The 72,089-nt window shown below is 41.8% G+C and overlaps 2 protein-coding genes across 2 annotated transcripts; both read right to left on the bottom strand.

Annotated features, from left to right (window-relative positions):
* Positions 1-30,253: 30,253 nt before the first annotated feature.
* On the bottom strand, positions 30,254-41,718 carry LOC311015952 (mitogen-activated protein kinase kinase kinase 7-like). The gene is made up of 14 exons (XM_084013396.1): positions 41,335-41,718; positions 39,526-39,636; positions 38,729-38,794; positions 38,500-38,545; positions 37,840-37,978; positions 36,681-36,805; positions 35,810-35,938; positions 35,105-35,235; positions 34,679-34,763; positions 34,476-34,606; positions 34,259-34,397; positions 33,999-34,060; positions 33,120-33,235; positions 30,254-31,477 (listed from the first exon to the last, which is right to left on the bottom strand). Exons 1-14 carry the CDS (start codon positions 41,398-41,400, stop codon positions 31,327-31,329), a joined length of 1,497 nt encoding a protein of 498 aa, XP_083869522.1. The 5' UTR covers positions 41,401-41,718; the 3' UTR covers positions 30,254-31,326.
* A 437-nt stretch (positions 41,719-42,155) lies between these two features.
* daam1a (dishevelled associated activator of morphogenesis 1a) lies at positions 42,156-70,057 on the bottom strand. The gene is made up of 26 exons (XM_084013751.1): positions 69,594-70,057; positions 61,152-61,352; positions 60,974-61,063; positions 60,703-60,774; positions 60,061-60,155; positions 59,755-59,974; positions 58,721-58,834; positions 58,015-58,125; positions 57,270-57,373; positions 57,061-57,127; positions 55,033-55,150; positions 54,809-54,947; positions 54,038-54,096; positions 53,030-53,217; positions 52,666-52,908; positions 51,226-51,333; positions 50,865-50,956; positions 50,265-50,349; positions 49,448-49,554; positions 48,528-48,616; positions 48,171-48,339; positions 47,344-47,451; positions 46,997-47,057; positions 46,727-46,861; positions 44,832-45,002; positions 42,156-44,692 (listed from the first exon to the last, which is right to left on the bottom strand). The coding sequence occupies exons 2-26, from the start codon at positions 61,335-61,337 to the stop codon at positions 44,489-44,491; spliced, it is 3,135 nt and encodes a 1,044-aa protein (XP_083869877.1). The 5' UTR covers positions 61,338-61,352; positions 69,594-70,057; the 3' UTR covers positions 42,156-44,488.
* Positions 70,058-72,089: the final 2,032 nt, after the last annotated feature.

Raw genomic sequence — 72,089 nt, 5'->3', positions numbered from 1 at the left:
CTTCATAATGTTGTTTATGAAATGCCATTTTAAAGCAGCGTATCAGAAGGTCTGTGAGCCATGACTTTCTTGTGCAATATGAGAGTAGATCCATATATATAGTCTTACAGTTACAACCGGCCCTTGAACCAACCAATCATAAGGAGGATATGTTAAAAACATGTAAGGTTATCAGTGAACTATATCTATCGTACATCACCTACACACCGTTAGCTTGTCTTGCTAGCTAGCTAACTAACTTAGCTAGTTCACGATTGTAACGTTATTTTACCTGATGTGTTTTATCCAGCAATTCTTGCTAATGCTTTTATTAGCCAGGAAGAGAAAGAATGAGCGAGACCTCTTGTTAGTGTGAGGAACGTTACATCCTGGTACCGAACACACTGGCATCGTAGCTTCAGAGAGGCACACATGCACAACATACTGTTGTCGTCTAATTACGTACTTTCAGTCTTACACTTACTACATACTATATATATATATATACTATACTACACTACAACAGTTATATGACCAAATGCAACTTTCTTGACTTGTAAAATTATATTTTAAATTGACAAACATAACTTACAGGTTTTATTTTAAAATGTTGTGATAGTTGATTTTAAAACGGCACAGAAAATGTACAAAATAATTTGCTACCCGACTGTATTCAGAGGTTGTTTAAATTTGAGGTATGAATTAAGGGGAACATGTACGTTTAGATGAAGAATAGATGTGTATCTGTCAAAGGGGTTTATTTGTGGAATGGGTTGATAAGGAATTAAATGAGTTGTGATTGTTACTGTGTATTAAACATTTTGGATTTTGTTATAGTTTCTGTCTTGATTCATTTTTGTTTGTAATTGTTTCTGTTTTGGTGAAGCCTAAACCTATTAGTAAATGAGTTGCTTATTATATTACGCCGAGTAGAAAGGGTCGGTGCAATAAATTTAAGCTTCAGCCTGAACCTTTTTGATCAACATTTGTTTGTTGTTTTGTCTTTGTTTTCCATTTAAGTTAATGGCTTATTGTTGTGTATTCTTTATCAGGTGTATGCCTTGAGAAAATTGTTAATAAGGACCAAAATATATTACAACTACTACTATCATATCTACTATCATAAGCTTCCCTGCAACCCTAAAAAGAAGCAACCTGGCATAGAACCAGATGGAAATAAGAACAAGAAGAAATCTATGAAAGGTAAACGATACCAGGACCCCCCCCCCCCCCCCCCCTCTCTCTCTTTAGATCAAATGAGCATCAATTATACAAAGCTTTCAAAAGTATACAGCTAATTATTGTCACTATCCGGCACTCCGTGACGAGGCACCAGGGAGACATGCATGTATGTATGCCAGCCTGTGCAGTTTGGTGAGTGTTAATTGGACATGATGAAGCTAATTAGCAGAAGCCCCAAAGACCCTCAGCAGCGAGCAGCAAGTGTCAAACAGGACTGACTACATAACTTGGTACTTAGTGTAATTAACACTTCTGCTGCTGGCCATTAACACGTTGAAAAAAACAAGAGGGCTGACATGTGACAAGCAGTAATGAAACAAAGCACCAGTCAAATCAATCATAATTAATAAATAAATAATTTAACTGGAAAAAATTGCATGTAGGGCGAGGGCCGACTGCAAGTGGTTTGCCATCATTTATAAGTCCCACATTATTTGATCCGGGACCCTGAAGTCGGCACAGAAGTGGGGCTCAGGTCCATCAATATAGGTCCTCTAGTTTTCAAATATGCCTGTTTTTTTTCTTCTTTTTCTTTCTTGGAGCCCAAAACTGGTTACGCTTGTAGTGCGGCCATCTTGGAAATGTGATTAGTAGTGATTACAATTATTTGAAGTTCAATATCACATTTGTCGCAACAAGAACGGCAACTCTCCAACTATGTTTTGCCACATTGTTTGGATTATGATCGAGTGTAGTTTACTGCATGCTGCCGTATTTTTTCTTATACTTCAACCGTTCCACCAGTGACGTTGTTAGGCCTATTTTGGGGGGCTGGAGCTCCCCTAAATTGTTCCCAAGCCCCTCTAAATAATTTGGATTTTATTTATTTTTTATTTTAGTTTTTACATTTTTTTTCTCTTTATTTTCAGAATAATCTCATACTGATGACAAGGTTTACATCAGCAGCTTTAATGTGTCTAAAAGTGAACATGACAGAAACTCTTGTTCAACAGAAGAGAATGGAAGAAGACCACGTCTGTTGCTTTTAATTTGTTACCAGCTGGACTTCTTCACTGGTTGCTGTGTCGTTCTAATACACTACTACAAAGATGCAAGTGCAAAGATTGTGTATGCTATGTCTTTAAGTCCTAGTGACGTCCCCTGAGTTACACTACAACATTGTGTAAAATCTTTTAAATTGCCAAATATTATATGTGTAATTCATGGTAGAATGGTAGAATTCAAATGGGATGAATAACGTATTTACATAATATTATTATAATAACTATTATTAATAATATTATAAGTATCCAGCTGGTACAAATAATGCTACCACAATAGATATAAACATCTACTTGGTGGCTTGGTGTCAAAACCCCATCAAACTGGAAGCGTGGCATCTTCCATCTCCTCACCAGCTCGCCGCGACAACGCGCCCACACAAACACGGCATTGTTTTGTTGTGGCGGAACGCCGGGTCTGAAGCGCTACCTGAAAGCTACCCACGTGGTTCCCAGAGCCATGGCAGAGTGCTTGTTTATCACCTCCGCTGCTGTAATCCTTCACAGCACACAGGCCCTAATTGCATCACATCAAAGCCAGAGCCATGTCTTCCCTCAGCAGCAGACACGGAGATGAATGTGAGAGCGCGTTAATCTGTCCCGACAGGTGGAACCTCCGCAACATCAAGCAGCCTTTACAGCATCATTGGCACTGTTACATCAGCCCACAAGCGGCTTCGACAGCCCGACTCTGGCCAGGACAAAGGACAAACGCTAAGTACACCGATTGTTGTTGTCATCAGATGATTTGAGTACACATTAAAACTGATTATGTGGGCAATGCCAAACCTTAAAGAGGCCATATCCTGCTCCTCTTCTGGTTCATACTTATATTTCAGGTTCATACTAGAACATGTTTTTATATACTTTATCATACTTCATGGTCAGCTGGCCCACTCTGTTGTGATTGGTTAACCGCTTAGTGTTTGTATCCTTAATGTCCCGGCCCTTACCATAACCAGCTGAGCTGGTGAGGAATAGTGACAAAATTCATTTCAGCCTCTCGTTCATATAAAGATTTACATTTGAAGAAAACATCGTCTTCTCAACATGGAGACACCATGCTCAGCTCCACTTCACTAGCTTTGTATGAGGATGTGCCAAACTAGCTGCTGGGCAGATATTATGTAAATGACTTGGTGGCATCACCACTTTATGGAAGAAAAGGCAAGATTTCAATTAAGGCGTTTGAAGCAGTTCAGGAGTTTCTGTGGGGGAGAGTAACTCCCTTTGAAGGAGAACTTTAGACTTTGACCTCTGGAGAACCTTTACATGAACAAAAAACAATAAAACACAACAAAGGGAAAGGAAGAAGGAGAAAAGCATTATAGGTCCTCTTGGAAATATTGTGGCATAGCTGACTGGTTCAGCCCTTCACGTCTACAGAGCAGCAGAACTGCAAGTGAAGTAATGCTGGGAGTTGTTTGTTCACCAGCGCTGCTATGAGTTGATAACAACAGATTACATCACTAACTTCAGCTGCTGAGTAATCGGACAAAAATACTCTGTCTACCAAACAAGAGTTTAAGCATCATTGAAGGTTGGAGTTAGAGTCTGCAAAGGAGGCGAATGGGGGGAAAATCAGGCAAAGACTTCCCAAAGTAAAGTGGCACAATTAAATATCCAAGATACCAAATTTAGCAGCCTCAACTTTCAGCAATTCTCAAACTTTGCGGGAAGAAAAAGGCTCTAACTTTCCCCATGGCTCTCAAAATGGCGATCCAAATATAGTCACTTTCATTTAGTGGTTGCAAATTCCAAGATGGTGATGGCTATGTCCATATGCCGAGCTTAATAGATCTCCTCTACCTGCCAACAACAATCTGAACATATTTTTTTAGTAAAGTATAGTAAGGATTTGAAACAGAAAACAGTTATACGACTTCTATTATGTAGTGGTGGGCGACTCCATACATACAATCTAATATCGTCATATTCAGTATTTCTGTTTTTAGCTGCTTTAAATGAACACCACCTCCATGTCCACGAGACAGCGGAGATTACAGCCGAGCTAAAGATTTATGAAAATGACTTTATTTTATTCTCGTTCTTCATTGGCTGTGCCGCTCAGACTCTGATGAGACACTCTGTAAGCTACACAGCAGATTTAGCTTTTGCTTAGCAACCCCTACCAAGCCTATATGGATTTAAACTCTGCCCAAAACAGCTGACCACATGACACCATCTGCCCCCCCTGTCTACACCAATCACTGACAGCCATGCCAGATGGGTTGCCAGATCTGTGGCAAGGTCGTGCACCAGATAAACCAGAAATGCCAACAATGCCCCAGGCAGGGAGAGCTGAGTGAGGTGTTGAGACGTGTCAGACTGTTGTTGTTGCTAAATTGCACTTGGTTAGATCCCGGTATTCTATCAAAATCCATCATATCGACTCATAACAGCAACGTGAGGATAGAAACATTGTTCTTCTGGACAATCCGTCTCCTCATTAAGAATGTGCAGTGTGTCTCTCTGAAGTCCAAACACGCGGCAGCAGCTTGGTGCTCGATGAAGCGCTTTAATGTCAGGAACGCCATCTCTCACACTGGGATTAGAAGATGGTTTTGTGCCATGACAAATTTGCTGCTGGTGACACTTTTCATTGTTGCAAGGTGTGAACAGATGGATGCATGAAATATTGAATGCACAATAGTACGAAGAGGCAGCTGTGTATTCTTTTTAACATGCAGGCCAAGTCAATTTCAAACCAAAAGAAATGTCCTGAAACATGTTGCTGCACACCGACTCACTAATTAGATAATGACCAAGAACAAACGTACCGATAATTTGAGCGAAAGCTGCAAAACTTGTCTTCACGTACAGCTTGATACGATGAACACTTTATTATTTTTCTTTTTTACATTTTTCAGATTCATTTTACATTTACATTTAGGTCATTTAGCAAAGTAACGCGTTAGAGTACTCTAATTACTTTTTCAGTGTAATGTAACGCGTTAGTTTTGTGTGTCAAGCAATCAGTAACTTCGTTATTTTTCTAAAAAAGTAATCCGTTATTTTAAGAATTTCTCCGGATACGACTGCAGCCTGCTTTTTGTCAGACAGTAGTGTTCCACCTGCGGATGTGTCAACGGAGGCGCAGCGCTGTGATGCGTCTGTGCCCTGCTGCTGACCTACGTTACCTGTGTCAGCGCTTCAATACCCACCACCCTCCAGCGCACCCGTGGAGTCTCGTTCTTACTCCCAGGAGAAATCGACTGTCGGACAGACGTTTCAAAAATCTTCTTCTGCTACGTTTTAATACTTTGAAGAGTAAACGTAAGTGGACGATGGTAAAGTGAATTTAGGCCTGTGACACTTGAATAGTATTTTAGTTCGGCTATTAGGCTATTTGTCATTTGCCTGTGTGCCAGTGAGCGATTTTATTCGGCCTGTGATCATTTTTGTTCGACATAGATCCAGCTGTTAAAATTCCTGTTAGATCGTTGACTGGTCGTTAACTTCTAAATGGATCTGAATCTGCTACCCGTTTACCTCAGATTGTGTTTACAAGTAAACTCACTTTATGCACTTTCATAACTGCATTCGGGTTAAAGAAATTCAGGAGTTACCTAATCTTGTTTGGTGCTCATATATAGGCTACCTGGGCTGGGTAGGTGTGAATTTTGATTCATATATTGTGTGATCAAAAAAAAAGATTAATTAATAAAGCGCTATGTGGCATATTGCTAACTGTCTTTATTGTTATCCTGCAGAGTTCATTTGGTTGGATGATTGACGTTACTCATCATTGTCACAACTTCTCGGTGCGTTTAAAGGAGGCTGTGTGTGTGTCAGTTAAGTTGCAGCATGTGCGAGACGCTGCAAACGGCTTTTAATTTTTGGTAACGCATGAGTACTCTAACGCGTTACTTTTATTCACAGGTAACGCTGTAACGTAACTGATTACTTTTAATTGATGGTAACGTTGTAACCTAATTAACTACTTGCCAAAGTAACTATAACCAACACTGGGTAAATTCATGGAAAGTCAGCTTCCCCAAATTCTCCATATTATTAAGGCCAAGTACTCGGATTATAAGTGGAACACATTTTACTGCAATCGAGAATAAGGCTACCAGCTCATTCCACTTGTTCCGGTTGCAAACTGGTGCTCGTAGACGTGTTAATTGATCACAGATGTCGCAGCTCACGTCTTTACCTCAGACGGATGGATTTATTTATTAACAACAAATGACTTCTTTTTTTTTACTTGGACGGCTGTTAATTTACCTGGGCAGTCCGCCCAAGTAACATGAAGCCAATGTGTGGGAAACACTGACAGGATTTGTTTTTCATTAAAAAGGATGTTCACTATAAGAAAAACAAAAAGAAAAACAAAAGAAAAACACACACACACACACATAATGTGTATATATGTATGTGTGTGTGTGTGTGTGTGTGTGTGTGTGTGTTTTTCTTTTCTCGCGCAAAACACTTATTTATTGATGACAAAGGAGACAGAAACCCCTGGTTCACACTACCTACACACTCATCCTCCAGCGTGACAGACTGCTGAACCAAAGGCGATAAAATAGACGTTGAGAGGGTGAATGTACAGAGAGAGGAAGGTATGGACATTAAGAAAGGGAGGACGAGAGATACAGAGGTAAAGAAAGACATCCGTCAGACATTGGGAGTCTAGTTTCGTCTGTCTGCCCTCGAGCTGAGCTTCGTCTCCTGGGACAGTCTGTACTCATCACCCAAACACACACACACACACACGGTCACGCTACCCGCGATCACTTCCTCTCACCTATGTACGTACACACACACACACAGACATGAAATTGTGTCTTGCAGGATAGTGTTTGTATGGCATTCGCTGGATTCCTCGTGTTTCATGCTGCTGATTTGACGTGATGTGTGAAGCTCAGTGAGTCAGTCCTGGTTAATCTATCTGCTCCCTTGTGGTCATTGTGAGGCACAACAGAGTCTCAACCAGACAGCAACCTCCGGTTCTGAAACGTGAAGCCATAGCTGAAGTGCCTTAAACTTGCATTCTCTCTACTGGCCATCAGGGGGCGACTCCTCTGGTTGTAAAAAGATGTGATTGCATGGAAGTCTATGAGAAAATGAACCTACTTCCCACTTGATTTATCATCTAAGTAAATGTTGTAAACATGAGTTTATGATCTTAATCTCTAGTTTCAGGTTTTCTTCAATCCAGCATGATGTTCATTTAGTAATTATGGTCCACGCTTTAGGGCGAGGCTACCTTGTGATTGACAAGTCAAAACCACAACATCGCTATTATCGCTACGCTACCAATTAGCTACTAAGATTACATGGACACTTAGCTGTAAATTTCACCTTGAAATATAGAAGCCAACTTAATTAACAGCTTCACACACTCGTCAATTCCTCCGCCATCCAAATCAATTCTGTTCACTAAGGGCAAAAATGCAAGATAGTGATGGCCAAAATCCAAGATGAAGATGGCCAAAATGCCGAACATGAGGTATGAAAACCGTGGTCCACAAACCAATGGGACAATGAACCAAGAGCTGCTGCTACAAGTACAAATAGGGTACAAATAGGGTACATATCATTTGATATGGACACAGAAACAGAAAAGTAATCCAGATATAATAAACTGTAATTCTCTAAGTTGGAAAATTGGAAACAAATGTATTTCTCTACCTTACTGGGATCACTGGCACTGGGAGGAGGCAACCAGTTTGTAGTAGTCAGGGCAGTAGGAGCTGGTTGCAAGCCTTAGGCAGGCCACCAGGTGGTCGTTCGTCATTGTGGATCTGTACTTTGACTTAATGATTTTCATATGAGAGATGAGAAAGCAGACTCGCACAAATATGTCGATCCAAAATGAGCTGTCGAGTTCAAGGCGCATCTTCTAAGGATGGGATACTTTTGTTGGAGCAGGAGGCAGCAGAACTCTTTGTTCATGCCAGGTGTTGCCATGGATTTGATGTCAATGCCATCTTGCAGTGTGAGAATCTCATTCAACAGCAGAGTCATCCAGGTGGAACAGTGATACTGCTTTGGAGGCAATGCAATCCACATCAATACTTTCACCAAATGGAGGCTCGATCGATGCAAAGTCAATGAAACGCTTCTCAGTTTCTGATGAGATGCTCTGAATTCGCTCCTTGTGAGTCTTTGCCCGGACGTTGAAGTTGAAGTGGGAAAAGCTCCGCAGGTCGCAGCATTGCAGCCTACTTGACAGCAGCTGTAGCTTGCTTTTAAATGTGTTCATTGAACTGATCATGTTGAGTACATGTTCATCCTCAACCTGCAGCTCTACATTAAACTCATTGAGCAGGTCAATGAGATCAGTCAGGAATGCTAAATCAAAAGTCCACTGGTGGTCCTCTAGCTGTGCATATGCTGCATTTTTGGAAAGCTTCAGAAAATCTTTGATTTTCAGTGACTCTCGCCAAAAATGTACCTCTGCTTAGCCATCTAACATCCATGTGCAGCAGCAGGTCTGTCTCCTCCAACTGAGCATGAAAAAATCTACTCATCACTTGCTGGTGATTTATACATTGACAATTGAGGAAGTCCTGTAAAGATTCACTTTGTTTGCACAACGCAATGAACCTGTGCGGCCTACCGATGATGAGATGGAAGCAGGACAATCGGCTCGATACCAAATTCCATGAAAGCGCAGAAAATATCTTCGACTCTAGAGGGTCCTTTCAATAGCAACATGGTGTGAAGCTTTTCTTTTGCACTCATGCCTCAAAAACCATTCTGATGAAAACACTTAAGTGTGCCATATCCAGCATATCAATACTCATCGAACTGGAGAGAAAAACACTCACACTTCAGTTGCTCCTCGACATCCTCCAGCATTCCTTCACATCACCGTGTAACGGTATTCCGGGATAATTGCACGTCATTAATAATAGTCACGATATCAGCTTTATTCTTTAAGTCTCCAAGAGAGCATCTGCAGCCTCGACAAATGCTTTTTTTAACAATTCTGATTTCTTTGAAAGATTGGCACATTGGCATTGCAGATAAGACGAATGGACTTTAACTCTGAGTAAAGAAAAAGCAATCCTCCTCCCAGTCTGAATGAAAATTATACGTTTTAAATTACTGTTTTCATATTTGTGTTTGGCCAAATGATCTAGCTAATTAGCCGATCGTGGGCAGCTCTCAACTTCTCCAGTTTGACAGTACAGGGGTTAATGACAGTCTGGAAACGCCTACGTAATGACAAATGCCCAATCAACTGTACCCGGCATGCACAGCCAAAACATCAAAACGTATTTGTTGATTGTTTGTTCAAGTTTTTCCAAGTCCAGGATAAGACACCAGATGTTACACATGGTCCAGATAGGATGGTTGGTTCAGCGTAGAGCCTTGCTACATTTTTCAATGACATGGCCTCTCTGAAACTTACTATGCAAAAGGAAGTCCCCTGGGAGGGAGAATATGATTAGTAGGGATGAGGTCATGTTTATCATCTATGCACTAACACCACTGGAATTTACATATTGTTTCACTGATACAAAACACTATTTACATGGACTCCAAATCTAACAAGATAAAATGAAATAAATTGAGCAACCAGTGGAAAAGATGGACTGTGGAGGAGCTGCTGGTGGATCTAAGGAACTCAAGCAGCAGAGTATTACCCCGAGCAGAAACATTACTGCATCTGGATCCATCTGGCTTCTGGCGTGAAGCTGTTAATAAAGTTAGTTTCCATAATTCAAGATCAACTTTACAGCAAAGTATTAAAAGTCTTAGTAGCTAAGTGCATTGGGAGCCAGATCCTAAAGCATAGCCTGCTTTATGGTCTATTTGAATCTAAATGGACCATCATTTACTAAATGAACATCATCCGTTATTGAAGAAGACTATTACAATGTTTACTGAGATTATAAATCAAGTGAGAAGTAGGGTCATTTTAGTGTCAAAGACGTCCATGCAATCAGTCTCCTTTCTGCAACCAGAGGAGTCGCCCCCTAATGGCCAGAAGAGAGAATGCTAGTTTAGGCCACTTCCGTGGGCTTCACGTTTCAGAACTGGAGGTTCCTGCATGTTTCTGACTAAGCACAGTGTTTATATCCACACAATCAACATGAAGGCATACAACCAACTCTGACATAGTACAGACATGTGAGTCTCACACACACACACACACACACACACACACACACCCATGATCCCCCTCAGGGAGTATGTCCTCGCATGACGTAATAAGAATGAAAATAGACGGAGGGTACAAGGAGTACTAGCTAACATCACTTCAATGAATAACTTATAATCATTTTTAAAAGATGTTCAGGTTTTGACAGGAACGATGTGATGGTTAAACCAAAGATGTGCCCAGTCAACAAATGAAAAGCACCTTCATCTATTTTTTTTCACACTTGTGGACATACAGATTCACATAGTCTGCAATGATTTGTATAAAGTTTATTTATTTTGTCATGCATTAATACTATTGTTCAGACTATGACAACATTCTTCATTTGATTTGTGTCATGTTATCATATCCAGTTTGTATATTGGGAATCAGACCTTATACTGAATGGAGCATTTTCAGATGAAGACATGGATGATATGTTGATATTATTCAGCTATTAGCAGCTTTCTTTCGACATATTTACAGCACATTCACAACATGCGTCTCAACCGGGTTCTTTATAGCCATTTTTACACAGAGATCCTGCCATAATCACGAAAGAAGATCCCTCATTATGCTGCAATCGCACTGAACTTTTGTTTGTGGCATAACACTGCAGCGGTCGGTGTCTCCTTTTACACAAGCATGCCAGCATTGCGGAGCCAGAGAAAACGTGACGTGTAACATAACGGCGTTGACGGTAGTGTGGCGGCCTCGTGCAAGCAACTACTCTTATTTTTCGGATCAGCGCTCTGAGCTTTTTATATCCCCCGGTGGCAGGTCGCACACATAATGCGTCTTCAAAACATCACCTTCTGTTGTTCACACGGTCCAACAATCCCACTGCTGCTGGGAAACTAAAAATGTATTATTTTAACACAAAGTACCTGCTGTTCCACTTGTCCATGTTTTGATGTGATAAAGTCTTCACGTTCCTCACACTTCTACATTATTGGTTGACCCTCAGCTGTGTGTTCAGAGACAAGACAGGAAGAGTGGGAGTGAAATCAGAATCAAGTTGAGTACAGACGGCACAGATCTGTAACTGACAGACGGACTGGACTCTTCCTTCATCTTGATAGAGTCCAAAACGGACACGGACAGCAGGACGGACAGCAGAGAGCCCACACAAGCAGATCTGCATGTTGCGTTGTTCCACACATGTGCAGTAGAAGCACTTGTTGACAGCAGATGGTGACATTTTAATCAGTGTGTCAAATTTGACAGTACATTAATTAGATTAAATGTGTGTCATATGCTTTTAAACATTTAAAACAATAATACATGTAATATTCTTAGTGGAGCATTTTCCCTGCAGACAAACTTTATCTTCAGAACACATGTTGACAAACTGAATAATTTTTCCTATCGCAAGATCGTATTGAGACTTTTTTTATTTAATTTTTTTCTCTGCTGGTCAAACTAAATGAAAAAAGAAAGAAAGTAGCTTATAGCAATGATCAATTGTCCGTGAGAAAGAAAAATAGGGTAAAGAAAGTACAATTTCTGAATCATTCTAGCAGCACTTAACTTGTTAGATTCTTTAAAAAATCCTGTTTTATGTCTGCGCATATCTGCCAGCATACGCAGCGATACTGATGGAATGCTAATATCGGCCTATTAAATCGGCCGATCTATAAACCGGGCTGTATTCATGTCATAAATGACTTAATGCTGCATGTGTTACATGAGAAGCAGTAGATTGAACGCAGTTATTTTCAGGACTTGAACGCCTCCACACAAATCAATGAACACACATTTCACACTCGTCACAGGATGCAGACCACCAGCTGTCCTTCCATTGAGCAGAGCTGGTCCACACACACACACACACACACACACACACACACACACACACACACACACACACACACACACACACACACCTCCATACTCAGTCACCTTATTTTAATCAAATCAAGCACTGACTTCTGATTTCTGGACTTGAGTAGATTCTTGCACTAACATTTCTTCCTATGTTCTATATATAAACATCTTCCTCTCTGCACCAGTCTGTCCAGCACTTTATTCCACAGCGAGATATCTCAACAACTACAGGCCAGTTGCCATGAAACCAAGAAACGGTACAGATGCAGATATTCACGGTTCCCAGAGGAGGATTCCTAATGACGCCACCCTCTTTCCCCGTGAGCCATCTGGCCACATTCCACCTGAACAATGGGGATATTACATGTATATGAGTCTTCAGTATGATTCCTAACGAGGTGACGAGCAGCAGCTTACTTATTGCTGTGCACATTAATGTGTGGAGGTTTGAACTTCCTCTAAAGTCATGTTCAAGCCAAAAAGTCAACTAGGCACACAAAGTATGTCATAATTATAAATAAATAATGATAATTATCCATTTAAAGTCCTTATGCTTTTACTTTGGTGTCATCCAGTGGCAGAATCAGGAATGACAGTGATGTACTGTTAAAGTGTGTGCTTTTATTTTGTAGCCATATTTACAGCTGTTTGCTTAAAGGGGCATTCTGGCATTTAAGTACCACACTTACATATAATGGGAGGTGTTGCAAGAGACTATTTTGTCTGTTAGAGGCCATGACTTTCTGACCTTTAGTTTCTAGTAAGGATCCTGTATCATACAACTCCCATAATGCAACATATGACCCACCCAGAAAGGTGAATGTCTTATTTTTAAAAAGGTCCCAACACCGATTTGCAATTCACGTTCTCTGTGATGAATCTGCAAGCTGACATAACCACGATTAAATAATTTGCATTATATATTCTCAGACTTGACAGTGATTGATGTAATGTATAAAATCCAGTTTCAGTATCCCTTTAATACTTCTGTATTTACAGTTAATTATCTCTTTATGTTATGAGCACAACTCTGGGCAAATAATACAGGCAGGATACAGCACTTGACTCGAAGACTTGAAACCAGGCAGCCACTGCCGATTCTGAAAAGTGAAGCCAATGATCAAGTGCCTTAAACTTGCATTCTCTCTACTGGCCATCAGGGGGGGGCAAAAAGAAGTCTGATTGCATGAAAGTCTATGAAATTCAACCATACGTCTCACTTTTATATATTATCTCAGTAAACATTGTAAACATGAGTTTATGGTCTCAATCGCTAGTTTCAAGTCTTCTTCAACCCAGCATGATGTTCATTTAGTAAATGATTTAGAGTCCATTTAGAGTCAAATAGACCATAATGCTGGGGATGCTTTGGGGCGGGGCTACCTTGTGATTGACAGGTCGCTTCCACTGCCTTCCAGTGGCATCATTACTAATGCAAATCGCTACTTAGGTGATTTTAACACTACGAGACCATAAACTCATGTTTACAATGTTTAACGTGGTAATTAATCAACTGAGAAGTAGGGTCATTTTCTCATAGACTTCAATGCAATCAGACTTTTTATTGCAACAAGGCGTCGCCCCCTGATGGCCAGGAGAGAGAATGCAAGTTTAAGGCACTTTAGCATGGCGTCACATTTAAGAAGCAGAGGTTGGTGCCTGTTCAAATCAGTTTCAGTATCCCTTTAATACTTCTGTATTAACAGTGAATTTGTTCTATGTATGTTATGAGCATATGGCTGGAAAACAATACAGGATGTACGGCAATGCAGGAAAGAGCCGTCAGCCTTTGCTCAAGATAACTGTCTGGAAGTGGTGACGGTAAATATTTCATTGGCCTCAGTCACCTCTCATCTCCATTCAGCTGCATTCTGCTGAACTGTGTGTAACCCCCACCACCCCCACCACCACAAGCAAGTGCTGTGAATACTGTGATGTTGCTGTTTCCCAGTAGAGCGGTGGAAGATGTGAAAAACAGGGAGAGAGGATGACAAAGAGCAAGTCGGTTCACAGTAAATACTATGGATTAAATAAGTCCTGTAAGCAGCCCTGACTCCACTTATGATATATAAGAGTATATATTCAAGGCTTGGGTGTAAATTAAAAAATTAAATATTTCTACTACATTTATTAATATATAGTGGTGGGGGGTGGGGGCACATTAAATCCAATTTAGACCTTCTTATTTGATAGCTAATTTTCATACATGTCTTAGTCTAAGACAGGTGAAGATATACTCCATACAGGAATTCTTGCTTTATTCCGAGGTGGGTGTTTACTGAGCCGACTGTTCAGCGGCTGAGGGCGGGAATAAGGGGGTGGGAGGCTGGCTCCTTTGTCCCTCTGCAGCCCCTTTCCTCCCCCAGCGTGACAGCAGCGCGGTTGTGGCATTTGTCTCGTGCAAAAAAACAAACATGTGCCTACCCCCCACCCCCCCTCCTGTTTAGTCTTCCATCGAGATGTTGTTGTGGGATTTATTATATAAGTGGGATGCGGTTAGCTTTATAAAAGCACGAGGGACCAATATAAAGAGCGACAACTTCCTCGTAGAATTAACAGACGCGTGCGGTCTAATGACACCACGAAACAAGGCGCTGACACAACGAGAGGTTACTATCAATATACACTCTTTGAAATTGCTTTTTTCAAAGTAGCAAACAAACCGCTTAGCGAAACAGTAAAAAACACACACACAAACCACTTTGTTCGAGCTGTACTTTCCCGACGTGACACTGAGGCTACGAGAGACACGTTGTTGTTGTGTGTGTGTGTGTGTGTGTGTGTGTTTTTTAGGGGCACACATTTAGCCACAACACCTAGCTTAAACACGCCGCCGACCACAGCATCCCTTGCTAACCTGCGGTGTCAAAAACCCCACAGCAGGTAACGAGGCGCACACGGCTCGACAATAAGCGCCACACACACCGCGGATAAACTAGCCCCAGTGAACACAACACCGCCACGACGCAAACAAGCGAGGAAAGCCGGCGCGAGCAGACAGATTAGTAGAAGCAAATCCAAGGCTGACGAGGGGGATCCCGTAGTCTGGTTTATTCAAGCGTAGTAAAACCCCCGAACGGTTGCTTGTTATCCTCGTAACGCTGGGACTGACTTACCCGTTTTTTTCCTGCTCGTCTGCGTTCAATTCCTCAGAAACACGAGTGAGTCCACATTGTTGTTGTTGTTTTTTTTTGTAGTAATTTCCGCAGCCCTCCGACAGCTTTTAGTGGAGCGCAGGCATCAGTCGGTGTGGTGGATGGGTCTCCTGTGTGTGTGTTAGGATGAAACGCCTTTTCTCCTCTAGGAGCTGCATTGTTGACATTGGCTTCCTGACGTCATGCTGGCCCTCATTCACAACAACGGCCAAGCCCCCCTGCTCGTACGATGATGGAGCCCCCTGCATCGACTTGCACATTTTATCTCCCAAACGGATAATGCATTTGGACTGATTTTTTTCAATGAAATGATCATTTGTTTGTGTCAGAAAATACTAATACTATACTTTCACAGATAATTCCTCTGGCAAAGAGAGGCATGAAAAAATATATGCAGTTACTGCCTCGTAGAACTTTTGACGTGTGGGTGTGTGATTTTTTTATTTTTTTTTCTAATCTGCACCAGATTTAATATGAGGTGGTAAAGTGAATCCAATGCTGAAGTGCATTCTCTATTCTGGCCATCAGGGGGCGACTCCTCTGGTTGCAAAAAGAAGTCTGGTTGCATGGAAGTCTATAGCATCTTTTAGACAGTCTTTTTCATTGCGGTATTACGCCTTTTTTCCGCCCCGTCGACAGTGTTAACACTCGGCGAAGGCGGAAAGGCGTAACAGAATATTTCACCTCTGAGACGGCAACGGAGGTCGTCAAAGAGCCGCATCAGAGGGAAGATGAGTCGATATGGCATTCTGTCTAAAGGCTCCGAGAACCCGAGCCGGAAAAGACGTGATGTAGTGAAGACGTGTTACCAGGGCGACACGCCGCCGGTGGGTTTAACAAGCTCAAAGCGTAGATCTGGAGAAGATAAAATGCCGGTTGTTGTTAGTACGAGGCTGCCGTTATACGCATCGACATGTTTATGATACAGCAACTTCGTTGAAGAGTTGTGTAAATATGCAAGCAAAGGTTCTCCTTTTGTAGTTGTTTTGATGCATCGAGCTAATCAGATTTACGACATTCATTGAATATGTCACCCATGGATGAGTCCATAGACGAGACCGCTGCCGCCTGTGTGACTCTCACTCGTTCCTCAAAGCCGGGGTGCTATCTACACGCAGACACCATTACGCCGCAAACAAAGTTCTATCTCCGGTTTGTGGCATATTTTGACAAAAATTTCCGCCATTATGGCGGAATCGTCTATGTAAAAGGGGCTTCTGAGAAAATGATCCTACTTCTCACTTGATTTATTTTCTCAGTAAAAATTACAAACAATCTCAATCTGTAGTTCTCTTTAACACTATGATGTTCATTTGGTGAATTGTTTTAGTACATTTATTTTCCAACAAATTAATTTTTTTTTTAAACAAATAAACAGAAATAGCATGCTGTTTTAAATCAATGGGAATAGCTTCGCAGATGTTTAATTTGATACTTTTTGGAAAAATAATACAAAATTATACAAATATCATGATGTACAAATTACAATAAACTATACGTCATACCAATTCAAAAATCTATTTTCTATTTGTTGTCAGCAAAGATTTTCTGCTCAAGCACGGTTGTAATGAAGACACATTCACACAGGAATAACAGGTCTAAAGAAAGGTCCATAAATAATTTGTGCTAATCATTCTCAGAGCCAAATGTATGTCTTCAAATGGCATATATTGTCTGACAAAAGAAAAAATGTATTACTATTAAATCTGGGTATAAATACATGTATATTTTCATTTTATTGTTATTTACCAGCTAAATAATCAATTTGTAAACTATTTGATACACAAAGGAGAAACGTGGTTGCCTCCATAGTTTCATAATGCATTTGCATCACATTAAAATCAGACTGTAACACAGAGAACTATAAATGGCATTGAGTGAAGAGTAATTCCCGATTGAAAGGAAATGCAATCACATGCATTAGAAGCCAGGTTTGCAGTGTGTCCATGTGAACAGGACAGTATACAATATGGTTGCTAATAGGGAGTGTAATCCAGCAGGAGCTGGCAGAGCTGTTCACGTTTTATCAGTTTGCCACAGACAGGCACCTCTTGGGCCTCATTCTAAGCGACTGGATTCAGATCAGCCCACATTCTCAATGTCAAGATGTTATAAATAGCCAGAACTGATTTGTACAGCTCCTCTGGCAGCTAAGATCAACTCAGCGGGGGGACGTGATGTTCTCAAGGATGGATCCATGGGTAGCCTGATAGGGTTGGAAGGACAAAGAGAAGAGCTAGCTGCTAGCATCCTGAAGACAGAAACATGATTTGTGTTGCATTCAGATGAAATTAGTTTACTTAACAGTGCTATTATGTATTACTGTATAAAACATAACCACTGTTGGCTGTTGATGAATCAGTTCATACAGCTCTTCTGTCAATGTTTTGAATGCCTCAAACAAAAACATTGTTGGGGGGGTAATTTTGCAGATATTGTCAAATAAGTGCACACTATGTCTGAGGATAAGGGTTGACTGGGACAAAAAATCAGCAAACATATTTGTCTTGAATCAGAGTCTTGACCAAAGACTTGACTCGGACAATTGACCCAAGACTTGAGAATCTTGACTCAGAATCTTGACTAAAAATTAGATTCAGACTATTGACCAAAGACTTGAGACTTGACTTTGAGTCTTGACCAAAGACTTGAGACTCGGACTCTTGACCAAAGACTCGAGTCTTTTAACCAAAGACTTGACTCGGACTCTTGATCAAAGACTTGAGACTCGGACTGTTGACCAAAGACTTGAGACTTTTGACCAAAGACTTGAGACTTGGACTTTTGACCAAAGACTTGAGATTCTTGACCAAAGACTTGAGACTCTTGACCTAAGACTCTTGACCAAAGACTTGAGACTCTTGACCAAAGACTTGAGATTCTTGACCAAAGACTTGAGACTTGGACTTTTGACCAAAAACTTGAGTTTCTTGACTAAAGACTTAAGACTCTTGACCAAAGACTTTTGACTTGACTCGGACTTGCATTAAACAACTGGTCTGCACACACTTAACAACATGAAACTCGAAGTAACATGTACTTTCACTAGTTTATTGAAGTGCTGTGGTGCTTCATCAGGAGGTAATAGATCTGGTACATTCAGCTCACCGCTGTTTTTCCTCTGGCTGCCGATGTCTGTGTTGCGGCATCATTACAGAGGGTTGCTGGTTCAATCATCCATGTCGTTCTCTTTCTCTCTGCATGTGTGTATGTGAGAGAGAGGAACCGAATTACTGCAGTACGTGTCAAACTATTGTTGAAGGGAGTACTGGGATCTATAAAAACCTCTGCATTGCTATGGAAACTGAAGCGTTGCATTCAAATGAATCCAGTCCTTCACTTGAACCAAGCACGCACCTGAAGTGGAAATGATTTTAAGACCAATAACCTGCCGTACTGTAGCTGCTGAGGATGAGAGGGGCTTTTGGGACTAATTGTTTCACCTCATTTGTTTCTCATTTGAAAGCAATGCTCTCTCCTATTAAAGAATATTGTGCGTTTGTTTTTTAATGTTTAGATGTAAATTAAACAGATTTTTTAAACATTCAACCCTCATAATTTTTAATATTATCTGTATATATACACATATATGTACATATATACATACAAACATACATACATACATCCATACATACCTCTCTCTCTCTCTCCATACAGACGGGCCCTTTAACTGTAACATCTAGACAGACGGGCCTTTTAACTGTAACATCTAGACAGACGGGCCCTTTAACTGTAACATCTAGACAGACGGGCCCTTTAACTGTAACATCTAGACAGACGGGCCTTTTAACTGTGACATTTAGACGGACGGGCCCTTTAACTGTAACATCTAGACAGACGGGCCCTTTAACTGTAACATCTAGACGGACGGGCCCTTTAACTCTAAAGGCCAAGTTATGCTTCTGCGTCGACACAACGCAAGGGGGCTTGCGGACCCCTTACGTCCTTGCGGACCCCCCTTCCGTCCAACGCAAGGGCCTGACGTGCACCTCCCAAAAATCCTAGACGCACGTCGAGGCGACGCAACACCAACGCAACACCAACGCAGCGGAATTGGCAGTGATTTGTCCGCTAACTACATCCGCTGGAGACCGCTATCCGGTTTCCACTCATAAACACCGCCATTTAAACTTTTAAAAGGCTACTTTTATTGTTTGCACCTCGTTTTATTGTTTGCACCTTGTCGCTTTTGCACAAAGAAATAAAACACCAAGTTCTGAAAAATAGTGGATGTTTAAAGCCGGAAAGTAAACAAATAGGCTATAACGAGGCTAACGACGATATACGTCAAGAGTCTCGGTCGGTCGGTCAGTCTTTACAAAAAACATAGCGCCCTTTACCGGTGTGGCATTGAATTGCATTTCCACACGTAAACCCAACACAGAACCATCACGGTCTCCAAGCAACTGCGTGGCCGTTGCGTGGCCGTTGCGTGATCACTACGCGGAAGCATAATCAAGCCTTAACATCTAGACGGGGCGGCCCTTTAACTGTAACATCTAGACAGGCGGCCCTTTAACGCCAACATCTAGACGGACCGGCCCTTTAACGCCAACATCTAGACGGACCGGCCCTTTAACTCTAACATCTAGACGGGGCGGCCCTTTAACTGCAACATCTAGATGGGGCGGCCCTTTAACTGTAACATCTAGACGGGGCGGCCCTTTAACTGTAACATCTACACGGGCGGCCATGTAACATCTAGACGGACTGGCCCTTTAACTGTAACATCTAGACGGGGCGGCCCTTTAAGTGTAACATCTAGACGGGGCGGCCCTTTAACTGTAACATCCAGACGGACGGGCCCTTTAACTGTAACATCCAGACGGACGGGCCCTTTAAGTGTAACATCTAGACGGGGCGGCCCTTTAACTGTAACATCTAGACGGACCGGCCCTTTAACTGTAACAGTTAGACGGACAGGCCCTTTAACTGTAACATCTAGACGGACCGGCCCTTTAACTGTAACATCTAGACAGACCGGCCCTTTAACTGTAACATCTAGACGGGGCGGCCCTTTAACTGTAACATCTAGACGGGGCGGCCCTTTAACTGTAACATCTAGACAGACCGGCCCTTTAACTGTAACATCTAGACGGACCGGCCCTTTAACTGTAACATCTAGACGGACGGGCCCTTTAACTGTAACATCTAAACGGACCGGCCCTTTAACTGTAACATCTAGACGGACGGGCCCTTTAACTGTAACATCTAGACGGGGCGGCCCTTTAACTGTAACATCCAGACGGACGGGCCCTTTAAGTGTAACATCTAGACGGACCGGCCCTTTAACTGTAACATCTAGACGGGGCGGCCCTTTAACTGTAACATCTAGACAGACCGGCCCTTTAACTGTAACATCTAGACGGACCGGCCCTTTAACTGTAACATCTAGACGGGGCGGCCCTTTAACTGTAACATCTAGACAGACCGGCCCTTTAACTGTAACATCTAGACGGACGGGCCCTTTAACTGTAACATCCAGACGGGGCAGCCCTTTAACGCCAACATCTAGACGGACCGGCCCTTTAACTCTAACATCTAGACGGGGCGGCCCTTTAACTGCAACATCTAGATGGGGCGGCCCTTTAACTGTAACATCTAGACGGTGCGGCCCTTTAACTGTAACATCTACACGGGCGGCCATGTAACATCTAGACGGACTGGCCCTTTAACTGTAACATCTAGACGGGGCGGCCCTTTAAGTGTAACATCTAGACGGGGCGGCCCTTTAACTGTAACATCCAGACGGACGGGCCCTTTAACTGTAACATCCAGACGGACGGGCCCTTTAAGTGTAACATCTAGACGGGGCGGCCCTTCAACTGTAACATCCAGACGGACGGGCCCTTTAACTGTAACATCCAGACGGACGGGCCCTTTAAGTGTAACATCTAGACGGGGCGGCCCTTTAACTGTAACATCTAGACGGACCGGCCCTTTAACTGTAACAGTTAGACGGACAGGCCCTTTAACTGTAACATCTAGACGGACCGGCCCTTTAACTGTAACATCTAGACAGACCGGCCCTTTAACTGTAACATCTAGACGGGCGGCCCTTTAACTGTAACATCTAGACGGGGCGGCCCTTTAACTGTAACATCTAGACAGGGCGGCCCTTTAACTGTAACATCTAAACAGACCGGCCCTTTCACTGTAACATCTAGACGGACGGGCCCTTTAACTGTAACATCTAGACGGGGCGGCCCTTTAACTGTAACATCCAGACGGACGGGCCCTTTAAGTGTAACATCTAGACGGACCGGCCCTTTAACTGTAACATCTAGACGGGGCGGCCCTTTAACTGTAACATCTAGACAGACCGGCCCTTTAACTGTAACATCTAGACGGACCGGCCCTTTAACTGTAACATCTAGACGGGGCGGCCCTTTAACTGTAACATCTAGACGGACCGGCCCTTTAACTGTAACATCTAGACGGACGGGCCCTTTAACTGTAACATCCAGACGGGGCAGCCCTTTAAGTGTAACATCTAGACGGGGCAGCCCTTTAACTGTAACATCTAGACAGACCGGCCCTTTAACTGTAACATCTAGACGGACGGGCCCTTTAACTGTAACATCCAGACGGGGCAGCCCTTTAACTGTAACATCCAGACGGGGCAGCCCTTTAACTGTAACATCTAGACAGACCGGCCCTTTAACTGTAACATCTAGATGGACGGGCCCTTTAACTGTAACATCCAGACAGGGCGGCCCTTTAACTGTAACATCTAGACGGGGCGGCCCTTTAACTGTAACATCCAGACGGGGCGGCCCTTTAACTGTAACATCTAGACGGGGCGGCCCTTTAACTGTAACATCTAGACGGGGCGGCCCTTTAACTGTAACATCTAGACGGACCGGCCCTTTAACTGTAACATCTAGACGGACCGGCCCTTTAACTGTAACATCTAGACGGACCGGCCCTTTAACTGTAACATCTAGACGGACGGGCCCTTTAACTGTAACATCCAGACGGGGCAGCCCTTTAACTGTAACATCTAGACGGGGCGGCCCTTTAACTGTAACATCCAGACGGGGCGGCCCTTTAACTGTAACATCTAGACGGGGCGGCCCTTTAACTGTAACATCCAGACGGGGCGGCCCTTTAACTGTAATATCTAGACGGGCGGCCCTTTAACTGTAACATCTAGACGGACCGGCCCTTTAACTGTAACATCTAGACGGGGCGGCCCTTTAACTGTAACATCTAGACGGGCGGCCCTTTAACTGCAACATCTAGACGGGGCAGCCCTTTAACTGTAACATCTAGACGGACGGGCCCTTTAACTGTAACATCTAGACGGGGCGGCCCTTTAACTGTAACATCCAGACGGGGCGGCCCTTTAACTGTAATATCTAGACGGGCGGCCCTTTAACTGTAACATCTAGACGGACCGGCCCTTTAACTGTAACATCTAGACGGGGCGGCCCTTTAACTGTAACATCTAGACGGGGCGGCCCTTTAACTGTAACATCTAGACGGGGCGGCCCTTTAACTGTAACATCTAGACGGACCGGCCCTTTAACTGTAACATCTAGACGGGGAGGCCCTTTAACTGTAACATCTAGACAGACCGGCCCTTTAACTGTAACATCTAGACGGACGGGCCCTTTAACTGTAACATCCAGACGGGGCAGCCCTTTAACTGTAACATCTAGACGGGGCGGCCCTTTAACTGTAACATCCAGACGGGGCGGCCCTTTAACTGTAATATCTAGACGGGCGGCCCTTTAACTGTAACATCTAGACGGACCGGCCCTTTAACTGTAACATCTAGACGGGGCGGCCCTTTAACTGTAACATCTAGACGGGCGGCCCTTTAACTGCAACATCTAGACGGGGCAGCCCTTTAACTGTAACATCTAGACGGGGCGGCCCTTTAACTGTAACATCTAGACGGGGCGGCCCTTTAACTGTAACATCTAGACGGGCGGCCCTTTAACTGTAACATCTAGACGGACGGGCCCTTTAACTGTAACATCTAGACGGGCGGCCCTTTAACTGTAACATCTAGACAGACCGGCCCTTTAACTGTAACATCTACACGGGCGGCCATGTAACATCTAGACGGACTGGCCCTTTAACTGTAACATCTAGACGGGGCGGCCCTTTAAGTGTAACATCTAGACGGGGCGGCCCTTTAACTGTAACATCCAGACGGACGGGCCCTTTAACTGTAACATCCAGACGGACGGGCCCTTTAAGTGTAACATCTAGACGGGGCGGCCCTTCAACTGTAACATCCAGACGGACGGGCCCTTTAACTGTAACATCCAGACGGACGGGCCCTTTAAGTGTAACATCTAGACGGGGCGGCCCTTTAACTGTAACATCTAGACGGACCGGCCCTTTAACTGTAACAGTTAGACGGACAGGCCCTTTAACTGTAACATCTAGACGGACCGGCCCTTTAACTGTAACATCTAGACAGACCGGCCCTTTAACTGTAACATCTAGACGGGGCGGCCCTTTAACTGTAACATCTAGACGGGGCGGCCCTTTAACTGTAACATCTAGACGGGGCGGCCCTTTAACTGTAACATCTAAACAGACCGGCCCTTTAACTGTAACATCTAGACGGACGGGCCCTTTAACTGTAACATCTAGACGGGGCGGCCCTTTAACTGTAACATCCAGACGGACGGGCCCTTTAAGTGTAACATCTAGACGGACCGGCCCTTTAACTGTAACATCTAGACGGGGCGGCCCTTTAACTGTAACATCTAGACAGACCGGCCCTTTAACTGTAACATCTAGACGGACCGGCCCTTTAACTGTAACATCTAGACGGGGCGGCCCTTTAACTGTAACATCTAGACGGACCGGCCCTTTAACTGTAACATCTAGACGGACGGGCCCTTTAACTGTAACATCCAGACGGGGCAGCCCTTTAAGTGTAACATCTAGACGGGGCAGCCCTTTAACTGTAACATCTAGACAGACCGGCCCTTTAACTGTAACATCTAGACGGACGGGCCCTTTAACTGTAACATCCAGACGGGGCAGCCCTTTAACTGTAACATCCAGACGGGGCAGCCCTTTAACTGTAACATCTAGACAGACCGGCCCTTTAACTGTAACATCTAGATGGACGGGCCCTTTAACTGTAACATCCAGACAGGGCGGCCCTTTAACTGTAACATCTAGACGGGGCGGCCCTTTAACTGTAACATCCAGACGGGGCGGCCCTTTAACTGTAACATCTAGACGGGGCGGCCCTTTAACTGTAACATCTAGACGGGGCGGCCCTTTAACTGTAACATCTAGACGGACCGGCCCTTTAACTGTAACATCTAGACGGGGAGGCCCTTTAACTGTAACATCTAGACAGACCGGCCCTTTAACTGTAACATCTAGACGGACGGGCCCTTTAACTGTAACATCCAGACGGGGCAGCCCTTTAACTGTAACATCTAGACGGGGCGGCCCTTTAACTGTAACATCCAGACGGGGCGGCCCTTTAACTGTAACATCTAGACGGGGCGGCCCTTTAACTGTAACATCCAGACGGGGCGGCCCTTTAACTGTAATATCTAGACGGGCGGCCCTTTAACTGTAACATCTAGACGGACCGGCCCTTTAACTGTAACATCTAGACGGGGCGGCCCTTTAACTGTAACATCTAGACGGGCGGCCCTTTAACTGCAACATCTAGACGGGGCAGCCCTTTAACTGTAACATCTAGACGGACGGGCCCTTTAACTGTAACATCTAGACGGGGCGGCCCTTTAACTGTAACATCCAGACGGGGCGGCCCTTTAACTGTAATATCTAGACGGGCGGCCCTTTAACTGTAACATCTAGACGGACCGGCCCTTTAACTGTAACATCTAGACGGGGCGGCCCTTTAACTGTAACATCTAGACGGGGCGGCCCTTTAACTGTAACATCTAGACGGGGCGGCCCTTTAACTGTAACATCTAAACAGACCGGCCCTTTAACTGTAACATCTAGACGGACGGGCCCTTTAACTGTAACATCTAGACGGGGCGGCCCTTTAACTGTAACATCCAGACGGACGGGCCCTTTAAGTGTAACATCTAGACGGACCGGCCCTTTAACTGTAACATCTAGACGGGGCGGCCCTTTAACTGTAACATCTAGACAGACCGGCCCTTTAACTGTAACATCTAGACGGACCGGCCCTTTAACTGTAACATCTAGACGGGGCGGCCCTTTAACTGTAACATCTAGACGGACCGGCCCTTTAACTGTAACATCTAGACGGACGGGCCCTTTAACTGTAACATCCAGACGGGGCAGCCCTTTAAGTGTAACATCTAGACGGGGCAGCCCTTTAACTGTAACATCTAGACAGACCGGCCCTTTAACTGTAACATCTAGACGGACGGGCCCTTTAACTGTAACATCCAGACGGGGCAGCCCTTTAACTGTAACATCCAGACGGGGCAGCCCTTTAACTGTAACATCTAGACAGACCGGCCCTTTAACTGTAACATCTAGATGGACGGGCCCTTTAACTGTAACATCCAGACAGGGCGGCCCTTTAACTGTAACATCTAGACGGGGCGGCCCTTTAACTGTAACATCCAGACGGGGCGGCCCTTTAACTGTAACATCTAGACGGGGCGGCCCTTTAACTGTAACATCTAGACGGGGCGGCCCTTTAACTGTAACATCTAGACGGGGCGGCCCTTTAACTGTAACATCTAGACGGACCGGCCCTTTAACTGTAACATCTAGACGGGGAGGCCCTTTAACTGTAACATCTAGACAGACCGGCCCTTTAACTGTAACATCTAGACGGACGGGCCCTTTAACTGTAACATCCAGACGGGGCAGCCCTTTAACTGTAACATCTAGACGGGGCGGCCCTTTAACTGTAACATCCAGACGGGGCGGCCCTTTAACTGTAACATCTAGACGGGGCGGCCCTTTAACTGTAACATCCAGACGGGGCGGCCCTTTAACTGTAATATCTAGACGGGCGGCCCTTTAACTGTAACATCTAGACGGACCGGCCCTTTAACTGTAACATCTAGACGGGGCGGCCCTTTAACTGTAACATCTAGACGGGCGGCCCTTTAACTGCAACATCTAGACGGGGCAGCCCTTTAACTGTAACATCTAGACGGACGGGCCCTTTAACTGTAACATCTAGACGGGGCGGCCCTTTAACTGTAACATCCAGACGGGGCGGCCCTTTAACTGTAATATCTAGACGGGCGGCCCTTTAACTGTAACATCTAGACGGACCGGCCCTTTAACTGTAACATCTAGACGGGGCGGCCCTTTAACTGTAACATCTAGACGGGGCGGCCCTTTAACTGTAACATCTAAACAGACCGGCCCTTTAACTGTAACATCTAGACGGACGGGCCCTTTAACTGTAACATCTAGACGGGGCGGCCCTTTAACTGTAACATCCAGACGGACGGGCCCTTTAAGTGTAACATCTAGACGGACCGGCCCTTTAACTGTAACATCTAGACGGGGCGGCCCTTTAACTGTAACATCTAGACAGACCGGCCCTTTAACTGTAACATCTAGACGGACCGGCCCTTTAACTGTAACATCTAGACGGGGCGGCCCTTTAACTGTAACATCTAGACAGACCGGCCCTTTAACTGTAACATCTAGACGGACGGGCCCTTTAACTGTAACATCCAGACGGGGCAGCCCTTTAAGTGTAACATCTAGACGGGGCGGCCCTTTAACTGTAACATCCAGACGGGGCGGCCCTTTAACTGTAACATCTAGACGGGGCGGCCCTTTAACTGTAACATCTAGACGGGGCGGCCCTTTAACTGTAACATCTAGACGGGGCGGCCCTTTAACTGTAACATCTAGACGGACCGGCCCTTTAACTGTAACATCTAGACAGACCGGCCCTTTAACTGTAACATCTAGACAGACCGGCCCTTTAACTGTAACATCTAGACGGACGGGCCCTTTAACTGTAACATCCAGACGGGGCAGCCCTTTAACTGTAACATCTAGACGGGGCGGCCCTTTAACTGTAACATCCAGACGGGGCGGCCCTTTAACTGTAATATCTAGACGGGCGGCCCTTTAACTGTAACATCTAGACGGACCGGCCCTTTAACTGTAACATCTAGACGGGGCGGCCCTTTAACTGTAACATCTAGACGGGCGGCCCTTTAACTGCAACATCTAGACGGGGCAGCCCTTTAACTGTAACATCTAGACGGGGCGGCCCTTTAACTGTAACATCTAGACGGGGCGGCCCTTTAACTGTAACATCTAGACGGGCGGCCCTTTAACTGTAACATCTAGACGGACGGGCCCTTTAACTGTAACATCTAGACGGGCGGCCCTTTAACTGTAACATCTAGACAGACCGGCCCTTTAACTGTAACATCTAGACGGACCGGCCCTTTAACTGTAACATCTAGACGGGGCGGCCCTTTAACTGTAACATCTAGACAGACTGGCCCTTTAACTGTAACATCTAGACGGACGGGCCCTTTAACTGTAACATCCAGACGGGGCAGCCCTTTAACTGTAACATCTAGACGGGGCAGCCCTTTAACTGTAACATCTAGACAGACCGGCCCTTTAACTGTAACATCTAGACGGACGGGCCCTTTAACTGTAACATCCAGACGGGGCAGCCCTTTAACTGTAACATCCAGACGGGGCAGCCCTTTAACTGTAACATCTAGACGGGGCAGCCCTTTAACTGTAACATCTAGACAGACCGGCCCTTTAACTGTAACATCTAGACGGACGGGCCCTTTAACTGTAACATCCAGACGGGGCAGCCCTTTAACTGTAACATCCAGACGGGGCAGCCCTTTAACTGTAACATCTAGACAGACCGGCCCTTTAACTGTAACATCTAGATGGACGGGCCCTTTAACTGTAACATCCAGACAGGGCGGCCCTTTAACTGTAACATCTAGACGGGGCGGCCCTTTAACTGTAACATCCAGACGGGGCGGCCCTTTAACTGTAACATCTAGACGGGGCGGCCCTTTAACTGTAACATCTAGACGGGGCGGCCCTTTAACTGTAACATCTAGACGGGGCGGCCCTTTAACTGTAACATCTAGACGGACCGGCCCTTTAACTGTAACATCTAGACGGGGAGGCCCTTTAACTGTAACATCTAGACAGACCGGCCCTTTAACTGTAACATCTAGACGGACGGGCCCTTTAACTGTAACATCCAGACGGGGCAGCCCTTTAACTGTAACATCTAGAGGGGGCGGCCCTTTAACTGTAACATCCAGACGGGGCGGCCCTTTAACTGTAATATCTAGACGGGCGGCCCTTTAACTGTAACATCTAGACGGACCGGCCCTTTAACTGTAACATCTAGACGGGCGGCCCTTTAACTGCAACATCTAGACGGGGCAGCCCTTTAACTGTAACATCTAGACGGGGCGGCCCTTTAACTGTAACATCTAGACAGGCGGCCCTTTAACTGTAACATCTAGACGGACGGGCCCTTTAACTGTAACATCTAGACGGGCGGCCCTTTAACTGTAACATCTAGACGGGGCGGCCCTTTAACTGTAACATCTAGACGGGCGGCCCTTTAACTGACTCTGCAGAGCGGCTGCAGGAATGCGAGGAATGACGGTGAGCTCAGCAGACAGGGACTGGACAGGCTGCAGTGGGAGGGTTAGTCGGCGTCCTGCAGACAAAGCTGTTTCTCTGTGGCACACTGTGAGCTCTGCTGCCTTGTCACCACTGATGTGCTCACTGTCTCCACGCCACCAACCTACAACTGCAACACTCGCTGCGCTCAGCAGACACTGTGTACATGCCAGGAGTCGTCCTGTCAGCTGGGAACACAATGTTGAAGCGATACGACAGAAAAATGCAACCTGTTGGTTTCAGAAAGACTCATCGAAGACGCAACATTCTTTTGTCCTTTCATGGATGAACTATCATTTTTTTCAATAGATATAGATAATTCTTTAGGTGCAAAAAAATGAGATTGTTGCTTTTGATATGTCCACTCTGTTTAACAGTATGCATGTGTGTGTTCAGGGCCGGCCTTAGTATTTAGATGGCCCTAAACCAGATTATGTTTGTGGCCCCAAGACAAAACAACAAATGAATTTGAAAACATTGGACATAATGATATGAAAATTTGAGATGTTATTTTCTTCACTGTGACTGCAGGTGTCTTCCTTCGTGCCCTGGCTGCAATGACACGGACAGAGCAGTTGCAGAAGACCAGAAACGCTGACCAATCAGAGCAGACTGAGCTTTTTCAGGATGGGGGCCTTAAAGACACCGGTGCTCAGTCAACAGAGTATGAGGAACATTTTTGAACATTAAAACATGTGCACGTTCTGGTAGAAACCAGGCCGTGAGCCGGATGTCCTTTTTGACAGTTAATACATGTACTTAACTTTCTTTGTGTCCGCAGTGGCAAGCAGGAGAGCATATCATTTTAGATATGGAAGCAGAATATTTTGTGAAACTAAAACGTGAATTTTTGAAATTATTTCTCTTTTTTTTAAATACATTTTGACTGGCTGAGACAATCAGAGATGAGGACACACCACCTTTCTGAAGCGCTCGGAAAAAGATGCAAAAAAAAAAAAAACTCTAGTTATGAATAATACAATTCTAATATTAACGTTATTAATCTTTCAGATTTATTCTATTCATAAAAAAAAAAAAACTGCTCAAACAAGCAGTGAAAGCTGAGCAGCTAAAAACCTACTGTGTCATCAGTTTTCCAGTCTGATCAGCTGGTGATGATGCAGTTATTCTAAACCAGCTGGACTAGTTTGAGGGGTCACGTTTTTAGTGTTACTAAACCGGGTCAAATATAGTGTTTTTTAACCTTGGTGTGCCACCATTTGTTCCACTGCAGCACTTCAAACTAACAGCAGACGTTATTCACTCCCCCCGCTGTGACTGGCAGGTGGGAGAATCTTCCTTAAGACAAAACTTGAAAATAAAAAGGCAGCATTCTAAATAAAGACAACTGGCAAAATACTACAACAGCTTTACTTTCTAAAAGCATATAATTGCAGTCTGTACATTTTAAAAATCACGTGAGAAATGTTTTATAAAATAAACTGAGATGAAAAATGAACTGTACAACAATCACTAGGCAAGAAGAAATGCATTAAAAACGAGAAAGCATCCAAAAATAACCCACCGTCATAGAAATCACCCAGCTAACGTTTCTTTGACCCAAATAAGTGCAGTGCAGAATAATGTTAATATAATTCAGTGAAATATAACTGTGTGTAAAAAGTAAGTAAAGAAAATAGAAATTAAACCGATACGTAGAGATGTCTGCCAGGTTCATTATTCTACAGTTATTTCCATTTCAAACAGCCTTTCAACAAAGCTTCTGGTTGCTCCGAGGCAGCGCGTCTCTGAAGCACAATTCCTTTGGTACGTCTTGTATTCACAGTAAAATTGCTTTAAAATGATACGGCCCACACTGTCAGCGCCTCTCCTCGTTTCATAAAACACAACGGGTGACGAACTGAATATTATAAAAGTAAGAATTTACAAATTACAATTTTTAGTTCCACAACTCAAAAAAAAAAGAAAGAAAGAAAGAAAGAAAGAAAATAATGAAATAAAACTCACTGGCTAAAAACAAAAGGCAAAGTCACCTTCCGACCCCACGACAGCTGAAGTCCAAGTGAACCTCTTGGTCCCACCACATCAATACCACGGTGAAATACTGAAAGGAACACTGACTTTTATGATAATCACATGTGCGGAGGCCCAGACACGATGCCGTGGCTGCTTTTTTCCTCATTATCTCCAAACTGAATTTCGTTGCCTCAAGGTAACAAAGGTGGAGTCAAGCTGAAATTCATTTGTGGTCCTGAATCGAAATGTTTTCACTGTACATGTGTGGTCAAATTTGTAATTGCTAAAAAAGGAGTGTTTTCACTTTATTCCCTGTAGTGACGGCGCCTTCAGCATCGCCGTTGGAGCCAAGCGTGTCTCAGGATACTTTACGGTCGAGTTCATGGAGGGATTCCTCTCATCCGTCGGAGAAAGAGGCAGTGGAGAAGAGGACAGACGTGGACTCTGAGTCCTAGCTGTGGTGCTGGTTCGGAGACTTGATCAGGCTCAGCTTGCTCCTCAGGTTGCTGTTGTCCTCCAGCAGCTTGTTGTGCTCCTGGATGAGTCGAGATGAAGTCTGCTGCTCCCTCTGGTCCTGCTCCAGCTCGGACATTAGCTCCTGTCTGAATAGACGGAGAAGTGACCGTCAGCAGCCACTTTTTAAATATGCAATATGCGCTTTTACAGCGGACGTCATCACCTTTCTGACTCTTTTAGACCACATCCCCGATATTATTGCTCAGCTATTGAACAATATCTGCTGAAGAAATTCCCCCCCAAAAATGATTTCTTCGTATTTTCATAACAAAATCATACATTTTCTCAATAGCAAAATATGATGCATGCTCAGTCAGCTAGTACCAACCAATTTCAACCAGTAATATCATGATATCCATCCATAAATCAAGCTGTAACTTCGTCTCTGTACAGAGCTGCAGACGGTTGTGAGCTAATCTTTTCAACCATCAAATCAAATTCCCCAAACGTTATGTCCAGCCTCCTATCCCGTTTCCCTGGGAAATATGTCACCATATGGAAAATACTGTAGATACTCTGGAAAATAAGTTTCAGCTCGACTTTAAACATTGAATTCAAACCGTCAGCAGCGTCAAAATGTGGTGAAAAGCGATCGGCGACGGACGAGCGGCGATTGGTATCAGCAACAAAAAGGTCACCAGAAATATAGAAACAACAGTGTGTGGTTTTCAGGGGAGTTACTGTCGTTTTTGCCTAAATCTAACTTTTATGCTAAGCTAGGCTAACAACATCCTGACTCCAGCTCTACTCATCTCGCTCTCATAAGCCGATTTCCCCCAAACGGTACTGTTCATTTAAATGCAAAATGACAATTAGAAAAGGGAGCCAGCAGCAGCAAACGTCCTTGACAACGTCTCGTGTACTTGTTTTATTCTTGATCATTAAAGCTACAGTGGGTCAAATGTCTGTGTAGAAATCTGACCTGAAATCCTATCACCCAGATTACAGTGACTTTTGGTTAAGTGCACATTTCTGTTTTCAGAAAGTCTACAGGTTGATTTAGGACTACATATTTATCAGACAGGACGCACTGCTGAGACACGGCTGGACTACTACGGCTATGACTGTATTGATAATCCTACTGTTAGGATTTCTAAAAACCCTGATATATGTCATAGCACCCAGCCGTAGAGGATCGTTGCTGTGTGGTGTGTTTCACTCACTTCTTCCTGAGAAACTCCCTCCTAAGTGATCAGCACTCCCATGCAGATATGTTATTATATTATCTACAGTATGTTGTTGACACAGATCACATATGAGAGTGCAGCCTTGACGGCTCATTATAAGAAGATGGATTTAATTATAGTCAGTAACACATCTACGATTACAAAACCTCTAAAGCTGTAAAGCAGAGATCGGGGGTCCCAGAGTTACTGCAGGGGGTCCCTGAAATTTTTTTTTAGACCCCAACATATTTTATATCAAAAATGATATGTCCAAAAGTACACATTAAAATGAATACAACCTATAATAACCAAATATAAATATTCCTATTTGTCCAATGTTATGTTGTGAAATTGTGATGTAGAAATGCCAATATTGAATAAAATGTAATCTATCAACAATTATTACTTGAATGTATGCATCATTACAAAGTACTTTTATACACTATATGATCGGGGGTCCCTCTCAGCCAAGGGGTCCTCGGCCTGAAAGACGTTGGCGACCTCGGCTGTTAAGAGTTCCAGTAAAGATCGTAACGCAGAGGACGTGTGTGAGTTGACATACTTCCTCAGAACGAGGTCGGCGATCTCTGACTGGACTTTCAGGTAGTCCTGAGCCATCCGGATGTGCTGCTCAAACACGGCCATGGACTCCTTGGAGTTGGGACACGGAGCCAGTGGCTGAAAGCACAGATCAGTGTTAACACAATGTTTCATTAAGACCGACATCGAACAGGATGGAGGAACGCTGTGAAAAGCTGACGATAGAATTTAAAAGTCTTAATAAATCATCAGTCAAACTCGCCTATTTCTCATTCAGCGTGAACAATAATCATTCTGAAGCCACACATTAGGGGTCTAAGAAAACATTGATACACTTTAATGAAAAAAATGTATTGCAATATAGTGCCAGGGCTGGGAATTGTTAAAAAAAACACACCACAACGTTTTTCGATACTATGTGTGAATAAAAACCTTAACAAATCCATCGACCAACTATATTTCTATAAACGACTACAGCTCTTTTCTCCATTCTAAAATGTTTCTGGTGTTGCTTCCAAGTAAATTCATGTCTTGTTTTCTCTGATGAAAAGCACAGAATTTGGCTTTTGGGTTTCCGTTAAAGCTATTTTGATACCTGGTAGAACCGACATAATGACGTTACCCAGCCATGTCATCTTGCTTAGTATTGCAATATATTGAATGGTAACCTGTATCATGACACGTCTGATTCTTGCAAATACACCACTACTATAAATGTTGAGTGTAAGACCAAAGCAGACGAAACAATGTTTATCTGTATCATATTACCTATTCTTATGAAACAATAAACATGCACACAGTATAATATGGAGTTAACTGGTCATTTACACACTTCTGTGTGCTTTGACATCCATATTCGACATGGGACAATATGAAAATATCATGTCACAACTATCCGTACCTGTAACTGGTGATCCAGCTGAAGGTAGGCCATGGGAATGGAGCCGTCTAAACCATTGGTAGCTAAAAACACAGACACACATCTGTCACTGGAAGAGACTGGAGCACGAAGCCCACGCACCTACCACAGGTTGCACTGTAATACCCCCTAGTGGTGCAACGTGGGCAGTGCAACATAACTCAGAGCTTTGACTCCTGATGAACCCAATTCACAACTTTGTTAGCCTGCTAGCCGATTTCTGTTCTCACAAGGCTCCCTACCTGAGGGACTGAGCGTCATCCTCAGCTCTGATTGGCTGCTTGTTGTGACAGGGCTGGTGCAGTGGGTGGGGCTTTGGGAGCGTCCTGGTTGACTGTCTACGCTGGACACCTTGGACAGACCGGTGCGTAATGTGGCCGTCTGAGGGGGAAGAAAGCAGGTTGGTTTGGACAAACAGAAAGAATCATGGCGTCCTATCAGTGTCCACGGTCATGTTACCTTCGAGGGCTTGAACTGAAGAGGAAATTTGGCCTCAAAGCTTTTCAGGGTTTCTTCTCTGCCAACTGAGTTCCTGTGTTCTGCATTGTCGTCACTCTTGTTGCTGTTCATGGTGTAGTCAGCGTACGAGCCTGCAGACAAACTGATTCAAGTAAACACGCTCTCAGAGACAACCACACATTATTCCAAAGCTGAAAAGTTACCGGTGCTTGTGGCTGATGAAGATCCACTTCTGCTGGCTGAAGACTGCAGGGACAGCTTGAGTGGTTCATCTGAGCCTGGGAAGTACTGAAAGGTCCAAACACACCAGCCAGCACTATTCAAAAGAGCTCATTACAGTTTGACCTGACTCCTGAAGCCTCATTTGATGGAAACATGTACCAAAAGGCTGTGGTTGGAGGTTCAATCCCCAGCATATCTCATAGACATGTCCTTGGGGAAGATACTGAACCCAACATTGCTCCCAGAGGCTGTGCCATCAGTGTATGAATGTCTGTGTTAATGTCGAGTGTAAAGCACTTTGAGTGAAGTTCACTAAGATGTTTACATGTGTATGTATGTAATATGTTTATTCTGTACACAAACAGACATGTAACAATGATTATTTGTGGTTTTAGCAGGAGCGATACCTTCATGAGATGGCTCATGGTGTTCTTGACCTCCTCCATGGACGGTCTCTGGCTGGGCTCTTTGTCCCAGCAGCGGGTCATCAGAGTCTCTATGGGCTCTGGAAGGTCTTTGATCAGTGGAGGCCGCGTACCTGCATCACAGTGAACAGCCAGTCAGAGGTCAGGGATGGCTAAATATGATCATATATGCTGAGGGGGAACACTGGAGTCAATCATCACTGCAGGAAGAGGACACTGAGGATTTCAGCAGCTTACTGCACTATGGCCGACTCCAAATCACTCTTACTGAACTCCCAATACAGCTGCTCTCTTGTTTTCATGATCTAGTTGTCAAAAATTAAAAGCAAACTACCGGAAACCTTGATATCCTGGGCCAACTTGCAAATTCCTTATGACTAACAAACCTGACAAAAAGCTCCCCCAGCATTCCTCACACATCCAGCTCAACATCACACATCAACATGGCATCCTCCTTGAAACACCTGGATTCCAGTTGAATGTGGAGTCTTCACAGGTGTTTGAGCTCCGGCTTGATCATTAAACAAGTATTCCACCAATTTAGCAACTGCATTTCTATAATATCATCAGACTCAGGGTGGACAGTTTGAAAAAAGGGGAACAAAATGGATGCAGCAGAACATCATAAAAAACTAATCGGCAAAGCGATTTGTACTAGAGCTGCAGCGGACGCAGGACAGGGCTCACCTCTGTGGACCGCCCACATTATGCAGAACGCAGAGCCACCGATCTCATCAAAGGGCTTCTTGCGTGTGATGACCTCCCACAGGATGATGCCCCAACTGAACACGTCACACTTCTCACTGTAGTTGCTGCCTGAGGAGCACACAAAACAAGGTTAGAATCTTTAATAAAGCCCAATAACCAGTGTCCTCGTTCCTGTTTGTAGATTCTGTTCTTATCTAAGAATAAGAAAACATGGGTGGATGTCAGAAAGCTGAGTAAGTTGGTTTAAAAAAAAAAAAACGAATTCTTAGGAACGCTGAAGTGAAGTTCTACTGCCAATGCTGTCAAGTTATGGACTGAATCAAATTCTACAGTCTTTGTTGCAACCAGAGACCGTATATAAGAAGTGGATGTAGTCATCGTGATGTCACCCATTGGTTTGTAGACAACTTAGTTTTAAAGCCTCGAGTTCCACATTTTGGCCGTCGGCATCTTGAATTTTGGCCGGGATCTTGGAATTTTTGCAACCGGTGAACAGAATTGACCATATTTGGATTGTGGAGGACCAACGGTGAATCTGATGAACACAAGCGACAGAGCAGCAACCTGACTGCATCCAGCTCCATCTGGCTTCTGGTGTGAAGCTGTTAGCAAATATAGAGATTGAGACTATAAACTCATGTTCACAATGTTTACCGAGGTAAAAAATCAAGTGAGAAGGAGGGTGACTTTCTCATAGACTTCTATACAACCAGCCGCCTGCTCATAATCTGGTTTTGATTAGTGAAATCTGCTGTGAGGTTAAATCTAAAAGAAATAACTAACAATAAAAACATGTAGACATTGATGGTGGAGTCTCCGGGATGAGAAGTGAAAATAGTTAGTGGCTCACCTTCAAACACCTCGGGTGCCATCCAGGCTGCACTGCCTTTGTTGTTGGTCATGTAGGTCTGAATATCACACGCCGTTCCGAAGTCACAGATCTTCAGCACGGTACCGCGAGACACGAGCAGCAGACTGGAGGAGCGAGTGGACGGGGGTTAAAGACGTCACACACTCTAGATATACTATTACATTCAACAAAACATGTGGATGAACATTTTAGTTCAAATAGAAATCCTTTGCAGGTATTTGGTTATAAAACTGTGTATTTGGTGGTACACTACAAATACTGGAAAACATACGGGAGAAGGAGGCAACACATAACACCGATGCTCGGAGACTAGCTGACCTGAGAGCAGAACCTTCCCACTTCCTTTTGTGATGGTTACTACTTGGACTTGATCTCAGATCAGCTAGTCTCTGAGCATCGGTGTTGTGTGTTGCCTCCTTCCCCCATATGTTTTCCAGTATTGTTCAGTCTCAGGTTTGGACTGCCTGTTCTCATGCTAGTACACTTTGGAAAACTCTTTGGAAAAACTATGTTTTACGAGAGATTAGGTCATCCACTGCAGGCATCATACATGTATGTTTTTATAATAGTAAAGTTTTATACAACTCAAATCTCAAAAAGTTTTTCCTCTGAATATTGGCTTTTTACCCACAATGACGCTAATATGCCGTCGTTAAGTATATAGTTCCATATATATTTAATAATGTAAGTTTTACTATTGAGTCCATAAATCTTGTGTGCTTAACTCTTATTAATCACTTCCAAACATTCCCCTTAAACATGCGAGCCAGGCATCGTGAACAGGCTTCTATTCTTCACCAATCAGCGTCTGTTTAAGGCATCGACATGCAGGCAAATTGAATGAGCAGTTCATATTTCCTCAGTAAGCCACAACTACCCAGAAAGCCTTCTCAGCAGATGGCCCCGTGAGCTGCTATAAGCTCATTCATCTTCCAGGGTGCTGAGTCAGAGCAGCAGTGAGGTAGGTATATATATATAAGTAGACATCCCAGGGACCATCAAGTATTTAATGCAGTCACACATAATTACAGAATCTATTCATTTTCTTTTTTAGCTTCTTGTGACTCGTGATTATCGTCACCATGTAAAAGAAACTCAGACCTGTGTAACCTCCAGCTGTTTGATCACAGAGACTTACTTTGGCGGTTTGAGGTCCCGGTGAATTAAGGCCTTTGGCTTCATAGAGTGCAGATAGGCAACTCCCTCGGCGCACTGCAGACACCAGCTCATGGCGTGGGAGGCTGTGTAGTGAGGCTGTGGGTCTGCACTGTGCAGGACTTTGAATGAACACAAACATTTTAACAAATCCATTTTAAAACGGTTGTGTAATGAGAATCATGGTGAGGTTTTTCCCCTGAATATTTCAACTAATGTGCTTGTTTTGTTACTGATACACATTACAGAGCTGAGCTAATATTCAGAGAAAAAACTCAAGATTTCTAAGATTATAAGTCGGAAAAAGTACTCTCTTGAATGTTTTCTTGACATTTAAGAAACGAGTTTACAAGAAAAAAAATGATATTGCCTCAGATTATTGAAGGTAAATTTGAGAGAACATTTTTTTCGAAATTCTCTGAGATTAAAGTCATAAATACAGCCACCTTCGTTCTAACATAATACAAACAATTCAATAATATACTACATATAGAATCAAACACAATATGTCAAAAAAGAAACAATATAACTACATCTTAGAAAAATTAAACCATGAATGAGTTTCAGATGGACTGAAACAATATTAAATGTATCCACTCTATATGAAATAACTAGAATATATTCCAGAGATAATATGACTTACGGTTATAGAGAGAGCCACACTCTGCATACTCCATGACCAGACAGACCTGAGGACACAGAGACAGTTATCTGAGCAGTGACAGTGAGGAGAGGCTCATCGGTGACTTCCTCTATGCTGAGCTGCATCTGGTGACGAGCTCTGAAGTCCACCATCCTTAATATTAACCGCATGCATCACAAGAGGAAGGCAGCGGCGTGTTGACGACACACCAGCTGTGTTGAATACTCACCGGGTTGTCACAGGAGCCGTACAGCTTAACGATGTTGGGGTGGTTCACCCGGGAGAGCTGGCGGAGCTGTGCACAAACAAAAACACTACCATGAATATATTCATCTGTGTGTGTGTGTTCATGTGTTGGTATAGAACTCTAGACATAAGCTTAAACACATATATAAAAAGGCATGGTACTGGTATCACATAACCTTATATTTAATCAAGAAATAAAAACTTCTATTGTATCACAGATAAAACACGCATTTTCTTTTAGTAAATATCCTGTGAATATGTTAGTAAAAAATGCAGAAATATATGATAAATACATTTGTATATTATGCTACTTCTTTTTTTTTTTTTTTTTTTAAATCAGACTCTATTTCACTTCTCAAACATAATGAACAAGATAGCTGTATATATATATATATATATATATATATATATATATATAAATAAATAAATAAATAAAGGCATATATAATATTTTGCGATAAAAACACAATAAGTTGATGGTGAATATCGTCACATGAGCGGCCGATGACAGTGAGCTGTCTTACTATCACAGTAGAGAAAGAAAAGTAGAGGCTGATATTTAAAGAAGCCTGCAGAATGAGTCACACAATATTGCTATTTTTGTCATTTTATTTATACCTTGTTCTGCTGCCATTTTAAGAGTTTTAAACATATTTTTAGGGTTATTGGGATAACATCATGAAATGAATCATGGCACGTTAACCGTGGCATGATATTTTCATATTGTCCCTCGTGGGATCTTTGAACAATGTCACACGTGTAAAGTTTGTTCCATGGTCACCTCGACAAGGAAGGCGTTCCGTTCATTCTCACTCTCAATGGTCTTGATTGCTACATCTTTTCCTTTCCATATGGCCTTGAAGACCACTCCAAATGTCCCTCTGCCAACAGCCTGAAGAAAGACAACACGGTATTATAATACTGCAGCAGCTCAGGGTACAATGCACAGAGACGGGGAGAAGCAGGGTGGTTAACAGGGATCCAGGGGGACACACATATCTGGAGAAGGGTTTTAAATACTCTCTGCCTTCAACCCTCTGAGACCCTACGGATCACCGGCGATCCCTGACAACATACTGTCTTTAAAGGCTGTAGCAGGCTCAGCCTATAAGCTCCAGGATCACATGAAACTATGAAACCTGGGGAACCAATAGATGTCATGCTTTGGCTTGTCAGGAAAGGGGTTGAAGAATAAGTTAGGTACAATTTTGGTGAGTGAAAACTGGCATGGTGATTTTCAAAGGGGTCCTTTGACCTCTGACCTCAAGAGATGTGAATGAAAATGGTTGCTATGGGAACACACAAGTCTCTGGCATAAAATGGGCATGTCAGTAAAGTGGAGGCTCTTGGGTACCAACAGAACCTATTTTCATGCAGTTTATGGCATGCAGTATGAAGGAGTTATTTTTCTCCTATTCTAAAATGTATTTAAGATGTATTTGTATATTTCTGCATACTGGTCTGACTTAACAGTCTTTGAATTTCATAAAGTGGCCTGACTGGAAAGCTGAGACCAATGAGCCCAACTATATTCATGTATGATGATGTAGGTCCACACAGTAGCCGTTTCATTGTAGGGAGAACATTTTTAGAAACTCGACATCACTGAATAAGATGACCTGTTGTGACCTCCAGGACAATCACAGCCTCATGAAACTTGACAAACACAAACTAGAGACCGAGCACATTCAGAGGACGGGTGGTTTTCCTACATATATTGACAATAAGCGGGTTTGTGAACAGTCTTCAGAACAGTGGTGCTCTCCTTCCAATCACTGAAAAATGCATTCTTGCAGAAATCTCCAAATGTCAAACGTTTCAGACACCAAATCACTGACTTCTTCTGTGGTGTTCCTCAGGGTCTTGGTGTCTTCATGTGTTATTTTGGGGGGATTATAATCATTTTTAATACATTCTTGAGTGGTAAAACAATGTTGAATATAGCACCACATCTGTGAAATAAATGGTATGAACCCAAAAAATGTCTGCAACAACTTAGGAGACATAATAGAGCATTGAGGATGGTCCTCATATACTTTTTCTGTATATGATTTCTGACCTATGACTAGAACAACTTGACACTGCTGATCTTCATCTCAAAAGCATCATCAGGTTCTCTGATTTCAGATGAACTACACCTTTATGTACATTTAACCTGTATCTCCTCCTGAAGACCCCCAGTCCTCCACCCAAAAACGGAAGTATGTTGCTCTAGGGTAGGGTTAGCTGTATTGTTTAACTACTCCAGTACTTTTACAAGTAGCTACGGTTGAGTTTTACTCCAAACTAGTGTGCCCTTTAAAAGCAGAGGCCTTGCTCCGGTTGTTAAAGTGCATTTAGGTTAGTCGGTAGCAGACGCTGTCATGTTTTACGGTATTTAACTCTGTTTCACGTTAAAGCACAGTTAACGGTAAAATGACAGCAACAGACCAGCCCGCGTCTGTCTTTCACCTTTTGTTTGCTCATGGACACAAACAATAGTTGGATTTTAACTCCTGGCACCCTGAACGGTTTCCCACCCCCCAGCAATGCAGACCCGACGTTAATGCCCTCTCCGGAGCTGTTGTCGGTCAGTTAAGTTTCACGTTACCGCTTCAACTTGGATGTCTTCGTACTGGATGTCTTCAAACAGACAGCCCGCTGGAGTCTCCACCATCGCGGCCGAGCGGCGGCACTCCTCGACGCAAGCCGACGATGCTCGAGTTATAGCCGACGCTTGTCTCGTAGTTCTCGGGACAAAAATAAAACGTTTGTTGGCTCCTGTTGCTGTGAATTCAGGAAGTGGGCAGCAGCAGCTCGCGCTGCGCCGTACGTTGCCTAATGGAGCATCTGTGGGCCGGACGCTGGTGAACGTCCCGCCGCGCAGAGAGTGAGAAAAGGAGGGCGACGAGGCGTCTTTGACACGTTAAACCGGGGTTTCATTGATTTCAGATTACCGAGCAGAACGCCTCTTAAGGCTGTGCCCTGCTGTATACATTCTTTGTACTGTAATGACGGTTTTATCATCCTCCATGTTGAGGCGTGGTCTTGAATGCAGCTTTATTTTGTTTCCGAGTTCACCAGATCCGCCACAAGGGGCGCTAAACAGTGTTTCCATAGCGAGCACACTGTACAACACACTGTAACCCAAACCATTCTCATTGATTTGTAATGGAAATCAATATACTGCATATTTAACTTTGCATGCCCCTCGTACATTTTAATACTGACAATATCGTCTTGTTTTATCAGTATATCAATATGTAAAAATAACATTCTTCAACATATTCCAATGAAATCGTATATACAATGTAATGTATTATGTGAAGAATGTTCAATAAAAAGAATCACAGTAACTCAAACATGTAGCTGCATATTAAACAGCTTTGGATTCAGTCAAACCGTTGAAAAAAAAACAGAAAAAAAAACACATCAGTAGATATAGATTTATTCCCACTGTTACTGAGATCATAGTTCACAACATTTTGCACAGACAGAATAAGCGTATTAATTTACATTAAAACAATGTGCCTATTTGGAAACATTCACTTCTCAGAAAGAATTATCTTGATTGTCTGAGGTCATGGAACAAAAATGTCATGTCGTTATGTCAATGTTCTCAGATAATAGAACATGTGAGTTAAGTTTCAACCAAAGAGGCCATTCAATTAAAAATGAACACAACTCTCAGAGTTGGACACAAGCAGTCGTAAAGACAGCTACACCTAATGCCGACGTACAATGACAACAAATTCTATACATGAGATTCAGAGCATTAATATAGCAGCAACAACTTTTCGCTACATAAAGATATAGTGGAGTGATGTCTACCTGAGCAGAGGGTGAAATCACTCTCCCTCTGTGTGTGTTGTTATCAGAACTTATCAGTGCTTTGTTTACGTAGCCTTTAAAGTGTTGCCCCCGTTTACGAAAAAAGACTTAGGATCCGTTCACACCGAGCATTAACATGCACCTTGGATGATTGAATCTTGTGATGGGATCTCACTTTCCCGCTCTTTATGCAAATACATAATTTCCGTTCAAAGACCATATGCAGAGTTGTTTTTAATGAGTCATCCAGAAATGAAACAAAGAAGAAATCAATACTAGAAAAGCAATTTTTAAAGAAATTGCAGTGTGAATGCTGGATGCTGAAAAGCATGTTTCAGGCATGGACGGATTACTGGGCCTACAGGGCCAGGGAACCAAAGTGACAGGGACCCCTCTGTACTTCAGCTGGAAAACGTCACTCAAACCAACCAGGAAAAACTCGAAGTGACCACAAAGACACATAAACGCCAAAAAAGATGCACAAAAAGACCACAAAGAGACCAAAAAAATTAAAAAGTGACACCAAAACAGGGGTTCCCAAAGTGGGGGTAGGGACCCTGGGGGGTCACGAGGCACCAAGGGGGGGTCGCGAGGCACCGAGGGGGGTTCGCAAGATGATTTTCATTACTTTGACTGAGATGTTCTTTGGTAACATGGAAATGAAAGTATTGACAGTAACAATGTTCACTCATAAGTTATATGGAGATGACTTTGACTGAGATATTCTGCTTTTATCTGATAGTTAATTATTTATGTAAAAACGTATCATGGTGACAAAATAACAAACTCAACAAGACACAAAATGACAAAAAAAAAAACAATTACATAGTGACGCAAAACTACAATAAGACACAAAACAACTACAAAGAGACGCAATTTGCCCAAAATGTTGAACTGACAAATATTAAAACTCTATGGATCATTCTGAGATTTGTTTGTGCAACACTTGTGCATGTGAATGAATCGTTTTGGTTCGAGTGTAGAGGAATTTGTTAAGATGTATGTGGGGTGACAACAACTTGGACGTGTATTTTATGCTTTATTGTGTTTGATTATATGAAGCAAACAAACAAATCTTCAGTGGAGTTTCAACTAAAGAAGACATGCTGGAGCCATTCATTCATGAATGTTAGCTGATCCCATACAGCTGCTAGACGTTACATTTACTTTCTCCACGGTTCTCCAATCTTGTAGTGTGTGTGCGTGTTTCTGCGATTAGAGACAAGAACATCGGTGGAGATTCTCCCGATGTGTGTGGTGCAACCTGACGTTAAAATCCTGCCATGTGAGCCCAGCTTAATGGAACTCAGGTATTTACCAGGAGTGCAAACTTGAGCAAATATACAAGGGATATTACAACACTGTAATTACACATTCAACCTGAGAGTACTCTGTCATTTTGTTACTTTTCACTGTATATTTTTCAAAAAACAACAAAAACCTTCAAAGTAAAAGTCCATAAATACACTCAAAGAAGTAGCGGGTGGGTAAAAATATTGATACGGCAATATATTGCGTTACTTTGCCGCCCAATACAATATAGATTTTTCAACTCCAAAGATCGATTAAAAAAAATAAGATTCATGTTTAGACGCGTTGTGAATGCAGTAATTTATCCTTTTTCATTTTATTTTCAATATTTATTCCAGTGAATTTCATGGGCATTAATAAAATAGAGAATAGTTTTGACTCAATTTGTCCTCTGATGTACATATACAGGTACTTGTGTTTTCATCTTTATATATATCATGATATCGTGATGCATATCGTATCATGACCAAAGTATCGTGATACGTATCGTATCGTGAGGTTCTTGCCAATACTCACCCCTACAAAGCAGTGTTCTGCTTCAGGTAAATATACATTGACCTACATTTATTATGTTCCATCAGCTACATTGTGACTGAATGTTCCCAGTGTCTGATAATGTCCTGTTACTGGTTCAGATCTGTTACTTGTCTCTCTCGGCTGCTGTCAAACATGTTGTGTCTCCGCTGCTTCCTGCGGTTCATTTTGGACAGATCCTTATCGAACACCTCTCCAGAACGCAGGGCGGACACCAAGTCGTCAAACTCACCGCCCTCCTCTTCTTCATTTGCTTTGGCTTTCTTCGACTTCTGCTCCCTGTCTTTCTTCAGCTGGAGGAGAAGAGAGAGATATGGCAGGATGGTTGGATGGATACAATATTAATACCACTATATATATACACATATTAGAGGGGGGTCACAGTCAACATACAACACATCTCTTTCTCTTATCTAAGCTGTGTGATCTGACCTGGGCCTCCACGAGGGCCCGTTTCTCCTCTTCCTCCTTGCGTCTGGCCATGACCTCGTTGTCCCGCTTGGCCTCTGAGAAAGCTGTGACGAAGGCGTCGAAGATCCCGAAGAACGTATCCGGCTGCAGGTTGGACGAGTCTTCTCCATAATATCTCAGTGCCTTTCCGAGCTTCAAACAAGAGACATGATTGGTTGAAGGTAGTGATTTGGTGAGTTGCTTCACTCTTGTCTCTCTGCTCAAGGCCTTAAATGAGCTTCCTGTACTATGCTGGAGCTTCATCATCATAAAACCCATTTAACTTGTTTGATGTTCAGAAGGGTAAATTAAAGGTTGGGTCTGGTACACTGGAGGGACATTGATGCTCTAACATTTACATTTAGGTCATTTAGCAGACGCTTTTGTCCAAAGCGACTGATGTGTAACGTAATGTGAAGCCAAATTGGCGATGAATTTTGGAGGCAACCCATTGACACATCTTGAAATAGTACAGCAATTTGAAAATACGTGTATTTGCTATGTCCAAAGTCCGTATTTTACAACTGAAATGATCACACATATAAAAATGAATATGACCTCATGGTGAGTCAATCACGTTGACACACCGACTCCAAAACTTTTGTTCATCAATAAAGTTTTTAGAGCAGGTTTGACTTTCTGTGTTTCTTTGTTGTTTAAATTCAATGACGTATTTATTATGGATGGTCCACCAGCCGCATTGATCCAACGTTTTAGAGGTTTTTAAATTTTACAGATGAGCTCAATATTTAGTCCTCTAAATGGTCCTCTATTTAGTCCTCTACCTAGTCCTCTAATTAGTCCTCTACTTAGTCCTCTACATAGTCCTCTACTTAGTCCTCCACATAGTCCTATACTTAGTCCTCTAATTAGTCCTCTACTTAGTCCTCAACATAGTCCTCTACTCAGTTCTCTATTTAGTCCTCTATTTAGTCCTCTACATAGTCCTCTACTTAGTCCTCTATTTAGTCCTCTACATAGTCCTCTACTTAGTCCTCTAACTAGTCCTCTACTTAGTCCTCTATTTAGTCCTCTACATAGTCCTCTATTTTGTCCTCTATATAGTCCTCAAATTAGTCCTCTACTAAGTCCTCTATTTTGGCCTTTACATAGTCCTCTACTTGGTCCTCTACAAAGTCCTCTATTTAGTCCTCTACTTAGTCCTCTAAGTAGTTCTCTAATTAGTCCTCTACATAGTCCTCTGCATAGTCCTCTATTTAGTCCTCTACTTTGTTCTCTACATAGTCCTCTAATTAGTCCTCTACATAGTGCTCTACATAGTCCTCTATTTAGTCCTCTACTTTGTTCTCTACATAGTCCTCTAATTAGTCCTCTACATAGTGCTCTACATAGTCCTCTATTTAGTCCTCTACTTAGTTCTCTACATAGTCCTCTAATTAGTCCTCTACATAGTGCTCTACATAGTCCTCTATTTAGTCCTCTACTTTGTTCTCTACATAGTCCTCTAATTAGTCCTCTACATAGTGCTCTACATAGTCCTCTATTTAGTCCTCTACTTTGTTCTCTACATAGTCCTCTAATTAGTCCTCTACATAGTGCTCTACATAGTCCTCTATTTAGTCCTCTACTTAGTTCTCTACATAGTCCTCTAATTAGTCCTCTACATAGTCCTCTATTTAGTCCTCTACTTAGTTCTCTACATAGTCCTCTCATTAGTCCTCTACATAATCCTCTACTTAGTCCTCTACTTAGTCCTCTACATAGTCCTACCTTTTCACTTAAATCAGTATAATAAAACGCATCGGATCAAAAACAAACATGAAAATATGTTCTTGGTGTGAAAGGCCTTGGGTGTTGTGATGATGTAACATGTTTTGAAGGCAAAAGCAGAAAACGGGACGCGATGAAGGACTCACCACTTCTTTGGCCTCGCCGAGTGACTCCTCTACCTCCGAGAAGCTGAAGGACGCCACGGTGATGAATTGACTGACCATGGGGACAAACTTATCTGCAGGACCCTGAGGGGACTGAGCCTGCTGGTACTGCAGCTCCTGGAGATGGACGGACACAAAGAGAGGCATGGGTCAAACACAGAAACATCACATGTGGGGATATTCTCCAGCTGATTCACAGGCCAACACACATGTAGACGATACGGAACAGCTTTTCAAGCTGAGCTTGCTCACCGCCTCAACGCTTTTTAGGCCAGACCTCAGATTTCCAACGTCTTTGTCCAACTCTGTCATACTGGAGAGACGGTGAAACATAGGGACATAATAAATATCATGTCAGCTACATTTCACGTAATTAAATCAGTACATGGTTTACTCCCTAAAGAGGACCTCCTCCCTCTATAGATATGAAGGACTCTAAATTAACAAAAACACAACAATTTTATTATACTCATGAACATTTTTTATTTATTTTTTCATTTTGAATATTGTGTTCCATTTCTGCTACACACTGGACTTTATAACCAAATTATTTCAATAGACTTGATTCTTATTTCAACAAAGCATGTGTTGCTTCTTACTTGACTTTAGCAGCTTCTGTCACATTTTGCAGCTCTTCAGTGAAAGCTGCCACCTTTGGGTATTTCTTCTCCAGGACAGTGATCATGTAGTGGAGCAGAGTGACGTTTCTACAGACACAAATTGACAGTTGATGATTTATCACTTCTAAGTTTGACTTGTCATAGTAGGAAACGGCACAGGCTGGTATCAATTTATATGACGCACATGTGGATTATATGCGAACAACATTCTTATTCTCATTCTATAATTATGCATAATGCTTTTTATGATTAATAATAACACATTTTAAAGCATTTATAATGACTTGGTCCACTATCATAATATGTCATGATTGCCGGTCACTCACTAACTTTGTTTGAAAGCCAATGTCTAATGTATTATGAATGTAACATACTTATAATGCATTATAATCTGATTACTGGACTGTATCATTATCCAGGTAAAGTACAATTGTTTCAGGTATTATATATAATTTATGATAATTTGTTTATTTTAGGAGGAAACATAACATTCTTGAAATATAAATATTCATCATTCAGTACTTAATAAGTACTTCATTTGTGTTATGACCCGTTAAATATTTTGTTTGTTTTGTGTGTTCTTCTTGCATTGCTTAATAAATATTGTTTTCCTGTTACTTAAATAAATTAATGAGAAATGAATAGTGATTTTAATTAATAATTAAATTATATACGCTATGAACCTTGTGTCAGTAACAAGCAATTATGACATAATGATACTTGAACTTGTGAGTCATCATAACATACTTTATAACGTGTTAAATTATTGTGACAAAGTATTATTCAAAGCCTTGTAGTGACTGTACCTGTCAGTGCTGGACTTGGTGTCAGCTATCTTGTTGAGACTGGACACCTTAAATCCGTAGGCGTTTCCTCGTTGTCCTTTGTTCATGTAGTTGCCAAAAGCCAGAACCACCTCCAGGAGCTGACGCAGCGTCCCACTCTGCACCACCTCCCTGGACGCAAGAGCCAGAGCTGAAAGCACAGAGACGCTCAGATCAATATGGTTATATCTTATAATATCTTCAGCAGGGGATGCAAAACAGAATTTAACTCTAAAGGAGAAATATTAGTTATAACATGAACCTTAAGATCAAATGTTACCCTCTTCTCATGCATTTATTCAACTTGAACAAATGACCATTTGGGATGGAAAGGAGTACCTTTGACTTTAGGCTTGACGTCAGCCACTCTTTCAGCAAACTTCTTCTTGAAGTAGAGAGACTGGAGTCTCTGTTGATAGTGGTTGATGCTGGGTGAGGACATAAATCAGAAATCACTGTGATCCAGCAGTAGGAGGGGAGAAATGTGTTGGATATCACTTGATCTAAATCCCCACATGATCAAACGAATAAACTGATATCACATCAAACGTCTTCGCAGAACATAAACTTTGGTATGAGGTTAACCCTTAAATGTATACCTAGGACTATATCACAGGCTGATTCATCATTTGGTATTCCTTGTCTTCAATCATGTTCTTCTGTCAAAATGCTTTCCTAAGTTTCTAGTTCTTCAGTGAAGGTACTGCTGTTTTATATAAAATAATAAATAATCTGGTTTACTTATTCTGATGCCATTAATCAAGATTTTTTTTTGACCACTAGGTAGAGCCATATAACTTCTCAAGAGGTGTTCAAAGCAAGTTTTAGTTCTTAAAATTCACATGAATGTAGTTTATACCTGATAAAAACCTTATGGTGAATAGAAGTAAACATCTCCACCACTGGGTTGTGTGAAAAAACTAGTGACGAAATATTAAATGTAACAGGAATTTTTCGCTCCGAAATAAAATATTTAAAATAAATACAGTAAAAAGTACAAATTCACTTTGTCTCAAGGGTGATAAGATATAAAAGAATATGTGCAAAATTCCTTTCAAGTAACCCTATAAAGGCTTTACTATTTATTACATACAAAATAAAACTGACCACATTCTGACGGTGATGAAAAAAAGGTATATTTATTATAGTATATAGTACATAAGTATAGTATAGTAGTTATATGTACATAACTATATAGTATATAGTAGTTAATAATAGTGTGTGTGTGTGTGTGTGTGTGTGTGTGTCATTGTGTATACCTGCTCATGTCATACAGGAAGCGGTCTGCTTTGGCCATACGTTCCAGCTCATGCTTGTGTTCTCCCAACAGCTCGATGTCACTCTTCTCAGGAACAAACTTCAGTAGCTACAAAAATAGAAACACCCATCACAGGGTCTGAACTGATCCAATATTATCCAAAAATCTTTTATTCATATACATGAATATTGTTGTATATAACAATATTATTATATAAATAGATATTTTAACTTGCGGTGTTCCCCATGGGTCAATCTTTGGCCCATTATTGTTTAGTTTGTACTTCTTACCTCTATGCCAGCTCATCAAGATAAACAAAGTGTGTTACCATGCTGATGACATGTAACTATATATTTCCCTATTCATTCTGATCTGAGCCCTTGTCATACACTACAATCAGAATGTATCAAAGATATCGATTATAATAATTGGATCATTTTAAGAGCTTACTTAGTTTTTTGAATTGTTTATAACCGACATGTCACCTGTTGGATTTTACTATTTTTATTTGTTTTAATTTTATCCTGTTGGTTTTCGTTCACTTGTCTTATGGTTTGAATTCACTTGCGGCATTTGTGTGTCTGTTTTTATTTGTAATGACTTATGTCCAAAGTTTTATCTTAACACTATCAATTGTATTTGTGACTGCGACTTCCGTGCTCCCATGTAGTGCAGCACATTGTGATGTGTAATGAATGAAATGGATTCATGTGTATAAATTATGTTTGCTTTGCTTATTAATATAAATTGTGACGTCATTAATCAGGACCAAAGCATGTGTTGTGTTACTCTGTATTGTTTGTGTGTATGTTTGGTACCTGCTCCAGCATGTCTTTAGGTATGTCTTCCTGTTCATCCATGGTCAGGATGGCTTGGCGGATCTCCTCATTGGTTAGCCTCAGCCTGTAACACGTTCATTTAGTTCACGTTTTTCATGCCAATGACACCAACATTAACGAAAGTATGCCAGAGACAGGCTAATAGAGACTTATGGTCAAAACCTTCCCCCAAAATAGTCCATTCCATCTTGTAGTTTGTATTAAAAACTTTACATGATTCTTCATTAATGTATTGTAGATAATGATGTGAAAACACAGTTTATATAAATCTCAATAGATATAATCTAAGGCAATAGGATGACATGAAGAGAGGCATATTTGAATAGTGCATACATCTGAATTGAAGTCTATAGTGAATAATCATTCATTTCAAAATTCCCATTCAAAAATTACAAATCAAGCAGGCTACCATTTTTTTATATTCCAAAAATGAGAATGAACCTAAACTGCTGTAATTTACTATTGAGAATTATGACACAGTGAGTGCCAACGACTTCATTTGCGAACAGCAACAAACAGAGTTCATGTACTAGTTCCAATATTGGCTTAATTCATTCATTAAATGATTGACACACTGACCGTGAAAGCAGAATGTTACAGTTCTGTGCTCGGCGACCATCGATCACCGACAGCTCCTTGACTTTCTTAACAGCACCATCCTCAGCATCCTTCTGTTAATACATAGAAACGTGTTAAAATGCACTAAAATATATAATTTAATGTTTAATAAGATTGGGAACTTGGCATTTAAATTCTGTTAATCATTTGAGGTATTTATTTAAAAAGTTGTATAAAAAAATAAAAAAAGGAGGTGGGGGGGGGGGGGGGGGGGGGGTACAAATAGTTGCACAAATGCACATCAAAATAAAAGCCAAAAGAGAAGATGGCAGTGTTGCTGAAGGCAGCGATGGTATATCTGTTTAGTGCTGGTGTGAAATACTTGTGGTTTCTGGTACGCTGAGAAGGTCCTCTGGAGCTCTTCTAGATCCAGAACTTTAAACACCTCCAGATCATCGATATCTTTCCATATGGTTCCTTCTATCTTACTCTGAAACAACAATCATGTGCGTGTGTCGGCATTATCTTAATTCTGGGTTCAATTATCATCCACCTGTCAATCACAAGGCAGCCTGCCCTTAAGCACCCCCTGCTTTATGGTCTTTTCGACTCAAACTCACTAAATGGACCATAATGTCCTAAATTGTGCTGTATTGAAGAAGATTTGAAACTAGCAACTGAGATCATGAACTCATGTTTACAACATTTACTGAGATTATTAATCAAATAAGACATTTTCTCATAGACTGTCATGCAATTAGACAACCATTGCCTGGCTTGAACACACTGGGCCCTAGTTTCGTAGACTAGGCGTAGTCAGCGCGCAGCGCACATGCGCCACGCCAACGGGGTGTGTCCGCCTGGACTTTGCAAGTTTTGTGCACCGCGCAGGCTAGCGCAGGCACTGCTCCCGTCACTCCCACCAGCGCAAGTGGGAAAGAGGGAGTGGGATTAACACAGCCGATTCAGATCTTCACCAATCAAATGAGCTCCTCTCCTCACCTTTAATGCGTTAGGGGAGGTTCAGTGCAAGTTTCGTCACTTGACAACCCAATGACAGAAGCAGCGCCGCCGCTCCCACCACGCGCATCACGCGCTGTGCGCGCGTATCATAATAATAACAATGCCGATATTATAAAAACCAGGAGAGAGAGAGAGAGATGTTTTGGTCCGAGAGGCTGAGTTTCCGTTACACGTGCCATCCTTTGATCTGATGTCAGATGTGACGGGACAATCTATATAGATATAAATTCACGTGTTGATTCAATTAGTTGCATTAAATAGTGTTTGTTGTGATTATTTATTGCATTTAAATGTGCCTGGAACTGTGGAAACCTGCCTGTGAGGTCTCGGTGACGTGTGCCACTCCGCCAGCTGTAATTCGCCTTGAATTAATGGACTTTATTTGCGCCTTGCGCCTTACGCCAAGAGTAGACTAGGTTGGAGCTGGCGGACTCTCGGCGAAGCTTTTTGCCACGAAACTTCCGCTGCGCCAAGCTGAATCTGTAACGCCTCCCCCTGCTGCGCCACCACACCCATCTTGGCGCAGGCGATCCACCAAACTGCCAAACTGACCGTGCGTAAGGCCGCGCTGTCGCAACTTGCATTACGCCGGCTCCGCCACCCTGCGCCGCCCTGCGCTGCGCCACGAAACTAGGGCCCACTGTTGTAAAACAAGAGGCCTTAGTCTTTTTTCAGATATGTGAGGAATACTGTAGAATTAATAGTGAGAACTGTAACAGCCGTGGCAGAGCTGCAGCAAAATGCAGTACCTGTATGTGTAATACTATAATAAAAGCGGAAGTGACAGAAGTAAGAGTACCTCTGGCAGTTTGCTCCAGTTGAATGACTTCAGTGGGTTTGATGGCTGAGGAATATTCTTCTTCTTCTGGACCATTCCTACTGGGGCTCCTGGTGGAGGCGGAGGTGGTGGTGCAAACGGAGCCATGCCAAAAGCTGGCGGGCCTCCTGGAGGAGGTGGAGGTGGAGGAGGGATGGCTGGGACAGGACCAGGAGGAACTAAACTCCCAGAAATCACAGGAGGTCCTCCTGGAACGCTGGAAGTCTAACAAGAGATCATTCATTAGGATCATTGTGAAGATCTGACTGAAACTGTGAGGAAATGGTTGAAGGTAATTTCATGTGACCATGTGACAAACTGATCGATAACGTTTGTGTGAACATACAGAGCTGAGCTGCTGCAGCCGAGCAGATAGTTCTCCCACTTGCAGCCTGGCTTGCTTGTGGTCGTTGCTCTCTCGCTCCAGTTTGTCTTTCAGCTTGTTCAGCATCTCCATCATGTCGTCCTTCTCCTTATTCTTGGCCTCACACTCCCTCTCTTTCTTTTCAAAACGCTGCTGTAAATTCTGATGCTCTGGAGAGAAGGGAAGGTGAGGCAGCTCGACTTACTGTAGGTTGAGTGGTTTACCGTCATTTTGTGCATTGCATGACACCGAGGCCCTGACTTTGCAGGTCTAGCTTGTTTTGCCGATGACATCGTGATTTGAGGAAGCGTTTATAAAAGCCATCCGATCAAGTAAGCAAAATGCAAAACAGACAGACCCATTACTGGTTATAACGTTGGTAATATGGTATTACTTAAATTTTTAGATTTTGACTTTTCATTTCAAACATGTCAAAAATAATACAGAAAGTGTCATACAGAAAACCAAATATTACACAACTAGAAGGCATATAGATGTATGAATAACTTCTTTTTTTTTACATGTCCAAAAAGAATTGGGAAGAGGTATACCTTATTTAATCCCACCCATTCTCCATAATTCATATCCTCTGTCATACGTATATTTTATTTTGTTTTAAGTGAATTCTTTATCATTAGATTGTTTACTTGTTTTACTTTACTTAACAAGTATCTTACAAAATAAAAAAAATAATGTATTCCCAACAGATATATATTATAGTTTCTTGCATATTCATTTAATTTGACCCAAAAATAATTAAACGTATTGAGATATTTTAGTATCCAAACTATAAATTAATTCAGAGTTTAAAATGAATAAAAAAAAAAAAGTAAAAAAAAGTAAATAAACCTGAGTGGAATAAACAAACAATAAACAAATAATGATAATGACTTAAGTATTATTACCAAAAAATTAAGTTTACTGTATTGTTTTTGATTGTTCTTTTGGGCATGGAAAGTATATGTATGCACATATATGGTGTGTTTTTACCTTTTCTCATTTTATCAGCTTGTTCCTTCCATTGTTTGACCTCGCTCTCCTTGACGAGCCTAGAGACACAAACACTTAATAGAAGTTTTCCAAACGATTTACGATTACACACTAAACATCGTAAGGGTTTTTTTTCGTGTGAATTCTGCAATTTAAGTGTGGTTTTCTTTTTAAAAACTAAAAAGTTAAACTTAAATTGCAGAATTTTAAATGTTATAAAAAGATACTTAATGAATACTTAAAAATATAGCACCATAGAAATAAGGCTTAGTGTTTGATGATTTAAAAAGAACGGACTAGTCACAGGCAGCCGATATATTCATTGTTTTCTTTGTAAATAAAGAATCCTCCACAGGCTTTATGTTTATGTTTAGGACAACACTTAGGAAATATTTCTTTATACAAAACATTCTAAGGTGAGTGAATGGTCAGTGCCGCTACGCATCAACCTATGACTCTACATGCCCGCAATAAAGTCGGGACAAAAGGAGGAAGTCAAGTTATGTAGTCTGGAGAGTGATAACATGTATGTGAGGAGGAGTTCTGTGTTGATGGTTTGGTCCAAAAGCAGAGGATATTCACCCAGGAGACCAGTGGGGCATTTACATAACATATTAACATTACTTATTACAACCCAAATCACTGTCTTTTCCTCAACCTAACCAAGTAACACAGGACTTTCACCCGGGAGACCCGTGTTTGTGTCCCATGTGAAATTTATTTTATGCTATGTCAAATTATGAGTGTAATGTTCATGCCCCAGAAACTTACATGCGTACAATATTTTTCACGTTGAAGTCCTCCAGCGGGGCGACGTCTGGGTCTTCACCTTTGTCCGTCTGCAGCACCAGCTGCTGAACGATCCGATCCAACAGCACCCAGTACTGAAGTGTGGTCGTGTTCTGCTTATCTGCTTACACACAGAAAAGAGTCATAGTCAATCCTTTTTCGGCGTTGACAGAAGAAGTAAATAAGTGTGGCCAAGCCAGTCTTACATGGCATCATGAGGCAGTGCTGAAGTGCAGACAGGAGGTGGGGGTAAGCTTCAGTATGGTTCAGTTTCTTCTTGATCACCTCAAACATCTGGCTGGCACTTTTAGTTTCTATGTGGACCTGAGGCAAAACAAGTTTGTCAGCTGGTTTATAACACATTACATTGATTTACTTTTTCACAAGAGTAAAAAAAATGTGAAGTGTGTTTTGTTACTCTTTAGTACAATAAAATAAATAAATCCAGCTGAGCGAAGGCAGGGTTCACCCTGGACAGGACGCCAGTCTATCACAGGGCTGACATGTAGAGACAGACAGGTAACCAGTCTATCACAGGGCTGACATGTAGAGACAGACAGGTAACCAGTCTATCACAGGGCCGACATGTAGAGACAGACAGCTAACCAGTCTATCACAGGGCTGACATGTAGAGACAGACAGGTAACCTGTCTATCACAGGGTAGACATGTAGAGACAGACAGGTAACCAGTCTATCACAGGGCCGACATGTAGAGACAGACAGGTAACCAGTCTATCACAGGGCTGACATGTAGAGACAGACAGGTAACCAGTCTATCACAGGGCGGACATGTAGAGACAGACAGGTACCAGTCTATCACAGGGAGACATGTAGAGACAGACAGGTAACCAGTCTATCACAGGGAGAAATGTAGAGACAGACAGGTAACCAGTCTATCACAGGGCTGACATGTGGAGACAGACAGGTAACCAGTCTATCACAGGGCTAACATGTAGAGACAGACAGGTAACCAGTCTATCACAGGGCTGACATGTAGAGACAGACAGGTAACCAGTCTATCACAGGGCCGACATGTAGAGACAGACAGGTAACCAGTCTATCACAGGGAGACATGTAGAGACAGACAGGTAACCAGTCTATCACAGGGCTGACATGTAGAGACAGACAGGTAACCAGTCTATCACAGGGAGACATGTAGAGACAGACAGGTAACAAGTCTATCACAGGGCTGACATGTAGAGACAGACAGGTAACCAGTCTATCACAGGGCCGACATGTAGAGACAGACAGGTAACAAGTCTATCACAGGGTAGACATGTAGAGACAGACAGGTAACCAGTCTATCACAGGGCTGACATGTAGAGACAGACAGGTAACCTGTCTATCACAGGGAGACATGTAGAGACAGACAGGTAACCAGTCTATCACAGGGAGACATATAGAGACAGACAGGTAACCAGTCTATCACAGGGAGACATGTAGAGACAGACAGGTAGCCAGTCTATCACAGGGCTGACATGTAGAGACAGACAGGTAACCAGTCTATCACAGGGAGACATGTAGAGACAGACAGGTAACCAGTCTATCACAGGCTGACATGTAGAGACAGACAGGTAACCAGTCTATCACAGGGCTGACATGTAGAGACAGACAGGTAACCTGTCTATCACAGGGAGACATGTAGAGACAGACAGGTAGCCAGTCTATCACAGGGCTGACATGTAGAGACAGACAGGTAACCAGTCTATCACAGGGAGACATGTAGAGACAGACAGGTAACCAGTCTATCACAGGCTGACATGTAGAGATAGACAGGTAACCAGTCTATCACAGGGCCGACATGTAGAGACAGACAGGTACCAGTCTATCACAGGGCTGACATGTAGAGACAGACAGGTAACCAGTCCATCACAGGGCTGACATGTAGAGACAGACAGGTAACCAGTCTATCACAGGGAGACATGTAGAGACAGACAGGTAACCAGTCTATCACAGGGCTGACATGTAGAGACAGACAGGTAACCAGTCTATCACAGGGAGACATGTAAAGACAGACAGGTAACCAGCCCTGGACAAAACATCAACAATGAAAATCGGAAATATTTTCCAATAATCCATAAAACAAATTCTCTTTAAGCTGTGTTGTGCATCAGAACTATTGATTTTTGTTAGAGATCAGAAGTGTGTTTTTTCATCTCATCTGGTTACTGAATCAGAATCACGTATATAAAGATAACCTTAAGACAGTATGAGGTGTGTCAAAATCACTTACAGCATCAAAACGTTTAGACATCTGCAGCTCATCTTCATTCCTCAGCATCTCGAAGAAGTCCAGATGTCTGGAAGCAACATGCCAAACTCAATCAAAAGTATATATATATATATATAAAATACCATCCTGTTTCATGTTTGTTAGTTCCATGACACAGTTTGGATGTTTCAAAAATGCTACCACCTGTTGGTGCACCTGATGGAGCTTACCTGTTAAGGGTGGCGTTGTCATGGGAACGTAGTTTGTCAATGACCGGCTGAATGCCCAACATCAGAAACTCATAACGCAAATGGATGCGGAAGTCCAGACTGGTCTGAAAACACACAAGTTAGTTATTCTCTAGCAGGAAGAAAACATGGGAATGATCATATCTCATAATCCTGTAGTGCAATCATCATACTCAAACACAAAGGAAAACACACACCGTCATGATGTCACTTAAAGATACAATAGCAGCCACACTGGTGTGGCTGCTATTGTATCGATTTCATTAAGATCGGCAGAAATCATCATGTCAAATCATCATCATCAAGAAAATAAAATTGTTGGACATTTAAATTGTCCTTTATGATTTTCATTGCTCTGCAAATATTGCTTGGAATGTCTAATTGTTTGACTATTTCGATTTTTGTTGTTGTTTTTTATTCCTATTTGATATCTTTACTTGTTCGGAACAAATACAAAAATACAAAATATAAATCCTCATGTAGCGGCGTCAGTCCCTCAGAATTTAAACGTAAAGATGTCTTTATAGAACTACTTCCTTACCAACAACAAGTCAATATACCCATAAACATCCAGAGGTGACTCAAAGGTAAAACCTCAAATAAAGCAACCGTACACTAGAGAAAGGAAGCTGACGCTAAAGAAAAAAAAAAATACATCCATTCCTGCTGCAGACAAATCCAACTCTTAAAAGACGTGACATGATAAACGGATGGTATTTCTCTTCACCTCTCCTGCTCCCTGGCTCAGCACAGCGTTGATGAAGGACATGACGGCGGTCTTCAGACTAACTTCGTCTCTGTAGCGACCCGTGGATCGGTCCAAGTCTGTCAGCAGGGTCTGCACACGAAGATCGACAAGTTAATTTACACTTTTTGATGGCCTCAAAATGAACAATCACTGTGAGTTTTAATGTAAAACTGATACGCAGTTGATGTGTCAGTCAGCAGAGAAATAGATTTTTAACAAATGCTGCTGCTTGTGGAATGAATAAAGACAACAAATCACTTTCTTTCACAATCTGATATAAATATTAATGGACCATATTATGATTTTCATGCATCATTGTGAGCGTTTGTGTTTTGTGTCTCGTATTGGTTTTCTTTTTTTCTATTATTTTTTGTCACATTTTGGTCAACAAATTAAATGACTTCTGTATGCAATAATAATAATAAAAACAACAATAATAATAATGACAATAATATATAAATATAAAGACAAAATATTTGCAAACTAATAAACACAAATTTAAATATATTCCTTCACTAACCTGAACCATTATTTGATCATATTTACAAGCCACACATTAATTCTCAGATACATAATGAGTGTGTAAGTGTATCCGAGTATTATGTGATGGTATTTACTTCAAGATCTGTTGTCTGATATATTATTGATGAAATGAAGCGAACACACCAACAAAGCGAAAGCAGACCTGAAAGCGTGTTCTCTCCCAGGCAAACTTCTGGTAGTGCAGCATGGCTTCTAGAACTTTCTTATGGCCTCCTGGCACCAAACACACTGCACCAAGGATCTCCAACACTGCAACCTACAGGGAGAGAACGAGGAACGGCCAGTTAGAAACGAGAAGAGAGTATTTACTGCAACATCTAAAAGGACAGAGTAAAAGTTTGACCGTATAACTGTGTGAGAAATACACAAAAACAACAACAACAACAAAACTTTCAAGTAATCGTTTGACTTGATTGCAGCATCATCCTCATGACTATGAATTTATCAAAAAGCTGATCATGGTCACCAAAACTAGAAGACTCTTTTTCCATCTTGTCATAATAGTGAGATTGCCAGAGTCTTTTGGTAAACTGACTAAATATCTACGTTATGTATTCAGGATCCAAGATTCAATACTTTATTGCCGTACAACTCTGTACAAGTTGCTAGGGATTTATTTCAGTGTGCTCATGACCGTACATAACAAAGACCCACACAAAAGACACATAAAACATATTATTTCATCCTTGGAGTATCCTTCCAAGTATCCCACTTAGATACAGCACATAAGCAGATAAAAGAAAAAGGGACGTATGAAATCATCGATAGAGGACTATATAGAAACCTATATAGAAGAGAGCTCATTGGCTTTTGGACAGTCAGGTGTTATCTCCAGTCCAAACCAATGCAGAATGGGTCAGGATGAGGTCCAAACGTGCTACGCTTCATGGGGGAGGTGTGCTGTCATGAAGGGCATCGTATAAAATTCCTTCTATAGAAAGACTCCGACGCTGTGAGCAGGGTTCGAACCTGCGCGGGGAAACCCCATTGGATTTCAAATCCAACGCCTTAACCACTCGGCCATCACAGCTTTTCTTTGTATGTTTTTTTCTTTCTTTTTCTCTTTGTTAGGTCTTATGTGACATTTTAGTTTGATTTCTTTTTAATACATTGGGAAACATTTCTAAATCCTGTTTTTGTGTTGTCGTTATCGGGTATTGAATGCGCTGCACGTACCTTGGTTTTGATGCTTTCCGTGGTGAGACTTTGTGCGATGATATTAATGCTCTCGCAGTGACCCAGCACATGAGCTCTGCCCTGAGAGTTGTTCATCAGAGCTTTGATGCAGCCAATCAGTGAGGTGTGAACCTGAGAGTTGGTGGTCTCGTAGTCCATTGACTTGAGAAAATTCAGGATACATGACAGGCCATCCAAGTCAATGAATCGTGTCACAAACCTGGTGGAGAAAAATCCCAACGGCGCAGGGTTAGAAGGGGGAATGAAATGAAACCGTTTCAGAGGATGTTAGGACTGGAAATGTACCTCATTGGCTGTGTCCTCAGTGCTGTCTTTAGACCATCTATGACAGTATGTCTTCCCTGCTCTTCCTCGTCCTCCAGTGCCAGCAAAGTCCTCCTCTGGGAAGATAAAAGTCAAACTGAATAATCCTCCCAACTATTCACCATGACAGAAAGTTACTCCTAGAACTAAATGGTGCTCGTTCATAGTGTAGATCAGTGCAGCTTATTGAGTTAAAAATACGGCAATGGCATTTAAATGAACATAGTGTTTAATTGAGATGATTATTCTTTACTTGTCTGTTATAAATTTGTGATCATTTTTATTCATAGTCATTAAAAATGTGGGTTCCGTCCTGGCCGTGGAAAAATGGACCAGCTCGAAAATCCTGGAGAATTTTCTTTCATTTATTAATGTTCATATATATTTATTTGTTTGTAAACTTTGTTGATGTGTCTTTACAGTGACAATGTGATGGAGTTTCAGTCACTTTTCACTATTTGATTTCATCATGTTTCTTTTGTGCAAATGTGTTCGGGCCAGTTTAGCACCTTATGCTAGTTTGAGAGACTTTGAAATTACTCAGAGATGTATATTTTAAAAACTTAATGACTTTGTCATTTCTTGATATTTTCCCCACAATCCTTTTGTGAACACGTTACTCACAGCAGCCATGGACCTGAGCTGGTCGATATAATACTCCGGCCATCGGATAGCTCCTTTATTCTCCTCTGCTTCCTACAATACAAACATATAGAGACGCACAGATCAGGCTAGTAGATATACTGTCATTTTCTCATAGACTTCCATGCAATCAGACTTCTTTTTGCAACTAGAAAAGTTGCCCCCTGATGGCCAGTTGAGATAATGCAAGTTTAAGGCACTTCAGCCAACCACCAATACAGATACATATGCGGCTGTGGTTATAGTTTCTTACCATTTTCTTACTGCAGTAGATCTGCCATTTTTTCTCTGCTGGCAAAGAAAACATGGCAGCTCTGTGATCATCTGTAAGGTCCAGTTCATCCTGAGAAACAAGAAAAAGAAAGACAATGAAAAGAAAGCTGTCTAATAATTATGTGTTTTTAGTCACAGTTCAAGGAACGCTGACTCACCACCAGCTCAGTGAACATAGAGTCCAGCTCCTGAAGGGGGGGCATGGGCAGGTCGGGCTCCAGTGCCCCCATCGTGACGGTGTTATCATAGCAGTGGGTGATCTCTGGTTGGTCACTTCCTTTGAAGCAGCAAGAAAACAGAGAGGACAAACCATGGCCCTGTGGCTGCTTCAGCCGGGACACCATGGTTACAGCAGGGAACTATAGGAAGACAAACAATCACAATCAAATGGAAGACCTGAGCTCAGAGATGTAAGAAATTTAGATTAAGCAAACTTTTAATTTGTTTGATTGTTTGATCTGTTTTTTTTTTAACAGTAAATCAAACTGAGAATGATGGCGATTCATTATTAAATCTTTGGGGGGGAAAGATGCATTTTCCTTTAGATATGTTGAAATGTTTGTTCCTGTTCATTTATTTCTTAAATACAAGAATGAAATATTGAAATCTAATTGATAGATTGCCACCTCATGACATAGTATTATAATATCTCCTAAAGTGTACAGTGTACTGGCTGATATATAAATACAGGGGGTGTTCATAGGATTTAGAAGTAGCACAATTTGTATTAAGCACAATCTGATATTAAAAAGTCTCTTGAGTGGCATTAATCCTGCAGGAGGGGATGTAAATAATGCTTTTATCGGGCTCATTAAAATATGTATTCAGAAATCCCATTGGAGGCATGTTAGGAAAGCCAAAATTGTGAAAAGCAATTATATGGTATTGTTTTAAGATAATGCAGTTCATTTTTACCCGATTCACTTGATGTGCGGACCAATCCCAAAATACCGATAATTCCAATCCAACGTTTTCTGTTCTAGGATACATTTTCATATCAAAATATCAATATCTCAACTCAGTCATTTCGGGTAAATGTGTATTTTTATTGTAGAGATGACAAAACAGAAAGTAACTGCGCTATCACCAGGGAAATATCCGGTGATAGGAACTACTTCTACTTCCGGCTGTCACCGTCATATGTGCACTATGACTCTGTGATGTAAGAATGCGTGAGCCAAATAACTCATACAGCCAAGACCTGTTTGCATTAGAAGCCGAGTTAATTTATATGAACAGCCGAGAGGGAGGTGTCTCAGAAACAGTATATGGGCAGAGTCTATCGAACATAAGAAATACCCATTTTTTTCTTCTTCATGGGTTAGCCTACTTTTTATTTCCCTTTACTGAATACAGAATCAGAATAAGAAAAGCTATTATTAATCCGTATCGGTATGGGCGATACCAGCCTGGGTTTCACTTGTTATCCGATCGGAAAGGAAATAAATGGTATCGCACATCACTACAGTTTCACCTTGAAGGCGAGCTGAAACAGAATGTCCAGAGTATCTTCTGTAATGTGACATATTTCCAGAGGAACAGGATAAGCAGGCGGTACAAAGGTTGGGAGGAATTTCATTTGATGGTTGAAAAGATTAGCTCATGACCTTCTTTTGCTCGTTGCAGGAGTTGCAGCTTGATTGATGAATATTATTGGTTGGTAGCTGATCAAACTTCATATTTCTGTTTTCCAGGATTCATTTTATTGATATAAATATATTACAAAGAATTTCATTATTTTTTTCGTTTTACATTAAGAGCACGATATGTGATCTAAATAGGGTTAAAAGGGCATCTTTCATTACAGTTCTACGCTTCACATTAGAGTAACTTTAGTTTTACAGACTTAAACGATATCTGTACACTTAACGTGATGCAGCTCATGTTTTTGAAAAGTTGCAGTTTTGATGATCAGTCAGATGTCCAACAACAGAACACTTGTTAGGTCAACATGGACGCTCGCCTGTTCAACGCTTTCCAACCTCTTAAACATCAATCCATAGAATGAGCATTGCATTGCACACTCACGTGTCTAACAATGTGCATGCTGCATTATTCATCCATCTATTAACACAACTAGACATACCGTGTAGCTGTGAATAACCCACTCAGGTCCTCAAAAAGTCATAAAGTCAATATGAATGTCACAACAAATACATTTTTCTACACACCAATTCATCATGGTTTGTTATGTAGTCTGTGACATGGTAACATGCTAATGTTGTTACGTACTTAAAATAACTCGACATGGAGAAACTTTTGGTTTCACACTTTTGGTTTCTCCTGGGTGAAAGTCTTGTGTTTGTTGTGAAACGGAACTTTCATGTTAAGGGAACAAAAATGCTTGGTTACGGTCATGTCTGGATTAAAACTGGCATATTCAATTATTATTATATATGAGGTCCACAAAATGTCCTCAAGCAAAGGTCCCTTTAATAATCATCATGGTCTCGTAACAGGTGATGAACTCTAAAAAGTCTGCCTCATATGACTTCCTTCCTTGTCTATCATCATTGTTACTATGGTCACTAGCATTGTTTAACTACGAAGGACGTTTTTTGGTTCAGGTTGATTTACGTTCAACAATGCAGATCCAATACAAGTTATCTACAAATGTGAATTAGCTGCGACAGACAGAGTGATCGATAAAGCTGCTGATCGCAACTCAAAACAGCGTGATGCACAAATAATGTTAACTCGGTCACCTTCGAGTCTCTTGGCGAAAAAATCGTTACAAGAAAACAAAATGTTCCTTTAAGAACAAAGGCTATAAATTAAAACTCTACAACAATTACAAACAATTATGTTTCAAGCACAGCACACCTTTCTAAATTATTATATATGGTAACCGTGAGTCATCAGCATGCCTGGATCATATTAATAAGTGGGTATAACACTCTATTTTTAACCTCGTAGCTGGTAACTGTTGTGACCCATAGTTCGTAATTATCCTCCTGACCATCACTCTTCTATGTATTCACGAGGTGCCACCTGTATGAACACCTGAAGCATGCTGCTCTCTGCTCTTGATGTTAAATCTGATGTATTTGTTGGAGGATGCTGAGGAATGGCGGGCTGTCACAAAGTTGGCTGCAGTGCCATGTTGAGGGCAGACTGGGCTGACGGGAGGTGCAGGAGTGGCAGGGCGGTTATGAAGCATGACTTGACAGACAGGCAGCCAGAGACACACCCTTAGCAGGGGAAGGTCACCTAAGTGATGCTTTACCTGCTGCAGATCTGGAGGTTCAATGCTTTCAAATGAAAATGTCAAAAATCACCCACATTTTTTTTGTGGTCAGTAACACAGAGCTCTAAAAGCACAGAAGCCGGTCCAGATGTAGCTTTACTGGAAACCAACACGTACAAACTGTGCAGGAGATCTGCAGTTGGGAGCGCAAACACAGGAACTATAAACTGTGTTTGTCTTGTTAATATTTACCAGCTGGTATTGTTTTCACCTTGAGAGTTTGTGTGTGTGTGTGTGTGTGTGTGTGTGTGTGTGTGTGTGTGTGTGTGTGTCATCGCAACAAAATGTTTTCCTAAAGACTGTAGCAGGAACTGCCATGGTATTTTGCCAGGTATTTAATTTGATCATAACACTGTTGTTCTTAAGGTATGTTTACTTTACTCAGACGAGGACCTAACACTTGTTTCTATTTTTTTGCTCTTACTTTATCGGCAATGATATGTTGTGGTATCTTTTTTTTTGACAAATGTACTTATTGTAAGTCGCTTTGGACAAAAGCATCTGCTAAATGCCGAAATGTAAATGTAAATTTATGTGTCCGTCCAACACAGTCTCAGGGCAGTTCCTGCACGACTTTCAAACCGATTATTTCAAGTGGAAGTATTGTTCGTGCAAGCACCACAATTTTCTCCCTGAGTTTTAGACAACAAAATCACTTTAGCCTCATTTACACATAGCCGGGTATTTACAGGAACAAATCCCCCTCAGCCAGAGTATTCAGAAATGATCGTTCTCTGTGATAAAACCTCCGTTTTTATGTAAATAAAAGGCCAAACCTCATGAAAATCAGTTTTTCCTAGATGTTAACAGGGTCTTAGGTTTAGCAAAATGTCACTGTTACTCTTAAAATAAGTACGTACAGCAAGTCTCCGTAACAAACCAACAATTAGGTTTCTCAATCTACTACATCACTATATCTGACTGTTCCATAGTCATGTGAATGCATTTAAATAGTTTTCACCACGAATAAAGATTGAACACATAAAATATCCAACAAGAGGAGATGATTTAAATACCTTATTACTTAATAGAGAAAGTTATTATATTGTCTCTCTTCAGGTCTGAATCAAAAGCATGAGATAAAATAATTTCTCTAAGAATATTTTTTTCCAACAGAATAAAACAATATACTTCTGATTTAATTTTTCTGATACGTTATGTTGAAACATTCTGTTGAAAATGTTTTGATATTTGTTATTTATATTGCTGTTTTTAAGTACTTTTTCTATGTATTTTACTGATATTTTAGTCAATGTGTTTTTGGTTAGATACCTTTCATAAGAACTGTGGTCTACATTTAAAAGCTTAAATGTATAGTATGCAACTATTTACTAAAAAACAATCTAGAAACTGATTAAAAAAATCATTCATCACTTACGAGCTACTTGAAGTGCGTAGCGGTGTCTTTATCGACAGAGACGCTGCCTTCTGCCTGCATTTTCTAATTTCTTCGTGTTCGGAACTTCTCTCCTGCAAACGAGCAGGTGTTCAAACTCAGAGAGAGCAGTCAGGCCACAGCAGGATGAAGCGTGCTTTGGGCTGCTTACATTAAAAATCAGGCACCTTCCTGCAGGTATGATACAAGGTGTTGATGTGTTTATGTGTGATTTAGAATGTTATCGCCGAGAAACAATCAGAAAATAACATTTCATTCTTCTGATTCACGGCTTTGTTTTCACAAACGCCAGTCTCTCTCTTCATTCACTCTCTAGCTTGCTCAACCACCACTGCTCTCTCTCTCTCTCTTTCTCTCTGGCTTTCCTCTTCCGTTGAAACCAAAAGTTTGACTGACAACATTATGTCACGTGAAACAACAGCACTGAGTCACATGACGTTACGTTATGTTACATTACGACCAGGGCTGAGTGGAGGCTAACCGCACGTAAACGCCGTTTACGCACCTCTGGAATTTTGGAAATAGCGTTTACACTCCTGTAAATCAGTTTATCCACGTTTACGTTTCCATGCCGTTTACACCTTTCTAAATATTTTTTTTCCGCTGCATTATGGTGCGTGTCTGTGACCAATCAGCTATCAGGAAGCGGCAGGTTGTCTCTATTGATCAGTGGCTTGATACACGTTGGTGTGGTTCACCTCCTACAGATACAAGAACAAGGCCTCGATAACAACGTAAGTCCAAAGAGCAATACTTCACCTTTTTTCATGTTGTTTTGGTTTGTAGAAGATGACGCATTGAGTCAGTGACGATGACGTCACCACTATTGTACACAGCTCTTTGCTAGTGAGTTATGTTTAACTGCTGTACAGCGTGGAACAAAGCTTATTTTTCTTTTCCAATGCAATCTCGGGTATAAAGTCCCAACGAGCAGGTGTGGATGATGTCGGTGCATGTCATCACTTTATAGGGAAATAAAGATAAGCACTCATGCTGTTGTAGGTCTAAATAAAGTGACAGGCTGCCTAACAGGTGTACCCAGGGCATAATTTTCCAATACCATTATTTGTACATGTATTTTACAGGCAGTGGTGAGGCAGGCAGTGGTGAGGCAGGCAGTGAGAGGAGAGACAGGAGGTCAAAGAAAGGGAGGCTAGTAGGAGGAAAGAAAGAAAGAGGCACACCAGACAGTGGAGAAAAGGAGAGAGGAGGAAACCAGATTAGAGGAATAGCCTCATGCATGAAAAATAATTGTCGGGTTGAAATCGGACTCGGGCTCTTAATTACAGTTAATGTGTCGGGTCGGTCCGGGTTCGGACAGAACGCGCACGGGCTCGGGTAGGGTCGGGCTTGATTTTCTGGACTCGAACTAAGCTCTAGAGGAACAAAGAGAGGAGGAAAGCAGTAAGTTTAACATGTTTCTGTAATGTAATTACATGTATGGTTCCCAGAGAGGTGACATTGATTTAGTTTAGACCTGCTCTGACCTTTTTATTTTCTGTATGAGGACACAGTTGGTTGATCTTTTTTTTTTTGTAGGCTGCTGATGTTTCGTGTTTTATTTTGAGTAAATAAACGATGAAACTAGAATAGATGTATTAATTCTGGAATCTTCCTCAGCATTACTTTTAATAACTGACTTGGATGTAGTGACTGTGTGAAGGCATGAGAGAGCACTCAGTGATGTCCTATACATTCAACAATAACGGGGGGGACATACACCATAGTTTGAACCTTTAGCGCCGACCAAGCTGCCTTCTTTGACACATGAGATTGAGAATGCTTTGAATATTCTAGACATCTTGTGTATAATTTTCCCTCAAAACTCAAGAGGAAAGCAGCACACACAACTTAAACTTTCCAGTCAACGTACATCCTTCCACACGTAAACAAACCAGCATGTAGATAAATAGCAATCTACTTCGGTTAGCGGACAATTAGCTACAAAAGCTAATCCTGGGAAAATCACCACACAAACAATAAACCAATAAACATACAAATCAATAAAAGTACTGGAACTCGGATGTCCACACCTTTTCAGTTGGACTGTATTGGACAGTGTGTTCTCGCCTCTGTCATGTTAATGTGTTGAAGTAAACATGTCAATGGTTGCTGCAGGACTCTAATAACGACCAGCAACGTGTGTGCTGTTATGTTGTGTATAGATTGATGAGAGTTATAATTCATCCCGAGGCTCAGATGAACCAGTCAGCTCAGAGCTCGCAGGGTTTAATCCATACTTCATCGATCCCTGTAGGGAAAGTGTGTTTTCTCGAACACTGAAGTCAAAGGTCAGTGTCAGAGACGGAACAGCTGTCCTTGAGCTGGTGGGGATTCACCGTCTCACTCAAGGACAACTCAGGCAGGAAATGATTGCTGCGGCTTGTTTTTTGGTCCTCGTTCACCAGAAAACGTCTATCTGTCTTCTGATGAGCCGCCTCAAACCAGGTCTGTGTCCTCAGTCTAAAATAATAAGGCTGGCAGTGTTCTATGTTTTTCTTGTTGTCAAATCCAATGAAAAGAGCAAAACAAACAATGTGCTATTAGTCGAACACTAAGCTGTCTATGGCTATCAGCTCCAAGCCCAGTGGTGAACAATTCAAATAACTAGTACATACAAACAAAACTGAAGTTAGAATAACACTTTTATTCTGGGGAACCTCTGAAGTTAATATGCTAGAATGTGTTTCACACATTAAAATATGTAAAAAATGTGGGGTGAAATCTCTGGAAAGTTACTGAAGAACATATACATGTTAGGGTGTACTGCATGTTAGCGAAATGACGAATGCTGGAGTCAGCCCAGAATAGTCTGTTTGAATATCAATTACTCACCCTGTTACCTTGAATTCTTGTTTTTCTGCCTCAAAGGTGAACAAAGAATCCGAAAACGGAGAAGTCTTAAATTAAAGTTCAGCAAAACTACTTAAAAACATCCATTTCCAGATTCCCACACAACTTGTTGCCTACAAACATACAACTAAACTGAACTTCAATTACATATACAGGGAAAACATTTTTTCCCAGTCGCAGTTTTAATTTGGGTTGTAAATTGAAAGAAAAGTGCAACAAATCTACTTGGTTATGTGTTGTAAAATAATTATGGTTTGGCTTGGTTATGTGATTTAATGTACGGACGTAAATTAAAATGGACATTGACTTTTTTTTCACACAAAAGACAACCAGTGGTCTCCTGGGTGAAAGTCCTGTGTTTATTCCACAGACTATGATTAATAACGTATTTGTAATACAATAAAAACAAAAATGTAGTCCGGGAAACAATGTTTCCCTCTAATTAACAATGCTGTTTTCGTTGTATGGGAACATCGTTTTTAGGAGACCAGACTGAATTTTCACGAAAACTTTATTATTGAAACCCCTTCCACATAACAGTACCACTTGTGCATGTTTTAGGTTCAAAGTTTTAGTGAAAATGTGTTCAGGGTGTAGTGAGCTTACAACTGGATAAATGAGTCTGGGATTATACTGCATACCCCGCAGATACCCAGCCTCTATACAAATACTTTGTGTATCTCTAAAAGAACCCAAAGTTTCTCTCTTGTTCACAGTTTTCTTCTATATTTAACTTAACTATATTACTGTCACCTCATTACACTTGCCTGCCACCATGGACTACTACTGTTAATACTAATACTACACTAATACCAACACCAAATGCAGAAGGCCTGGCCTGCTCAAGATTTCTGCCTAAAAGCCTGTAAAGGCAGTTTTTTCTCGCCACTGTTGCACTAATGCTTGCTCATGGGTGATGTTGGGACCTTGAAAATGTACTGACTCTGACCGTCCTCTACTCCTGTCAATGTGTAAAGTGTCCTGAGATGACTTCTGTTGTGATATGACACTATAAATAACATTGAATAGATTGTGCTGATTAAAGCCCACGGATGAGGTCATCATCCTCTACGTGAAGTTTGTAGATCATCAGGTGTTTCTTACCTTTGTGGTCCACCTTCTATGCGATGCAGCGAGATGCCATGTTCAGCTCCGGAGGTCAGATGAACATCTGCAGCAGAGATCATTCGCTCTGCTGTCACTGCAGCTCAAACGTCAATGTCATTCCAACATTGTTACAGCTGCTTATCACTGAACACTACTGACTGTCTCCTGGGAAGATATTTGTTTCAATTAACAGAAATCTGAAAATAAATCAGCCTTTGGCACTCTCAGTCCAGCGAGTGTCACCCAAAGTTTGTTCAGTTAGAAAATGGGTAAACAGAGAATCCACAAGAGAAACCTCAACGAGAGCCGATGCAGACGAGGATTTCCTCCAAAGTTTGTCAGAAACCTGCAGGTGTCCAAGAAAACACAGATCCTCCTTCATCTATCCATACAACACCTGCTCTCGTCTCAGGATTCTTCTCCTCGCCTTCTCTATTTGGATGTGTTCACAAGAGTTGATCTGCCGAGGCTCTGACAGAAACTGACAAATCAGCCGGGAGAGAGCTTACAGTATGTGGAGAGTTCAAAACACACACAACTGCATTCCTGGTGGAGGCAGTCACGCCCAGACCTCACCCACTGCTCTCTCTGTGTGTGAGTGTGTGTGTGTGTGACAGAGGTGTGACAGTCTCTGCTAATTTCTGCACAGCGTGTCATCATGCCCGATAATAAGACGTCCTGATATCAGTGACGGTCAGTTAGCAAAATTGCTCGCATAAAAAAAAAAATCTAAATCAAAACGTCATGGCAGCCCATTAGCATCCTGTTAAATGTTAATGTAGTATCTCTTCTTTTTTAGCCCATGAATCTCATGCTAACTCTACAATCTCCACGATTGTAGAGTGCTGCTTGGATGACGTATTTTGTGGACCAACAGGAAGTTAGCATCGTACTGTTTCCTGAACGCCAGTGAGATTCTGGATGACTGCTGTGGCAAACAAGCGTTTATGATACTAATTATATGTTTTGTTCAGCCGGATGATAAAAATTAGTATATATACCACCAGGAGTATAAAGCTCACGCAGATGACGTTGAGCTATTTTTAAGCAACCACCTTTTGCTACGTGAACCAGAGGGGTGTTTACTCGCGTATTTGTATCGTACAACAAAAATGTTAAAATCGCTTCAGCTTGTGTCGACCACAAGAAAAGGGTTATAGACAAGGGTACCGGAGACTCATTTTGGGGTTTTAGGAGAAATTTCTGCTACTCTCAGCTGAATCTCAGGTTCTGTCCTGTTTTTTTACTGATCTCATTCTCATTAGCACACGGTACATTTCTTAACAAAAATACTTTCTGTCACATGACGACAATTACACCGCCTCTTGACAACTGAGCAAACGCAATCAAATCTCTACATTAATTTTATCCAAACACTGTTTCACAAAGGTCAACATTGTCAAATATGTTTGGATGAGGTTGTATTTGTACATATACATACATATGTGTGTATATACACTCATATTGTACAGTGCGTACAATATCTTTGCACATTTCTGCCCAAAGCTTTTTCATGTTAATATACATATATCGTACATATTTCTTTTCAGATTTTTATTGTAGTTTCTTCTAGATTTCTCTTTTTTTACGTACTTTGAATTTCAATTAAATGTTTCTCTCACTATATTTATGTTGTACACCAAGCAAATTCCTTGTACATTAAAACCTACTTGGCGATAAACCGGATTCTGAAAGATTCCGCATGTGTTGATGTATAGTACGGAAGTGTATTGCATTCATTTGAGAAAAAGAAATCTGCTCTGTTTTTCAGAATTAACGAGATAATTATCTTGGAATTACGTGAAAAGTTTTTGAATATTTTGGGGGTATTTACTTACGTATCTGAATGTGTGTACGTGTGTGTGTTATGAAGTCAGGTGACATTCCAGCACTGATGTTGTCTGATGCTTATGTAGAGCAGTGAAGGGTGTTGTCCTTTTGTCTCCAGTCTTCAACACCAGACGTAGATCGTTAACATCAGCTTAGCTAAAATAAACCCATTATCGCTGAACTTGTCAGAGTAGCAGGTTCTTTCAAACCATCTGGACCTGTGTAGACACCAGAAACTCATTTACTTTTTTTTTTATCATGTTGGAATTTCAGAAAGCATTTTTCATGTCTGTTTTTGGTTTATTCAAAAACGTGTGTGTGCTGGTCTTTGTGGGTAAATGAGAACTGTATTATTATCTCAACCTAGTCCAGGCTGTTGGGTCTTGACCTGAACATGGCACCAACACATAGCTGCTGATGACTGACCACATGGAGCTTGTGAGTGGGACCTGGACCAAGTGGTAGTGTACCCTCAGGGTATAGCACCACATACACTACCACTTGCTTCTTCTGAATTTTTTTTTTTTTTTTTTTTTGGTGCCTCCTATTAAAATATTAGTGACTTTTGTTTGTTCAACTGCATCTTGGATATTGCATATGTCTGCTAAACAGGGGTGGACTGGGACAAGAAATTGGCTCTGGCATTTTTGGTCCAGACCGGCC

This window comes from Eutrigla gurnardus (assembly GCF_963514095.1).
Source record: "Eutrigla gurnardus genome assembly, chromosome: 7".
NCBI lineage: Eukaryota > Metazoa > Chordata > Actinopteri > Perciformes > Triglidae > Eutrigla > Eutrigla gurnardus.
Note: the sequence above shows the minus strand (reverse complement) of the source record. Positions and strands in the feature narration are given on the sequence as shown.

Bases quoted from the DNA above. Each gene is read 5' to 3' on its own strand.
- LOC311015952 (XM_084013396.1), bottom strand. From the start codon at position 41,400: ATGGTGGAGACTCCAGCGGGCTGTCTGTTTGAAGACATCCAGTACGAA. The intron at 39,637-41,334 runs GTAACGTGAAAC...GTCTTTCTTCAG, and splicing joins AAGACATCCAAGTTGAAGCG to GCTGTTGGCAGAGGGACATT. The intron at 34,764-35,104 runs GTATCGCTCCTG...TGGACCTTTCAG, and splicing joins CCATGAGCCATCTCATGAAG to TACTTCCCAGGCTCAGATGA.
- daam1a (XM_084013751.1), bottom strand. From the start codon at position 61,337: ATGGTGTCCCGGCTGAAGCAGCCACAGGGCCATGGTTTGTCCTCTCTG. The intron at 61,064-61,151 runs GTGAGTCAGCGT...CTTGTTTCTCAG, and splicing joins CTATGTTCACTGAGCTGGTG to GATGAACTGGACCTTACAGA. The intron at 60,775-60,973 runs GTAAGAAACTAT...TTTGTATTGTAG, and splicing joins TCTACTGCAGTAAGAAAATG to GAAGCAGAGGAGAATAAAGG.